General features: G+C 35.3%; 3 protein-coding genes and 3 non-coding genes across 7 annotated transcripts; 3 read left to right on the top strand and 3 right to left on the bottom strand.

Moving 5' to 3' along the window:
- The first annotated feature begins 19,486 nt into the window (after positions 1-19,486).
- Positions 19,487-26,790, top strand: LOC141724716 (uncharacterized). The gene is made up of 13 exons (XM_074526951.1): positions 19,487-20,056; positions 20,331-20,745; positions 20,826-21,492; positions 23,144-23,184; positions 23,637-23,705; positions 24,335-24,435; positions 24,709-24,787; positions 25,041-25,139; positions 25,308-25,376; positions 25,467-25,516; positions 25,612-25,693; positions 25,776-25,870; positions 26,188-26,790. The coding sequence occupies exons 1-13, from the start codon at positions 19,659-19,661 to the stop codon at positions 26,300-26,302; spliced, it is 2,280 nt and encodes a 759-aa protein (XP_074383052.1). The 5' UTR covers positions 19,487-19,658; the 3' UTR covers positions 26,303-26,790.
- Positions 26,791-28,076: 1,286 nt separating this feature from the next.
- Positions 28,077-30,101, top strand: LOC141661557 (GDSL esterase/lipase At4g16230-like). The gene is made up of 5 exons (XM_074468564.1): positions 28,077-28,466; positions 28,574-28,704; positions 28,798-29,043; positions 29,201-29,456; positions 29,724-30,101. Exons 1-5 carry the CDS (start codon positions 28,214-28,216, stop codon positions 29,948-29,950), a joined length of 1,113 nt encoding a protein of 370 aa, XP_074324665.1. The 5' UTR covers positions 28,077-28,213; the 3' UTR covers positions 29,951-30,101.
- Positions 30,102-34,668: 4,567 nt separating this feature from the next.
- Positions 34,669-40,287, top strand: LOC141724715 (putative protein phosphatase 2C 42). 2 transcript variants are annotated; one of them, XM_074526949.1, is made up of 4 exons: positions 34,669-35,328; positions 36,244-36,614; positions 38,590-38,826; positions 39,835-40,287. In XM_074526949.1, the coding sequence occupies exons 1-4, from the start codon at positions 35,016-35,018 to the stop codon at positions 40,066-40,068; spliced, it is 1,155 nt and encodes a 384-aa protein (XP_074383050.1). In that variant the 5' UTR covers positions 34,669-35,015; the 3' UTR covers positions 40,069-40,287. The 2 variants fall into 2 exon arrangements, with proteins under 2 accessions (XP_074383050.1, XP_074383051.1); XM_074526950.1 differs by having other exon boundaries at positions 34,670-35,328; positions 39,856-40,287.
- An 816-nt stretch (positions 40,288-41,103) lies between these two features.
- On the bottom strand, positions 41,104-41,185 carry LOC141663034 (small nucleolar RNA snoR118). The gene has a single exon (XR_012551125.1). It is a non-coding gene; the product is annotated as a small nucleolar RNA snoR118 (small nucleolar RNA).
- Positions 41,186-41,252: 67 nt separating this feature from the next.
- LOC141663008 (small nucleolar RNA R66) lies at positions 41,253-41,324 on the bottom strand. Its single transcript, XR_012551102.1, has one exon. It is a non-coding gene; the product is annotated as a small nucleolar RNA R66 (small nucleolar RNA).
- Positions 41,325-50,436: 9,112 nt separating this feature from the next.
- LOC141662590 (small nucleolar RNA R71) lies at positions 50,437-50,543 on the bottom strand. Its single transcript, XR_012550697.1, has one exon. It is a non-coding gene; the product is annotated as a small nucleolar RNA R71 (small nucleolar RNA).
- Positions 50,544-72,089: the final 21,546 nt, after the last annotated feature.

Here is a 72,089-nt window from a genome sequence, read left to right as displayed (position 1 = left end):
TTCTGATAACTTAAGTTCTGATAACTTAAGTTCTGATATCTTGAGTTTTGACTTCAGTATAAGTACTGATTTCCAGTTAAGTCCTGATTTGTCGTGTTAGTTAAGATCTGAAAACTAAACACAAATCATTATTAGACATGACATCACAAATATATCTAACAATCTCCCCCAACTTGTAAATTAGCATAATATACAAGTTTAATAGATATTTGATGATGTCAAAAACATTAAGTACAAATGCATATAAGAATTTGACTAGATAACTACAACTCACAGTCCTTGTAGCTTTTACCATCCTTAAAGTCTGATATTAGCTTTAGCCTGTATATCCTTCAAAATTTAACAGTTGTAGTCCTTAACTTGGCTTCAGTGTGTGATATCTCTAATCAAGTTCTTCCTAAGTCTTTCAGATCTCTCTAATCTGGAGTTGTTCTAAGATAGTTCTTCAAAATAGTTCTCTCAGCATATTCAAGTTCATTTATCATCCTCCTTTTATCATCTTTAAGTTCAACTGTATCTTCTCTTGTTTGAAAGATAGCAGCCCTGAGAACATTAATATTTGCTTTCCTTATATCCTTATCCAGTCTGATCAGATAAGCTTTGTCAGACTCCAGATTAAATTCCAGTCCCTTAATACCCAAAAATGTAGTGATTTTGGCGGTATTAGGCTTCATCTCAACTAATTCACCATTGTGAGCTCTGTACTTTGGATAGTATGGTTTGTCATACTTTACAGAGTAAAGTTTCTTCTGCCTTTGAATATTAGATTTTAAGTAACTGGAAGCACCATTTGTTGATCTGTTCTTCACTTGAAGTAGAAATAGCACATGTTGGAATTCTTCAAAGTACTTCAAATGAATAGCATCCTTTCTTATCTGGAATACCCTCTCATCTGTCATAAAATGTAACATGATATCTTCTTTTAACACAGAGTGGTAAACCATGTGTACAGACTCCAATTGATTTAGTCTTTCTGGAGTTGTCCCTACTCCTGGTTCAGAAAGAGATGTAGGATCTAAGGTAGAGTTGTTTACTCTTCTCTCATCAGCATTACCCAGTCTTGTTTTATCTCTAGCTTCCTTCCCTCGAATAACTCTTTGCAGAACTCTTCCATTATCATATTCTTGAACTCAGTGCCATTATCACTTCGTATGATTTTCACAGAGTCTTTGACCAATTTATCCAGTTGTTTGACATGATCAATCAAGATAGATGAAGTTTCACTTTTTGTGTGCAAGAAATACACCCATGTGTATCTGGTGAACTCATCTACTATGATCATAGCATATTTCTTCTTTGCAATAGACATGACATTCACTGGACCAAATAGATCAACATGTAGTAGGTGATAAGGCTCAAGAATTGAAGATTCAGTCTTGCTCTTGAATGAAGATTTTCTTTGTTTTGCCTTTTGACATGAATCACAAAAGCCATCAGGATCAAATACTGATTTTTGCAGTCCTCTCACAAGATCTTTCTTGACTAGTTCATTTATATTATTGAAATTCAAATGAGAGAGTTTCTTGTGCCAATCCCAGCTTTCTTCAATTGATGCTCTGCTTAACAGACAGATTGCAGAACCATCAGAACTTGTTGAAAGCTTGGCTTCATAAATGTTACCATGCCTGTATCCCTTTAGAACAACTTTGCCTTTAGATTTACTTACAACTTCACAGTGTTCTTCAAAGAAATCCACATGATAACCTCTATCACATATTTGACTAATACTCAACAGATTGTGTTTAAGTCCTGAGACTAGAGCTACTTTTTCAATGATGACATTCCCAAGATTGATATTGTCATATCCCAGAGTTTTCCCATGTTTCCATCTCCATAAGAAACTCCTTGGCCAGCTTTCTCCACAAAGTCTGATAGCAGGGCTTTATTTCCAGTCATATGTCCTGAACATCCACTGTCCAGAACTAGGATGTTTTTTCTGTTGCCCTGCAATCACAAAGACCACTAATGATTAGTTTTAAGGACCCAGACTTGATTGGATCCTTTGGCATTAAGTTTGTTAACATTTGCAGCGGATTTAACATCAGAGTTTATGTTAACATTTTTCTTATCAGAATTTACAGTATCAGACTTTGCATCAGAACTTACACTAGAAGGGATAATGCTAACTTTCTTTAAAGAAGGTTTTATTTGATAATAATCATAGTACAAACTATGATATTCCTTATAAGTATAAATGGAATGCCATAAACTACCACAATGAAAACAAGGATTTTGTGGTTTAAACCTAACAGACTAACTCTTAACTCCTGATCTATGAGATAAAAAGTTGATATTCTTATTCTTCCTGCAAAAAGAAGCAAGATGGTTAGAGTTTTCACAATTATAACATTTCTTTCTAGGAGCATTAGGAACAGGCTTATAATTATTGCTTTTATTCACACCTTCCTTTCCATTCCTATTTTTCCTAGGTGACTTTACCTTGTTTACATTCTTAATCTCTTTCAGCTTATACTTAAGCTGCTTCTTTGTCATTAAGCCTATGTTAACCTCAGCTGGTTTATCCTGTTTTGCCTTATCAGAAGTTGACTCTGCCTTAACTTCTGTCTCAGTATCTTTCATCTTTTCAGAATCAGACTTTACAGTTTTAGCTACAAACTTAATAGGATTTACCTTTGGCTTATTAGTCTATTTAACAATAATTGGCTTAATTTGTTCAGTTCCTGTTTCACTTTTATCATCTCCATAACCTAAGCCCTCTTTCCAGTTTCCACTATTTAATAAATTCTGAGTTGTTCTGCCAGAGTTAGTCCAAGTCCTGATAATCTCTTTTTCCTTTTCTAACTCAGTTTTTAGAGATTGATTCAATTTTAACACTTCATATCTAACATAAAAAGCATCATCTCTTTCTTTCTGAGTTTGATGGAACATAACTAACTCTTTTTCTAAATAGTCATTCCTTTTCTTAAAAGCCAGATTTTCAGAAGTTAACCTATCACATGTTAAAGTCTGATCTCTATAACTAATGAATATGATTTTAAGATAAGATCTCAACTCAGTGATATCATCAGTATGAAAAGCATAAGTTGTTTGAGGTACCTTTAACTCAGCAGCATCAGAACTGCTATCAGCATTTGCCATCAAGGCATAGTTCACCTCATTTTCAGAATCTGAAGTGTCTGTATGACAAGTTCTTCTCCTAAACACTGGTGCAACTTAGTTTCTAGTAATTTGTTGTCACCTCAGTTACATAGTTTTGTCAACAATGTTGTGAAGGGTTTTTAGCACATAAACGCAGCGAAAACGTAAATTTAATCTGAAAAAAACCGAAACCCTCCGCAGGATCCATGCGAAAAATAATATTTAATTCGTAGTTCAGTATGTTTACCTTAAGAAGCTTTACGTTAATGGAAATATGGAGGTCTTTAATAGCGATCCAAGAACGATGAACGGAGATCCTTAGCAGCTGCTCCTCAAATGTGAAGCACTCCACCGGTATCCACTAAGAAAACGATGTAATGAAGGAGGAGGAGATGGAGAGAATTAGGGTTTTGTAAATCTTTTTGCTTGAGGCAAAAATAGGGTTTATAATAGTATATTTATAGGCAAAATTTTCAGCTGAAAATTTTCCATAAAATATTATTATTATTAACCCTTTATTATTCTCACTAATAATTAAAACACCTTTTAATTATTAATCCTTTTTCTAAACTCTTTAGAAATAATTCTCTCACTTGATTTAATTTCCAAAAATTAAATTCTTAATTATTAATATTAAGAACATTTTCTTAATTAATTTATAATCAATTAAATCTCATTTAATTAATTATTAAAATTTCCAATTAATTATTTATTTCATAAATAAATAATTATAAGCCATTATTAATTAATTCCTCCACCATTAAATCATTCTCTTTTATGGTGTGACCCTGTAGATTCAATATTAAGCCGGTAGTAGAAATAAATAATAATAAAACTATTTTATCATTATTTATATAAATTCTCTAATTCATTAAATATGATTAATTAATTAATCATATTTATTCTACATCGTGAGGGATACTTCTCAGCATATCGTGACTATCCGGATAATATGAATTCACTGCTTAGAATACCAAAAATCTATTCAGTGAGTAGTTACCGTACAATTAATTCCTTCTACCCTGCAATATCACGATTAAATACAAGGCATGGAACTTGTGTCAAGCCTATCTTATTTAATCACTTGCATTGAACATTCTCTTCCTACACTGGAAGGGGTAGATCCTTTATTGATCATACACTATCTTCGTGTACAAATTCCTATACCCAGTAGAGCCCTTATAATTGTCCCTTGAGACTAAGAACTAAACCAAAGCATAGTTTAGTGTACACAAGATGACTATGATGACCTCAAGTCTAAGGATACTTGTACAACTATCATTATGTGAACAACTGCTGACACGTGAGTGAACTCCATCAGTTGTTCAGCTGTGTGAGTCATGTTCAGTGAACTTATTCTATAATAAACACCTACATACTAGCTATAGTGTCACCACACAAATGTCTATGAGAACAGACATCCTTCATAATGAAGCAAGCATAGTATGCACCGATCTTTGCGGATTATTAATTACCAGTTAGTAATCCTATGACCAGGAACTATTTAAGTTTAGAGTTATCATCTTTTAGGTAACATTATTATGATCTCATCACAATCCATAAAAAGCTTTACTCTAAACTGTGGTATATCTTATTTAAATATTTAAATAGATAGAGCCTGCAATAAAAACAAAACAAGCCTCTTATTAATATAAATGAAATCAAAACAGATTACATAAAAGTTATTCCTAAATCCTCATACATGATTGGACTTAGGACATATCTCTTTCAATCTCCCACTTGTACTAAAGCCAATCACTCTGGTATCTAATACCCATCTTGTCTTTATGACGATCAAAGTGACTCTGAGAAAGTGGCTTTGTGAGTGGGTCTGCTACGTTGTTATGTGTGTCAACTCTCTCGACGTTGACATCTCCTCTTTCAACAATCTGAATTGCACCACCATTCAGAGTAAACACGTACCCTGACATGGATTTGCTATCACTTTCTGATCGAAAACTAGAGTCAATATAACCCACTATTTTCAACTCAGATTCACCACCAAAAACAAGAAAAATGTCCTGAGTCCTTCGCAAGTACTTAAGGATGTTTTTCATTGCTTTCCAGTGGTCTTCACCTAGATTGGACTGATATCTGCTCGTCACAGTAATTGAATAAGCAACATCAGGCCTTGTACACAACATCGCGTACATGATAGATCCTATTGCTGAAGCATAAGGAATCTTACTCATACACTCTCTTTCCTCAGGTATCTTAGGAGACATTTTTTTCGGAAAGGGACACTCCATGGCTCATCGGTATGAGACCTCTTTTGGAGTTTTCAATGCTAAATCTTTTAAGCACTTTCTGGATGTATATACCCTGGGTAAGACCTATCATTCTTCTAGATCTATCTCTATAGATCTTCATACCGAGAATGTAGGATTCTTCTCCCAAGTCCTTCATGGTGAAGTTCTTTGATAGCCATACTTTGACTAATTGTAGCATCGGTATATCATTTCCTATAAGAAGTATGTCATCCACATACAATACAAGAAATGTTATCGCGCTCCCACTAACCTTCTTGTAGACACATGGTTCATCTATGTTTTTGATAAAACCAAACTCTTTGATTGTCTCATCAAAACGGATGTTCCATCTACGAGAAGCTTGCCTTAAACCATATATGGTTCACAGCAGCTTACACACTAGGTGTTCATTTCCCTTGGAAAGAAAACCCTCTGGCTGTGTCATATACACTTCCTCCTCAAGTTCCCCTCCTCAAGTTCCCCATTGAGGAAGGCCGTTTTCACGTCCATTTGCCAGATCTCATAGTCGTAGTAAGCAGCAATCGCAAGCAAAATCCGAATTGATTTTAACAGGGCTACAGGCGAAAAAGTTTCATCAAAGTCAATCCCTTGCCTTTGTTTGAATCCTTTTGCCACGAGCCTAGCCTTATAGGTCTCCACCTGGCCATCTGCTCCAATCTTTCTTTTGTATACCCACTTACACCCAATAGGCTTAACATCTTCAGGCGCCTCAACCAGAGTCCATACTTGGTTGGTATACATAGATTCCATTTCGGATTTCATGGCACTATGCCATTTCTTTGAGTCAACACTACTCATAGCCTCATTATAGGTCACAGGGTTGTCATCATCAATGATTGACAACTCATTGTCATTCTCAATGACAAGGCCATAATACCTCTCAGGTTGGCGAGACACTCTCCCTGTCCTATGAATGGGCTGTTCCACAGAAGGTTGTTCAGTCTGAACAGGTGTTTCCACTTGATCCGTAGTAGTTTGTGCTTCTTGAACTTCATCAAGTTCAATTTTGCTCCCACTGTTTCCTTCAAGGATAAACTCCTTTTCCAAGAAGGTAGCATGTCTGGAGACAAACACCCGATGATCGGTGTAAAAGTAATACCCCGAAGTCTCTTTAGGATATCCCAAAAAATTACATTTTACGGATCGAGATTCCAGCTTATCTGGGTCAACTTTCTTGACATAAGCTGGACATCCCCAAATCTTAACGTGTTTAAGACTCGGTTTCCTTTCTTTCCATATCTCATATGGTGTTTAAAGAACAGATTTGGAAGGCACCTTATTCAGTAAATATGTTGAGGTTTCCAATGCATAACCCCATAGGAATACTGGAAGATTCGCATAGCTCATCATGGACCGAACCATATCTAACAAAGTTCGATTTCTCCTTTCAGATACCCCATTTAACTGTGGAGTATATGGAGGAGTCCACTGGGAGACTATACCATTTTCTTTGAGATAATCTAGAAACTCTCCATTCAAGTATTCACCACCTCGATCTGATCGAAGAGTTATAATACTGTGTTTGGTTTGTTTCTCCACTTCATGTCTATATTCTTTGAACTTTTCAAAGGCTTCATACTTGTGTTTCATCAAATATACATATCTGAATCTAGATCTATCATCTATGAAAGTAATGAAGTATGAAAATCCACCCATGGCTTGCGTAGACATTGGTCCACATACATTGTGTGTAACAATCCTAGCAAATCTGAAGCCCTCTCTCCATGTCCACTAAATGGAGATTTGGTCATTTTACCCAATAGACAAGACTCGCATGTAGGATATGATTCAAAATCAAAGGGGTCAAGTAACCCTTCCTTATACAATGTCCGCAGTCTATTTTCACTAATATGACATAGCCTACAGTGCCATAAATAGGTCAGATTTTCATCATCTCGTTTTCTTTTATTAGTTTGTTCAATCTGAAGTAAATCATGCTCTACGTCACATACATACAGACCATTATTTAAAATGCCACGTCCAAAAAGAACATTATCTCTAAGGATATAATATTCATTATTCTTAATAATAAATGAAAAACCATCCACATCCAACATAGGTATAGAAACAATATTCCTCACAATAGAGGGAACGTAATAACAATTATTCAAAATAATAGTCTTGCCCGTAGGCATATGTAAACTAAATGATCCTACAGATATAGCCGCAACCCTTGCTTCATTGCCCATACATAGAATCACCTCATCTTTTTCAAGAGTCCTACTTCACTTTAGTCCTTGCAACGAATTGTAAATATGAGAACCACAGGCGGTATCTAATACCCAAGTAGAAATTTGACCTAGTGACATATTAACTTCGATCATGAACATGCCTGAATCAGAAGCGGTAGTCTTACTACCCTTCTTCTTCAATTCTGCATGGTAAACCTTACAATTCCTCTTCCAGTGCCCCAACTTGTTACAGTAAAAACAAACAGCTAAATTAGGACCAGTCAACTTGTGAGCATCTAGTATGCTCCGGAGTGATAGTGCAGAAGACATGACGAATATAGTAAATTTGTAAATGATAAACACATAACAACACTTAGCAAATATTCAATTTCATTTCAAAACACTATATGAATCGGGTCTTTATTCATAAGTGTCTCCCACTAGTTTATCTAATTTTTTTCAACCCCCTAAGTGAAAATTAAGCATTCATAATGCTAGTGGGAATAGATCCTACATTCCATCACACAACCTCGGCTGTGACACGAAACGTCATGTGATGTTCAATAAGCAGACAACTCTTGTCAATTACATCTTATGTTGGTCCCTAATATAAGTTTAGCCTCTTGAATAATTGAGTCACGGTTGTGGCACGACAAACTAAATATTTTAAGTAAAGTCTAACCCAACATTTCATACAATTGAATCAGTCTCCAACGGCCCACGGCTGTAGCACGTACCGACCTTTAGATTCTAATTCAATGTACACATCTCTATGTAATAGACAAGTATTTCTTATTTCGAAATCAAAGCCCTCGACTGTAGCACGAAATGACAATGATTTAAAAATAAGAACCACTTTCTACCATGTTGGAAGGCTATGACTGACACAAGCCCATTGTGTCATTGGCCAATTTGTAATACCCCAACTTTTTATACAACAACTATACTTAGATATCAAACTTTATTCATACTTAAAACAAGTCTCACATAAGCAAACAAGATTCCGAAATCCAACTCAAAAATAGTATCATATAGCTGAAATAAAGACAAATACAGAGAGACGCAGCTCTAAGATAAGACACTATCACTAAAATATTATTACAATAAGCTCAAGCCAAATGCATTTCCTTGTCCATCCCAGAAGTTTAGCACCTGAAAAATTGTAAGTCATGAGCCAAACAGCCCAGCAAGAAAACAATTCGACACTAGTGGACCAAGGAGTTCATAGTTTTTATAAAGCCAAAATCATTGCTCAAAATCCAAAGTTTACATATAACATAAATAAATTCCATAGCTTGCTAAGGTCACAAATACCTGGTGACACAGTATCATAGGTTCACAACTGTCAATAATGCGCCCCTTACTAAGGTATCATAAATTGTGCAAAGCACGCCCTAGTAAGGTATCAAAATCTAGTTCCGGAACTATACGCAATTACTAAATGTTTCATAGGTCAGAGCTCACTGGGAATTCTTATGTCTAAAACAATTACTTGATCCATAGTTGTTAAAATAAAAGTAGTGCAAAAAATATTTAATAGATTTCAAAATAAAAATAAGAGTGTGAAGAGTTAACTTACCTTGACACTGACAACCACTTTAACAATTTATCACTTCACGCAGAGAAATCCAACCTATGTAGTTATTATTAAAAACAAACATAATTAATTATCCTCATACACTCGAATACACACACTAGGTAAAAGATAATATATATATAAAATTATATACACAAAAAAGAACTCTAAAACAAAAACCAGGCAAAAGATAATATATATATAATTATATATTCACAAAATAAGGACTCTAAAACAAAAACCAGGCAATAAAAACAACATATACAGAGAGCTGAAATACAAAATCAACCAACATTATAAAATAACATGTGTTGCAATACAAAACCATGCAACAAGATAATATAAAAAAAATAAATATAATGAAATATTATACTAACAAGAATTTACTAAATGAGTTTTTTAAAAAATTATACAAGTCAATTAATACCATTTTCTAAAAACACGCATAAGTAAAAATAAAAATTAAATAAATAAACATGTATGTACATATAATTAAAAATTTCTAGAATAAATAAATGATTGATCAATTTATAAAAATAAAACTAACAAAAACAGAGACTTATAAAAGAGAATAAAATCATCACATATGTCATTAACATAATAATAAAAACACTAATAATAATATCTCATAAAATAAATAAACAGTTACATATTAACAATCTTTTATAAAAATAATACACATAATTAACTATTTTTCACATTTATCACGTTAACATAATTTAACAAAATCATATAAAAGGAGTTAACCAGAAATATCACATGTACATAATATTTCTTTTCACAAATCATTCTTTTTAAAATTAAAGACTACTTTTAAACACTACTTTTAAACAGAGCATTAAGTATTTAACAAAATATCAATGTATAATAAAATATATAAATCAACAAGTACATATATTAAGTATTAAAAATAACTTGACCATTACATAAATGAATACAGTACAACAATGAGTAACCTAAAACACACACGTTCAAAAGAAAATCGAGAGAAAAGAAAAGTACCCGAGAAAGAAGAGAGCTGTGCAAGAAACAAATGAACTAAATTACATCTATTTATTTACAAATGTAACGTACTTAACTCCTAAGTTAACGCGTACTTATCAGTATCACCCTCCACTATTTTCAAAACTAACTCATATCTGTATTTTTAAAGTTTAACTCATATCTTATCTATTAGTAACAGGTTTTGACCAAGTAAAGAAAACAACTAAACGTTTCAAATTATATACACTTTTTTTTTATAAATATCATTTTTAGTACTTGTATTATTAAATCACTAGACTTACATAAACATATATATTTAATAAAAAAACTGGTTTTTACATTCTACCCTCCTTAAAAAAAATTTGTCCCCAAATTTTAACAAAACATAAATCAAAGTGTAACACATAATCATTGAAAGAAATTGATCGCGTACCTCAATCTTGCTTAGGTGTATGTTGATACACCCGTCCGTAATTTGGTCCAATAAGAGATGCCAAAGTGGCCTTATTTGTATTGTCTTTGTTACGATTTGGATCACGCTTTGGACATTCAGAAATCTTATGTCCCTTCTCTCCACAACTAAAACAAGCTCCCGTGTTCCAACGACAGTCTTTATCCAAGTGATTTTTGCCGCACCTTGAACATGTCACCTTGTTCCCTGAAGCGTTTCGAGAAAAATTTCCACCATTTCCTCGATTATTGAACTTTCTCGGGGGATCATTCTCGTTAAATCCACATGTAGGCTCACATCTCTTCTTAGCCTCAGAGTCTTTCTTTCCTTCGTCTCCCACTAGCCCCCTCTCGACTACTAAAGCCTTGTTCAACACCATCTTGTAGCTGTTTAGCTCAAAAGCAGCCACATGCCTCTTAATCTCATTGTGTAATCCTTCCTCAAATCTACGTGCCCTACTAATCTCGTCCGCCACCAAAGTTGGCACATACTTAGCCAAACGGGCGAATTCAGCCTCATACTCCGAGACAGTTTGCTTTTCTCCTTGTTCCAACCTTATAAAATCGCGCTCCAACTTAGCTCGTACCGTCCTGGGAAAATACGTGTCCTTAAATGACTCCTTAAAAGTTTCCCAAGTGTATGCTCCGGAAGCCTCTTCTTCATTATTTTCAACGCGTCTTTTCTCCATTAGCCACCAGTCGTAAGCACTTCATTGGAGTTGGTAGCTTGCCAAATTAACCTTCTGATCGTCCGTACTTCCTAGTAACTCAAAAATCTTCTCAATCTCTTGTAGCCACTTATCCACTTCTGAAGGATTTGTAGATCCTTCAAAAACTGGAGGAGTTAGCCTCTTAAATTCAGATATCAAGCTCCTAGGTCCATTTTGCTGGTTCCCTACCAATGTCGCCAATGTTTCTGCCAATTGAGTCATCATGTGCGCACCTTCATCATTGTTACTTCTCTGACGAGGCATGATTCCTACATAATTTATTCAATACTCAATCTTGGAATAACGATATAATATACAAGATTTATGTACACACATATATAAATCAAAACACATCTTATTAATAGAAACCTCAAAATGATACAAGTTTTTTTTTCAACCATAGAAATTCAAAACGACAGTCATCTTTATTATAGATGTTTTCCACTAGATATAACTTAAGATTCACAAACAAGGACACTAATCAGATGAGTAGTTATCTGAAGGGGAGGAACTTGCTGATGGTGGATACTCATAATAACCTCCTTCCCTCAAAACATTCCCTATCGCTGCAACATTCCTTCTCACTTCTACCTGCACCTGTTTTGCGAAACTCTTAACATACTTCTTATCCCTCTTACTAACACATATACCCCTCAATGAAGAATTGCAAAATCTTTCACATCCTCCTAACACATTTTCTCGTAATACTAATAGTCGGTGCTCTGCTCTCTCTACTCTCAAGTGTGCCTCCTCTAAATCAGCTCGGAGACTTTCTATCTCCATTTCAAGGTCAGACTTTTTAGAATGCTCATTAATGATCTCTCCGGGATTTTCGTGAATTGATTCCTCACTATCAGAAGCATGTTCAAAGTTGTTGACAGAATCATCACTATCTGAGCTAGGGTCATAGTTTGATGATGGTAGTGGTGAACTATCAACGGGATCCTCGATGTCAGACATTTCAACCTCAACATATTCATCTGCCATCTACAAAATTCTAAGACAATAAATTAATTAGTATCTTTAAAATATACGCAGCAAAATTCATAACTCACAGGTCAAGCCTAAAAGGCAGTCTACAGGAAGCTAACCTAAGCTCTGAATACCAACTGTAATACCCCAACTTTTTATACAACAACTATACTTAGATATCAAACTTTATTCATACTTAAAACAAGTCTCACATAAGCAAACAAGATTCCGAAATCCAACTCAAAAATAGTATCATATAGTTGAAATAAAGACAAATACAGAGAGACGCAGCTCTAAGATAAGACACTATCACTAAAATATTATTACAATAAGCTCAAGCCAAATGCATTTCCTTGTCCATCCCAGAAGTTTAGCACCTGAAAAATTGTAAGTCATGAGCCAAACAGCCCAGCAAGAAAACAATTCGACACTAGTGGACCAAGGAGTTCATAGTTTTTATAAAGCCAAAATCATTGCTCAAAATCCAAAGTTTACATATAACATAAATAAATTCCATAGCTTGCTAAGGTCATAAATACCTGGTGACACAGTATCATAGGTTCACAACTGTCAATAATGCGCCCCTTACTAAGGTATCATAAACTGTGCAAAGCACGCCCTAGTAAGGTATCAAAATCTAGTTCCGGAACTATACGCAATTACTAAATGTTTCATAGGTCAGAGCTCACTGGGAATTCTTATGTCTAAAACAATTACTTGATCCATAGTTGTTAAAATAAAAGTAGTGCAAAAAATATTTAACAGATTTCAAAATAAAAATAAGAGTGTGAAGAGTTAACTTACCTTGACACTGACAACCACTTTAACAATTTATCACTTCACGCAGAGAAATCCAACCTATGTAGTTATTATTAAAAACAAATATAATTAATTATCCTCATACACTCGAATACACAAACTAGGCAAAAGATAATATATATATATAAAATTATATACACAAAAAAGAACTCTAAAACAAAAACCAGGCAAAAGATAATATATATATAATTATATATTCACAAAATAAGGACTCTAAAACAAAAACCAGGCAATAAAAACAACATATACAGAGAGCTGAAATACAAAATCAACCAACATTATAAAATAACATGTGTTGCAATACAAAACCAGGCAACAAGATAATATAAAAAAAACTAAATATAATGAAATATTATACTAACAAGAATTTACTAAATGAGTTTTTTAAAAAATTATACAAGTCAATTAATACCATTTTCTAAAAACACACATAAGTAAAAATAAAAATTAAATAAATAAACATGTATGTACATATAATTAAAAATTTCTAGAATGAATAAATGATTGATCAATTTATAAAAATAAAACTAACAAAAACAGAGACTTATAAAAGAGAATAAAATCATCACATATGTCATTAACATAATAATAAAAACACTAATAATAATATCTCATAAAATAAATAAACAGTTACATATTAACAATCTTTTATAAAAATAATACACATAATTAACTATTTTTCACATTTATCACGTTAACATAATTTAACAAAATCCTATAAAAGGAGTTAACCAGAAATATCACATGTACATAATATTTCTTTTCACAAATCATTCTTTTTAAAATTAAAGACTACTTTTAAACAGAGCATTAAGTATTTAACAAAATATCAATGTATAATAAAATATATAAATCAACAAGTACATATATTAAGTATTAAAAATAACTTGACCATTACATAAATGAATACAGTACAACAATGAGTAACCTAAAACACACACGTTCAAAAGAAAATCGAGAGAAAAGAAAAGTACCTGAGAAAGAAGAGAGTTGTGCAAGAAACAAATGAACTAAATTACATCTATTTATTTACAAATGTAACGTACTTAACTCTTAAGTTAACGCGTACTTATCAGTATCACCCTCCACTATTTTCAAAACTAACTCATATCTGTATTTTTAAAGTTTAACTCATATCTTATCTATTAGTAACAGGTTTTGACCAAGTAAAGAAAATAACTAAACGTTTCAAATTATATACACTTTTTTTTTATAAATATCATTTTTAGTACTTGTATTATTAAATCACTAGACTTACATAAACATATATATTTAATAAAAAAACTGGTTTTTACACAATTACTACTTGATATTATTTAATTTTAGAGGGATTATATTATGTTACAATCATAATCATATTATAAAGAGATTCTTCCTTTTAAATTAAATATTTCAAATAAATAATCGATAATCAGATGATTCCCAGATCGGGTGGAGCATTGTCAAGAGGCGTCACTTAATAACCCTTTCTTACCGATAGAAATCTGTTGTTGACAGAATCATCATTTATCTCAATATTGATAATTCATATTCAATTACGTGTTTCATAAACACAAGAATCTCATGATCGTATTCATAATATTTATTGTTAAGGCAAGAAACGATTCCTATTCTAGATTTTCTAGAGCACGCCTTATATTGATTTAAATTCACCTAAATCTATCATCGCATGGTAAACATAGGCATATATCTCATATATAAAATTAAATAAACAAGTAAATGTAAAGTGCAATAAAGTAAATGTGTTTGGTTATGGCCCCATCCTATGTGATCTTTATCAAGCTCATGATAAAGATCAAGGTCAATCTAATATGGTGATGGAAATAAATACAACTACTTATTACATAAGTCTTCTTCTTTGTTTAGACTTCTTGTATGCCTCGTCTTCTTCTTTGTATCACCTCCATTGGATAGCCTTCTTGAGTCTTCAATTACATTACATGATTGAAAGTAAAACTAATCTAATGAACTTACAAGAATAACTCGAGTTACATTCGAGATTAATGATTACAAAGATTGACGACATGCAAGTCGTATTTAAAACCAAAACCAAAACGATTACACTAAGGTCGAAAGGCCATAACCATCCAACATGCTCATACAACACATAAAAGCATGTTAAAACACATAATCTGATCTTAACATATCATATTATCCACGATCTAATGATAAAAAGAAAATATGACAAAAATCAGAAAAATCAGAATCAAATCAGAAAAACAAGAATCACTGTTTACGGGCAGTAAACGACGTCAAACACCTTAAAGACGAGTCGTTGATAGTAATAGCTATCAGTTTTGTTCAGACGCTCGTTTACCTATGGAATAGGGTATTCGTTTGTGTAAATCGGACACCAGACCCAGATTTCAGCAAATTTGCAGCAGTCAATTCAAAATCCGTATCTAATATGATTCTCATAATTAGAACAAACATAAATCATGTGTATATCAGTATATATACAGATTACATAATCATCTTATGATTATACAACTCACATGAATATCATATATTCAAAACCATACATATATAAGCACATTATATCAACATCAAATTATGGCGAATCACGTACATGCTCATATATCGAAAATAGTTAAACACATAAACGAATTAAAAACTTTTCGCAAGTAGCTCTGATGCCATTGAAGGATTTTTAGCACATAAACGCAACGAAAACGTAAATTTAATCTTAAAAAAAACCGAAACCCTCCGCAGTATCCATGCGAAAAATAATATTTAATTCGTAGTTTAGTATGTTTACCTTAAGAAGCTTTACGTTAATGGAAAAATGGAGGTCTTTAATAGCGATCCAAGAACGATGAACGGAGATCCTTAGCAGCTGTTCCTCAAGTGTGAAGCACTCCACCGGTATCCACCAAGAAAATGATGTAATGAAGGAGAGGAGATGGAGAGAATTAGGGTTTTGTAAATCTTTTTGGTTGAGGCAAAAATAGGGTTTATAATAGTATATTTATAGGCAAAATTTTCAGCTGAAAATTTTCCCATAAAATATTATTATTATTAACCCTTTATTATTCTCACTAATAATTAAAACACCTTTTTAATTATTAAACTTTTTTCTAAACTCTTTAGAAATAATTCTCTCACTTGATTTAATTTCCAAAAATTAAATTCTTAATTATTAATATTAAGAACATTTTCTTAATTAATTTATAATCAATTAAATCTCATTTAATCAATTATTAAATTTTCCAATTAATTATTTATTTCATAAATAAATAATTATAAGCCATTATTAATTAATTCCTCCATCATTAAATCATTCTCTTTTATGGTGTGATCCTGTAGGTTCAATATTAAGCCAGTAGTAGAAATAAATAATAATAAAACTATTTTATGATTATTTATATAAATTCTCTAATTCATTAAATATGATTGATTAATTAATCATATATATTCTACATCGTGAGGGATACTTCTCAGCATATCGTGATTATCGGGATAATACGAATTCACTGCTTAGAATACCAAGAATCTATTCAGTGAGTAGTTACCGTACAATTAATTTCTTCTATCCTGCAATGTCACGATTAAATACAAGTCATGGAACTTGTATCAAGCCTATCTTATTTAATCACTTGCTTTCCCATTCACTATGCTTAGTTCTATTTAATGTAAATTAGAAACTCCTTTCTAATTTCATTCACTCTGGCCAGAGATTCCTGAACTAACATAAGTGGATCAGCATTGAACATTCTCTTCCTACACTGGAAGGGGTAGATCCTTTATTGATCATACACTATCTTCGTGTACAAATTACTATACCCAGTAGAGCCCTTATAATTGTCCCTTGAGACTAAGAACTAAACCAAAGCATAGTTCAGTGTACACAAGATGACTATGATGACCTCAAGTCTAAGGATACTTGTACAACTATCAGTATGTGAACAACTGCTGACACGTGAGTGAACTCCATCAGTTGTTCAGCTGTGTGAGTCAGGTTCAGTGAACTTATTCTATAATAAGCACCTACATAATAGCTATAGTGTCACCACACAAATGTCTATGAGAACAGACATCCTTCATAATGAAGCAAGCATAGTATGCACCGATCTTTGCGGATTATTAATTACCAGTTAGTAATCCTACGACCAGGAACTATTTAAGTTTAGAGTTATCATCTTTTAGGTCTCATTATTATGATCTCATCACAATCCATAAAAAGCTTTACTCTAAACTGTGGTATATCTTATTTAAACATTTAAATAGATAGAGCCCGCAATAAAAACAAAACAAGCCTTTTATTAATATAAATGAAATTAAAACAGATTACATAAAAGTTATTCCTAAATCCTCATACATGATTGGACTTAGGACATATCTCTTTCATGTTGTTCATATAACAGAGCCAAATTCTTATTTGGAAGCATCAGGTAATTCTTTGTGGGTAGAAGCAATGAATAAGGAGATTCAAGCTTTACAAGATAATCATACTTGGACATTAATAGATTTACCTAAGGGTAAGAAACCAATTGGTTGTAAATGGGTGTACAAGGTGAAGTTAAAATCAGATGGTTCTCTTGATAGATGTAAAGCCAGATTAGTTGCCAAAGGTTTCACACAGAAGTATGGGATAGATTATCAAGAGACATTTTCTCCTGTGATTAAAATGAATACAGTAAGATGTTTAATTGCTTTGGCTGCTCACAAGAATTGGAAGTTATTTCAGATGGATGTTAATAATGCCTTTCTGCATGGTACATTGAAAGAAGAAGTCTACATGAAGGTGCCAGAAGGTATAACTCATTCTCCTAATCAAGTCTGCAAGTTAAATAGATCTATATATGGTCTGAAGCAAGCTTCAAGGGAGTGGAATGAAACTTTGGTAGAGGAGTTAATCAAGCAAGGTTTTAAATAGTTAAAATTGGATTACAGTTTGTTTATACTCAAGGATTCAGTTGATACTACCATTGTGGCAGTATATGTTGATGATATACTTGTAACTAGTAGTAATGTTGATAAGATAGATGCACTGAAGCATCATCTTCATGATACTTTTACTATAAAAGATTTAGGAGTAATGCATTATTTTCTTGGTATTGAGGTTTCCTATCTACCTGAGGGAACTGTTTTGAGCCAAAATAAGTATACAAGGGAAATTCTTTCTACCATTAATGATGTGGATTTGACAAAGAAAGCAGTTACTCCTTTACCTTTAGACACTAAACTTTCAGCTGATGATGGTCCTTTGTTTGACAATGCAGAATTATATAGGTCACTAGTTGGTAAGTTGAATTTCTTAAGCAATACTAGGCCTGACCTCAGTTATACTGTGCAAGTACTTAGTCAATTCTTGCAGTCACCAAGGACTTTACATTATGTGGCTTTATTACATATATTGAGGTATGTTAATCAAACTATTGGTCAAGGGATTTTGTTGAAAGCATCAGATTCTCTTACTTTGCAAGCTTTTTCAGATTCAGATTGGGCTTCTTGTCCAGATTCAAGAAGATCTGTGACAGGTTACTTGTTGTTGTTGGGAAATTCACCTGTTACATGGAAGTCTAAGAAACAGTCAATTGTTTCTAGGTCTTCATCAGAGGCTGGGTACAGAGCCATGGCTTCTGCAGCCTCAGAAGTGGTTTGGACTGTGAGATTATTGGAGGAACTTGGCTTGCAGGACTTGAAACCAGTTAAGCTTCACTGTGATAATCAGTCAGCTTTCCATATTACCAAGAATCCAGTGTTTCATGAAAGAACGAAACACATTGAAATAAATTGTCATTTTACCAGGGATAAAGTGTTAGAAGGCTTGCTTCAATTAAGTTATTTACCAACACAGAACCAGTTAGCTGATGTGTTAACTAAGATCATTCCTTCACCACATTTTCATGATCTATTATCCAAGTTGGGCATGTTCAGTTTGTCACCTGCCAACTTGAGGGGGGATGTTAATTATATTGATGCAGACACAGCAAAAGAAATAAAGTCTGATATGCTAAAGTCTGATATTAACTCTGATATGCTAAACTCTAATATGCCAGCTCTGGTCCAGTTAATGACAGCTGCTAAACTCTGATATGCCAACTCAGGTCCAGTACATGACAGCTCAACAAAAGTTAGTTACAGATTAGTGGCTCACAATGAGTCTTGTATCAAGTATATTATAAGTCAGTCAGTTTTATACACACGTATTAAGAATGTACACTTTTCTCCATTAATGAAATGAAGTTCTTGTTTTTTTTCAGTGAAACTTTTACTCTCATAAAAATATTAAAATCACAGGTGAAAAACCAAAATATCCACCGTTCGAAGAGAAATGCCAAAATGCTGGTAAAGTTGCTGGTCGAACCAGTAAAATTTACAAACTAAAATGACATAATAAAAAGAGAAACAAGGATAACTGTAATTAAAGAAATGACAAAAAAATACATTAAGAAATAAAGATTGAAAAAAGAAACGAGAAAAGCAAGTTCACGAACATAAACATGACCTATATCAATCTTCATTACACAACATAAGAAATAAGTGGTAAGAACAGAACGAGAATCAATATAGATCCAGTAACTGTCTACACCAAACCTCTTTTGTTCAACACATACATACATACATAAATATTTATGTTACTTACACACAAAGAACATCAAGAATGGAGAAAACATCATCATCAGCAGCAGCAGCAGCTGAGGAGGTATTATTAAAGAAGATCCAAGAACTAGAAGCAGGACATGCAGAGTTAAAACAAGAGATGTCAAAGTTAATAATCTCAGGTGGTGGTGATCGTCAAAGATCACAATCTATTTCACCTCAGAGAAGGTCAACGCCACCAACTCGCCGGAGAGTTGCCGGAACTGGATATCATCATGAGACTAGTAACATGGGTCCTGCTTCTTTTAGACATTCTTCACCTTTGCAGAGAGAAAGTAGAGGTGGTGGAGTTGAGATGAACATGAAAATGAAGTTTACTGATAGTCAGTATTTGAATATTTTGGAGTCTATGGGTCAGTCTGTTCATATTTTTGATACCAATTTTCACATTTTTTACTGGTCAGTTGCCTTTCCCTTCCTTTTTTTTATTCATTTATCGAGATTATATTCATTTTGGGCATTGCTAGTGAATTGTTAGTCATTATATTCATGTATCGAGATTATAGAATTTATGTTTTATTAATTTATCGAGGTTCTGTTAGTGAATTGTTAGTCATTGCTTAAGAATTGAAGTCGAGTTTGAAGTAAATAACTTTTGGGATTGATGTTGCTGGAGAAGTGGAATTGGAGTGATTTGTAATTGAGTTTTATTGTGTTTTGATGCTGGCATTAGGAATAGAACTGCTGAGCGTCTTTATGGGTATACTGCGGCTGAAGCTCATGGGAAGACTCCTCTAGAACTTTTAGCCGAATATCAAGATCATGAAATAGGGTATAATATTATGAGACGCACACTAGCCGGCGAGAGCTGGACGGGGCAGTTCCCTATTAAGACTAAGAGAGGGGAAAAATTTATAGTTGTTACAACTAACACTCCTTTTTACGACAACAACCAAAAGTTGGTTGGTGTTATCTGTGTATCGACTGATTCCAGGCCATTTCAAGACATTAGGACCAGTCTGTCTGCAGCGCAGCAGTCTGAAGCCAATTCTAGTATTAGCCGTCCTAGAAGAATCGCTTCGGCTAGACTTGGGATAGATCCTCAGCAGCCCCTACAAGTTGCAATTGCCTCAAAGATATCAGACATGGTTAGTATGTTAGTTCTTATGTTAATATATTAGCTTAATATAAGTTTAGTTGTGTGCTGATTTAAAAAAACGGTTAACAGGCTTCCAAAGTGAGCAACAAGGTAAAATCAAAAATGAAGATGGGAGATAACACTATTGTTGATGAGGGTGGAAGTGGAGACAGTCATAATTCCGACCGTGTTATGCCAGATGCGGCTCCCTCTGACCACAAGGAAGATGCACTTTCAAGTGGACACAGCACTCCCAGAGGAGATATTCAGCCTTCTCCATTCGGAGTCTTTTCTTCTGGTGCCCATGACAAGTATTCTGCTGGAAAACCATACACAGATTCTGGTGATGAAAATGATGGGAAAACCGGGATCCACAAAACTATTACTTCCAAGGCAGAGGCATGGATGGGTAAGAAAGGTATATCATGGCCATGGAAAGGAAATGACCGGGAAGGGTCAGAACCACATGCTACTCGTTTTGGATGGCCCTGGCTGCATAGTGATCAAGTAAATGACTCTGCGAAGACATCTGCTGCTCCTGTAAAACCAGAAAGCCAGGCATCGGACACAAATCGAACTGTTCACAATGAGGCTCCAGGTTCCTGGTCATCCTCATTAAATGTCAACAGTACAAGCAGTGTAAGTAGTAGTGGCAGTACTAGTAGTAGTACTGTTAATAAAATGGACATGGACAGCGATTCCCTGGACTACGAAATATTGTGGGAGGACTTGACTATTGGAGAACAGATTGGGCAAGGTATCATCAAATTTCTAGTTTATTTCCCTATACTCAGAATCCCAATGAAGCCTTCTATATACGGTCCACGGGCCCATGCATTCTTGAGCATACTTCCCTATACTGCATCTTACATGATCTATTGCTGTTCACATTATTATGAAATATTAATGATGAAATATAGTATAATCTTGGAAGTAAAGTCAAACATGATTACTATCTCTAAAGTTTATTGCTTATGGTCCATTGGGATCCTGCAAGCTTCTTAGAGATGATTTCTATATGCATATGTTTGAAATTATCTGAATTGTTTTTGGCAAATGCCATCCCTTCTAGCTAGAACATATCTCTTCTAGCTCTTTCAGGGCATTGTGAGTGTAGAATAGTTTTTGAACTACTAAATCTATGGCGTCTACTATGGGTCATCTAGGTCTTTGATCCGCTTAAAAGGTTATTTCTCTTGCGTAGAATCAGTCTTATCTTCTCTTCTAGAATCATTTGTATCCTGCTCCCGCACACTTCTATCAATGGAATTAGTAGAAGAATCATTAAGAATTACTATCATAGTAGCTTCCATTGCTCTCATAAGAATGATAAGTACTATCATAGATCATAGTAGCTGCCATTGCCATGGTTGTCACATCATTAAGTCGAGTCGAGTCGATGGAGGTCGAGCTTGTCAACTAGTCGGATAGTCATAGACTAGTCGCTGACTAGTCGACAAATTTATAATAATTAATTAAATAATATATAATTATATATATATCTTATAAACGTGATTTCCCACATCAAAAGTCTAACATTCTCATACTCATATGTATATCAATCACAAAATAGATGTGATATTATTTTCCCTTCTATATATTCACTTGGATAAGTTGACTACACAAATATATAAACAAATTATACTACACAAGTATATTCAATTTTAATCAATTTATACCTACATAAACACACCCACATCAAGAAATATAAGTTGAAATTAACATGTTGATTGTTGTAGATGTTTAGGTTTTAAAAAAAAATTATTTTGTTTCGTTGTAAATTTTGGTTGAATTTTGCACTAGTCGACCAAGTCGACCGACTAGTCGATTGACTAGTCAACAATTCGCAAGTCGAGCTATCCAGTCGACTTTCTCAAACTGACTAGTCGACCGCCATGACAACAATGGCCATTGCTCTCATATGAATGATAAGAAGGTAGGAATTCAGCTAAAGATTCGAGTCTTTCGTCTCCATCCATTTGTTGACCCATTTGTCGACTATCCATGTATTTAGAGTAAGCAACCTTGACACATGGTATAAGATGTTTGTAAAATGTCAAAAGTTGTTGGTCAGCATTATCTCCCTTCTCTGCTTCTCTTTTTAGCTCCATATGGGTTCTCTCTTTCCATAGCCATACGTGTTGTGCTTCTTCTTTATCCTTGCCTTCTAGCTTCTCTATTTCCTTTTCATATTTTCCAGGATTTGGTTATGTAGTGCTGATATAATTGATTCATATATTTGAGACATCCCATTTTTTAGTAATAAAAAAGAGCTACAGTGAATTTGTTAATATTGAATGGCCCAATGTAGTGTTCTATTTCATGATTTTTTTTTCTCTCTCTTAAGTTTATATATTGGATCTTATAGTATTATTTTGTGTTTTATCCTGTATACTCTCTTTCTGCAGGTTCTTGTGGGACTGTATTCCATGCTCTGTGGTATGGATCAGTATGTTCTTCATCTCTTTCTTTGTATAATAATGGTACCAAATTAATGCATAATAGAACCTAATTTTTCAATTTAAATACAACTCACAAACTTGACTGCATTTAATTAAATCCTAGACTATATGCTTAAAATTACTGAACTCATCTCATGGTTAAAAAGGACAGAATTTCTTTTCTCATTTTTTTTCTCACGTTTAAGCTTTGCCCAAACGTCTGGCACTACATTTCATAATGAAGATATGAGGACAGAGCTTTCTATATTAATGTCTTTGCATGCAAATGGTACAGTGGGCACTAGATGCTTTTTCTGACAAACTACAGTGATAACTAATATTGCTTTACAACAGTTCTAGTCTTAATTGGAAAAGCTTATAACATACAAGAATTAAAGAGCTATATCAAATAAAGAAGATAATTAATTATATACATAATTAGGTGAACTGTTTTGTGCAGGATGTTGCAGTCAAGGTATTTTCCAGGCAGGAATATTCTGATGAGGTCATTCATGCTTTTAGGCAAGAGGTCAGTAATTCTTAATGGCAATGCACAATTGAACGATGATGCAAATTTTAGTTGTAATTTTTTTTGTTTCTTTTGTGAATAAAAAGTTCCGAGGCACATATATGTTCCATACTTTCAAATATCAATCTGTCTTAAAGTTCACCCATTTACTGCTGGTTTTATATAAATTAATAAACATGAGTTCTGGTAATATTCCCATAGAAATATGAGTCATATAGATACGGTATGTGATGATAATAGGGGTATTCAAGTTTAATCAAAATTTGTTATATATAACTTTATGGTATTCGGAATAAAAACAGATTTAGAAAATTAGTCTGGTGTATGATAGGCTAAGGTAACGGTCGTGGAACGTACTAGGTTATGCTCTCGTCATTCAGTTTATTGGACAAATTATATGAAAGCAAGCTGATTTAAGGAAATTCTACCATTTTAATTAAGATGTCAAGCACATAGTGGGATAAACTTCTCTTAGACAAGACTTACTGGGAAAACATTTAAACCTATATGTTGCACATGATTGATCGTTTTTACTTGGAATATAATCGCGATAATATTTCCACATATTATTTTACGAGCTTTGTTTCCATCTTTACCAATGTAAGAGGTTCATTTCTCTGTACTTGAAGGTGTCCCTGATGAAAAGGCTCCGGCATCCAAACATTCTGCTCTTTATGGGTGCAGTAACTTCACCTGAGCGTCTTGGCATTGTCACAGAGTTTCTTCCCCGGTTTTACTCTTCACCATTATCTTCTCAGTATTAAAATTTTCTTAGCTGTCTTAATCTTAAACACCCTAACCTTTGCACTGATATTTTAAGCTATTCCCCAAGTTCTTTTTGGTTGATAAAAGTAAGTGATTAAGACCAAGTGCGACAAACAGTTGAGTCAGATTAAAGGATATTTGAAAATGAGAGGGACGTAAATAAATTGGCTTAATCCGTGTTTCTTCCATAACTTAATCTCCCTCATTTCTGTAACCATTTTGACCCCTGGTATTACAGTGGAAGTTTGTTCCGGTTGCTACAGAGGAGTACCTCTCGGATAGACTGGAGAAGACGTATTCACATGGCATTGGATATTGTGAGTTTGACAAATGATAATTTACCTGCATGTAAATGTATTGCATTACATTTGAATGTCTACATGCTTAGCAAAGAAATAAAGAATATAGGTTCCACGTGTTGATCTGCTCTTTCTTTGTCTACTTATGCATATTCAGTTCTTGTATATTGGTAATAAAAGAAGTTCTGGGCAGCATTTATAAAAAAATTCGGTTTGTATGCAAGTCATGGGTCACTTACTATACAAACTCTTCTGGTTGACCAATATGCAGGCAAGAGGCGTCAATTATCTTCATCATTGCAGCCCGCCAATCATTCATCGTGATTTAAAATCTTCAAATCTTCTTGTGGACAAGAACTGGACCGTAAAGGTCTGCCTCGATTTCTTGTTTCCTGCTTTCCAGCATTTGTAAATTTTTATTTATTCTTTCTTATTCAGTTCTTTACTTCACTTCTATCCCAGTTAAGTAAATTACATGTAATATTTTATATAAAATATTTGTCAGTACCAAAGGTTTATCATTATTTACATCAAATAGGTTGGAGACTTTGGTTTGTCACGTCTTAAGCACGAAACCTTTCTGACAACGAAAACAGGAAAAGGAACGGTACTTCACAAGCTTTCTCTAATCTTTTACTAGGATGACTGCTACTGATCGACTTGACTTACAGCATCCGTCTATCTATATTTTTTGTAGCCCCAATGGATGGCCCCAGAAGTTCTTCGTAATGAACCTTCAGATGAAAAGTATGCTATAATTCAACCGGGCACTCCTCTTTCTCGATAAGCAAAAGATGAACCTTTTGAATTTAACCCTACTTCTGTTGCTTAAAAATATACAGGTCTGACGTATACAGCTATGGGGTGATATTGTGGGAAATCGCCACCGAAAAGATTCCTTGGGACAATCTCAACTCAATGCAGGTATTGTGTACTCTCAATATATCTATATATATTGGATTTATATCAATTCAATTGTAGCAAGTACAAGTGACTCTACTTGCAGGTGATTGGAGCTGTGGGGTTCATGAATCACCGGCTAGAGATTCCTAAAGAGGTGGATCCACAGTTTGCTTCCATAATTGAGAGCTGTTTCCAAAGGTTCTTAAGCTTTTTGTGTGTACATTTATTAGATATTGTTTTCAAATTTATACAAGTGCTTTACATTATAACAATCTGACCATATATATAAAAAAATGCTCCAGAACTTACTGCTTGCTATGTTGTCATAAGATATTTAATATTTGCTGTAATATTATTTTTTCTGGGAGAATTTATAATCAATAGACAATTAGACTAGAGCAGACCTAGCTCAGATTATTTATTAGCTAATTTTGCTACTGAATATCCTCAAAAATTCCACTTTCTGGATAAATTTAATGTGAAAAGAGCTTATTTGACAATTTTATTTTAACCAGTGAGCCAAAAAGTCGCCCGACTTTCCAGGAATTGCTAGAAAAGCTTAAAGATCTGCTGAGGCAGCATGTTGCTCAATCTCAAGCAGCCCGCTCAAATGCAGGAGATGGCACCTAATGTGAAAGATGTTTGTGAATCGTGATGTATATACTCCTCGATTGATTTGTCAGTGTGCTGACATCTTTGTCAAAGACATGCACCTGCTGCAGGTGATTGCCTGCAGTATCGGTGTTACAGACTGGATTGCATGGCGAAGCACAGAACTTTCGGTTTCTCATGGGGAAGTTTCAAGCCATTGCTTACCTTCTGGAATCCATTGACAATCATGAAATCAGAAAAGTTGATATTTGTTGAACCTTGAACATCAGGATCATGTTATTCATCCAGCAATGGCTTGTGTATATTGCATTTGCTGAATTCGTCCCACATTGTGCAGTACTATAACCATCTGAAAGATCCTTGTAGTCTTGTACAGTAGCCGGTCAGTTTGTACTTTATATTTGAAACAGTTATAAATCACGATCCATTTTTTTGTAAACCTATATTATCCGAATGTCACCTTGACGTAGTGCAAGCGATAGCTACAACTATGTCTTTTACTAAAAGGATTGTAAAGTGTGAGGACTGGTCCTAGCTCAATGCTCTGGAGATATCTTGAAGTGAATCTAGAAGTTAGTGACACTTTGAGACTTCTTGAAGATGTTTCGATATTTCATCTCTTGCGTTATAAGAAAAATTCATTTCCCTAAATCGCGAACAGACTAATTTGATTCACAGGTGCTTGTTATGTCATAACTATGTCTGTTTTTCTTTTTGGAAAAAAATGCAGAATGATGAAATGTATGTTCTCAAACTCTTTCACAAAATACTCTGTATAGGGAATGATATGATTATGCAGAGACAATGCAATTCCATTTCTTCAGTAACATAATAAATGCGAGCAAACTATATTTTCTCTAATGGCATTTCACGGATTTTGCAAAGCAACTGGATTCATTTTGGATGGCAAGTGTTTGTTGGAACTTGAACTACCAGTATGTATTTAAGTTCTAGGCCTCTGTTTGCGTTTTTTTTTCTTTGTTTGGAATTTTTTTATTGCAATGGAAGTAGAAAAATCATGAAGCAAAGCGAAACAACCTTTATTATTGTACTTTTAGTTTAACTAAGAGTAGGAAAAAAAATTGAAAATTAAATTTTATTTGAGGAATAAAACAAGGGAAAAGATGACATATTAAATTTTATTTCATAGATGCAATCTTGTATCTATTAAAGGAATGGTTATGAACAAACTTCAGTTAAGTGATGGTTGAGGTACAGATGGTTACTGGAGAATTAATGAAGTTACCCATAAAGTTGAGTTCTTTAATGATAAACATGATCATCAATATTAAAATACGGGAGCTCTGATACGGTGTTAAACTACGATAATTTTAAAGTGTCAATAGAGTTTCCTTATATTTTAACGGATAATAATTACCGAAAATCAAGTAACTATTTTACAAGCTACTGATCTGTATCATCATACTTGTAATAAAATGTATTACTTGAAATGCACTTGGATAACATCCTTTACTGATTAGGTATGGCTCTGACTATTTCTGTAGATTTTTGCCTTGCTTCCCACCAGATTTCATATAAAAGTACTGAGCTAATTGAACAAATTTCGACTATGTTGGATCCTCTGGTCTTTGATTGTCCACATTCTCTTTACTCTTCGCTTATAGCTGGCTCCTTCTCTTTACAAATCTTTTTTCTCACGGGTTTTGCAGGTCAAATTAATGCTCTTTTATCACCTTGCACGACCATGCAACATTCATTCAACTGTTTTTCCATAAAGTGATGTACAAGGGTGTATTTACAGTTTATATATGTGCACTTCTATGCTTTTATCTTCCTAGCATTTTATGCTACCATTTCACACAAGATATCCATAATTTTGTCTTAACTTTCTTGTTTTTTACGTACTACATGTTTAACATTGTGCGTCAAATTTTGGTGGGAAAAAAAGGTTGGAATTTGTAGATAGAAATGGCTAAACTACTGCAGAAAATGGCTGGTTCTATGGATGCATGTCAAGTTCTGATATTACTTTTCGTTCAGTTGGGGATTTGTTCCGCTGCAGGATTTTCTGCTAGTTTTATATTTGGTGATTCTTTAGTTGAAGCCGGTAACAACAACTACATTACAACACTTTCTAAGGCCAATTACCCTCCAAATGGAATTGATTTTGGGAGGCCAACAGGCCGATACACAAATGCAAGAACTATAGCAGATATTATAGGTGGTTCTTGTGTGTTTTTATATGCATATGACAGAACAATAACCTCAAATTTTGTATATTAATCATACATTTAGGCTGCATTTACAAGTTCTTGTTTGTTATAACAGGACAGCAAGCGGGATTTAAAAATTTTGCTCCTCCTTATTTGGCTCCAACCACTAGGGGAGCTGTGATTCTGCAGGGTGTCAATTATGCATCTGGTGGTGGAGGAATTGTTAACGAAACAGGAGCTCTTTTTGTAAGTTATCTTGTGTTTAACCCACGCAACATCATGGTTTTGTATAAATTGAGAGCTGACACACAGTGTGCTTATGTTTTATGTGATGTATAGGTTGGTAGAATCAACTTTGATGCACAGATTGACAACTTCGCCAACACAAAACAAGAAATTATCTCTCAGATAGGCGCTCCTGCAGCAACACGGCTATTGGAAACTGCACTATTCTCCGTTACAATTGGTTCAAACGATTTCTTAAACAATTACTTGGTGCCTGTGGTTACAGAAGTCAGGCGAAGAATAGACCCTCCAGAGATTTTCATCAACACCTTGATTTCAAGATACAGACTTCAGCTTACGGTAACTTGAGTTTTATCTAAAGCGTCTATTAACACCTAAGCATGTATACATATCAAGTAACTCTACTAAATGATTACTTTAGGAGAGTAGATAACTTAACACAGTACCAGATCCAGCATTCCATAAAAGAACCCAAGTTCTGTTTTTGTTCTTGCAGAGACTATATAACTTGGGTGGTCGACAGTTTATTGTCCCCAATGTAGGGCCACTGGGGTGCACACCTTATCAGAGGGATGTAAATGCAATAGTAGGGGACAACTGTGCTCCCAGAGCGAATCAACTCGTGCAGTCATTTAATCGCCAGTTAAGGAGTCTTCTTATGGAGCTTACAGCTAAGCTTAGCGGATCAACATTTCTTTATGCTAATGTTTACCACATTTTCGCTGATGTCATTCAAAACTACAAATCATATGGTAATAGTGATCTATAGCCCTTCATTGTTAATTGTTATAAGTAGCATTTACTGTTCTAATTTCTAAACACTGATGCTTAAACTATAAACTTCTACCACTGAGATAATTTATACAGTTTTTTGGTAATGGACCAATAGTCAACTGCATCGATATTCACACATTACTGCTCGAATCTTCAACAAGTAGTAAGAGTCCTAGGGTCGTATAAAGCATCTTATATCTATTTAGATGATAGAATCTGATTATAAATCACTATTGTTTTTACAGGTTTTGAGAATGCCAACTCAGCATGCTGCTTTTCTGCAGGGCGACGCGGTGGTATAATCCCTTGTGGTCCTGGTCCATCTGCAGTTTGTCCAGACAGGTCCAAGTATGTATTCTGGGATGCATATCATCCAAGTGATGCTTCTAATTCTATCCTAGCCAAGCGTCTAATGGATGGAAATTTGGACGATATTGCTCCAATTAATCTCAGACAACTAGCTAACCGCTAGCTCTGAGAATACATTTGCTATCGTGTTGATCATAATGTATTACTTATTTTTATAAAATTCATAAGAAGAATGGTTCTCGAGGTTATGTTACAAAACTTTGAGCTATATATTTGTACTTAATGAAATGTACTTATTTGTATAGTTCTGAATTTCTTTAACATAATTATGAATTGATATATCTGTATTATAGTAATAATATTTGAGAACTAAATCTATGAATCTCTACATGTATCTTAAGAATCGAATCATTACCGGCTTCTGTAGATCTGTCAAGAAGTTGACTTGCTGTTGTTAGAGAGTTTTCAATCAACAATTAACACAGTCACGACCAACCATGAAACCTGATACTAGATTGTTTTAAAAACAAAGAAGCAACAATAAAACAACAGTGCCAAACTTGATAAACAGAAACTTGCTAGTTTGATTCCCTATCACATAACTATACATCTAAGCAATTTAGAAAATATATAAAAAAATACACCTATCTATCTGAGCACATTTCTCCAAGTAAATCAAATCCGGAGCACACAATTTCGCCAAGTAAATCAAATTCTGAGCGTACAGTCTCGTCAAGAAAATCAAATTTATTCTTAGCACAATGCTGTTTTCTGTGCTTAGATCTCTTTTCTACTCTGGACATTGTATTTGCATTCTCTGTCTATGTTCTCCATAACTGGAACCATAGGCAAACTTTTTCTTAGCTATGTGCTTACGGCTTACCTCTCTCGGCTTACCTCTCTCATATACTCTTGTTGTGGTATTTGCATGCTCTGTCTAAGTTGCGTTATGATTGAAATTATAAGCAAAATCTTTCTTAGCGCTCTTGTCAACTTTCAGCATGGTACTTGCGTGCTGTATCTTTGTTTTCTCATTTTTCAAATTATAAGAGCATGGTCTTTTTCAAAATTACCTGAACCTTCCCGGGCCTTCTTTTCGTGGTTCCAGAACCTAAATCACCTTTGAGAGGTGTTCTCTTAAAATATTTGCAGACAGCTTTAGAAACACCATCAAAATTCTTCTAATTTAAGTGTTTCCAGAACACACTCCTGAACTGTGCACTACTCTTATTTGTATCTGAATCATCATCACCGTTGTCAATTGAATTGGAGGCACAAGTACTCTCTTATTGTAACTCTTGTGCTGATGATGGTTGCGATTTTAATAGTTTGGGACTTCAATGTGGGATTGGTTTAGAAACAGACATGACGATTGTGCACCTATCTAGTTACAAACAACAAAAACTTGTGACATAAATGATATTGCATATTAACAGAAACAGGGAATTGTAGCCAGCAGAACTAAAGCACAATCAGATAATAAAAGATTTATGCACTATTATAAACCTACAGTTGAACTTAAACTCTGATTCTCGGAATCCATATTATTATAAAGTGCTTCTCCAATTTAGTTTGTGAAAGACAAGCACTAGGCAAAAAGATGTTCTACCTCTTTCGTGTACTTTATGTCATGTTAAAGAGTGAAAGTTACAAACATACAATCAAAGCAATAACTATCAAGTCATTTAATTATCAGAAAATGATTATTATTAATATTATACATTGAATCTTTTAGGAGGCGGTTTCTTTGTGAATTGACAATGTCTTAAACACAACGTAGTAAGATCAAAGTTGAGAAACATGGGTAGGGGAGGATCTAGTAAGGAGGCACCAGGGGTCACGTGTCCGCTAATACTTTTTCCTCAAATTTGGGTTGAAAGAAATCAAGGCCCATGACCCATGTTGTCTTGTTGTGAGTAGAAAACAAGAAAGAGCTCCAGGAGAATGGACCCTCATAAACTGAAGTTACGTTAGAGAGGGCATGAACCTGAACCCCACAACTCCACTATTAGGTGGTTGGTTGATCGTTACCCCGGCCAGGGCCAACCTGGCCTCCTCTGTACTTGTATTTGAAGTGACTTCACTGCTGTGAACCTTGGCTGTGCAGGCAGGAGGACCATGGCCTTAGCGTCAACCTTTAGCCTGCTTACCTGCCATATTGCCATATTGCCATGCCCCCTTCCCCTGACATCTGTTCTGTCTTGGGCTCATCTTAACTTGGAAATATTTCTATGTCATCGTCATTTAACTATTACAACTCATCCCTGTTCATGCATTTGTATGTGAATTATTTTTTACAAGATAACAACTCAACAAGAGTCTAAACAGATATTCTTATATGTTCCACTCAAAAACTTATTACCTGATCCATAGGAACATCAGTTTTTTAGTTGAAATGTCATTTCCATAAGCTAAAACACATTATTTACCCTCAAGTTTAATTCTCCGGTTGAAAGCCATCCCAATAAATTCAAAATGTCTTTCACATTACGTTTGAGCAGTGAATTTCTCAGACACATTTTGTTTCACCAACTTGCTTAGTAGGACCTGCAGAAAAAAGCATCATTCTTTCAATGTGTAAACTGAGACATGTTTTTAAACTTGTTGTACATCAGGGGCCAGACTTGTTTTCAAATTGGCCCCAAGACATGAGATGCCTACATCATGATGGTAAGTGCTGGGGGACTGTTTTTTGGCCATGCCTGTATCAAAGTTTTCGTCACGACTATAGTCATTATACCATCAATACCATTCAGCATTAGCAAGATTATAACTGATGATATTTGTGTTGTGTGCCACTGCCCTGTCTTTTGTTAACAGGAGGTACTATAAATCTCACAGATATTCAGTTTTTTTTTTTTTTTACTTTTGATTAATGTCTGATGTTCTTCTTGTTCATGTCACAACCAACTTATCTATATAGGTAATCCGTGTGACAAATAAAATAGATAAAATTAATAAGGGCTAATTAAGATCTAATTGTGTTGTTAGGATACTGACAGAGTATCAACAATACTTGTTTTGAATGTTTATAAAATGAGTTGCAAACTGCAAGCACATTTGCATGTGCTCTAGCCTAGACTTGGTTTCCAGGTACCTTCTTAACCTCTCTTTTACTGTCTTTCTCCCTTGGAAACCTACAATTTTTTTAATGTTTATTAGATGTTAAGCTGTCCTTTGTTTTTTTTTCAAAACTTTATCACATTACAATAATGCTTTAGTTTAATGAAAATATGTATCATTTTAAAAGTGATGATTTATTTTATTAAAAGTTTAAAAATATTTTTTTTAATAAAACGCACAGTATTCGGTTTAAAAATTGATTCGAAACACTTGTGAAAATACGTAATTAGATCGTCTAGATTCTTTCTTTTCAAACGTTTATGAAAACACGTAATTAGATTATCTAGATTTTTTCTCGTAAAATTGACGAAAATAACTGATAAAAATAATTGACGAAGATAACATTTTTATATCAATATTTAAATGACACACTTACGCAAAATTGTACATTGTTGCTAAAAATGAATCTAAAAATAATTATGTGACATATTTTTTAATTACACTGCTTAAAAAATATAATTCGAAGCTTCAAAGCAAGCGTTTACTTTAATGAAGAGGTGAACTCAATAAACGAGATAAGTAGATTCTTAGATACAGATAAGCATTCCCCTATATAAAAGCCTTACAAAAGCCTCATGTTACGTACCTACAATTAGAGCTGGCCAAACGAGCGGTTTGGATCGGCCCGCTCGCTATTCGGCTCGCCGGAAATTCGTACAGTTCGCCTCGAGACGTGCCGAGTCACTATTCGGATCGAACCGTTACTTAAAACGAACCGACCACGAGTTAATAATCTGAAAACCGGAACCGGACCGTAACCGGACCGGCCCGGCCCGCTTTAACCGCCAACGACTTTGCAATCACGAACCGGCACGGCTCGGCCCGCAAGTCCTGGCCACGCTCCGCTGCAACGGTCCTTTGCAACGGTCACCTTGCTGCTCTGCTCTGCTCAACGAAACGGTCACCTTCTAACGGCTAAATTATTAACGGTCCTTAGCTCTATAAATTGTCTCCTCACTCTCAATCTCTCTTCACTCTTAAACTCTCTCTCGATCTCTCACTCTTAAACTCTCTTCACACTCTCTCTCTTCAGTCTTCACTCAGTTGTTCGGCGACAAACAGTAATTCACAAATCAATTGTAACATTTTTTTAATTAATAAAATTTACAGAGATACCGTCCTCTTTTCCTTATAAACATGTTAGTTTTATAAATTCAAAAAAAACACAATTTTGAAAAGAAAAATTGAAGTTACAAAAAAAATTGTTTCTTTCTTTTTGCACCACTTATTTGCTTTTTTAAAAATAACAAATTTGTTTTTATCATAATTCGTAGCCATCTAAATATTATCTAAATAAATATAAATATAAATATATATTTATCAATTTTTCAATTTCTGATTAGTATTCTCAGACATGTACATTCGCCTGTATTTCTAAAAAAAACAAAAAAAAACAATTCAATTCGCCTTTCGACTTTCCACTATACACAAATAAAATGATTATATAATATCTGAATTCGCCTGAATTCGCCAAACTCGCCTGAATTCGCCTGAACGAACCGCTCGCATTGGCCAAACTCGGCTCGCATTCGCCTAACTCGGCTCGCATTCGTATAACTCGCCTAACTCGTCTAATTCACGAGCCGATCCCGGATTATCACTTTATCAAACCGGCACGACTCGGCTCGGCTCGTTCACTTCTGCGTGCCGTTCACGAGTTACTGCCTAATTGATTCGGCTCTGTTGAAACTCGGCACGGCCCGGACGGGTCCGACAGTCTGGCCACCTCTACCTACAATACATACACATACATACAGAAATGAGAAGAAAGTGAGGGGAAGAAAGAGAAGACATTGAAAGTAACACCCAACAAATTGCTTCCCTACACCACCTTCTTCCTTACACATTCTTGTTCCTTCACCCTCCAACAAATCACTTATACACACACTCTCTGTATCTATACATTTCCACACTCACCCAAAATTTCACTTCAGTTTTTTTTTGAAAAAGACAATCTTTTCGCAATATAATCTCCATTTCTTGAATACCCATCTTGTTAAATTGCTAAAATTGTGATAAAAAAGTGATCTTTATTGATTTTGATAAAAAAGTGATCTTTATTGATTTTGGAGTTGTTGGGGGGTTTTATAAGCAAGAGATGTGGGATGGTTCATGGTTTGATGGATCTTTTATCTCTTTGTTGGAAGCCTTTTAGGGGGAGTAATAGTAACAGTAGTAGTGTTAATCATAGTAATTTGGATGGTGATTTTGGGAAAGATGGGTTGCTTTGGTTTAAAGATACAGGAAAATGTGCTAGTGGGGATTTTTCAATGGCTGTGATTCAAGCTAATATGGTTCTTGAAGATCAGAGCCAGATTGAATCTGGTACTTTTGGAACTTTTGTTGGTGTTTATGATGGTCATGGTGGTCCTGAGGCGGCTCGATATGTTTGTGATCATCTGTTTAAGCATTTCCAAGGTTTGTGCTTTCTTGAATGTTTTTGGTTTTGTGTGTTGGTTGTTTGACTAGTGTGATTGTTGTTTAAAGTTGTGATCTTTATTTTGGTTTGTGTTTTGAGAATTGCGGGTTAGTTATTGAGAGTGATGGTTTAGTTAGTAGATTGTTGTTTAAGTAGGTTTGGATTGTTTTAATTGGTGGTTTGAGGAATTAGTTTAGTGAGATGGTGTACTACTGTACTATGATTGTGCTTTTGATGGGATTGTAGTTGGTAAATTGCAAGTCAAGGGTTTAGATTATGATGTTAAGTACATTGTTTGGCCTTTGGTTAGTGGTTTAGCTGTTGAGATTAGGGAGTGTCGTAGCAGGTAGTGCTGCTGATTTGATTGCATAGTTGGTCACACCCATGTTCCGTAGTCTCACGTTTTTAGTTTCTTATAAGAGTTAGCCAATCGATTTGCTGCTTTTTTAATTTTGTTTGCATCCTACTCAATTAGTGAGGGGAATTAGACGTTAAACTCATAATGGCAACACTTTAATCAAGAGAGGAGCTCTGCTACTAAGGTGTATGCCCATTCAAGTGAAGCATACAAGAGAGGGTCTTGATTGTTTGACTTCAAAATTTACTAGGATTAAATATGTAAGGGAGGGAAATCCAATTAAAGCTTTGTAGGGGAAATAGAATTCCTGACCCTAGAGCTCCAAGATGGAGTCAAACACTTGAATTCTATGTTGTTTTTTTGTTTAAAAAATTTACAATAAATTGTATTAGGTGCTCTAATTTCCAGTCATATTGTTATCTTATCCTTTATACCTCAACCCTTTTCCTCTTCATTAAAACCCCCAGTGCAAAGTATGCGTACTTGTTACCATCTGGGTTCAACTTTTTGAGATTTTTTTATTGTTGGCGTTTCATTAGGTTTGGTGTTTATGCAGCAAAGTTGGCTGATAACAATGGTGTTGTGACGCCTGATACAATCAGTAGAGCTTTTCTGGAGACAGAGAGAGGGTTTACTACTCGTGTGGAAGAAATGTGGCCTACTAGTCCCAATTTTGCAACTGTTGGAGCATGTTGTTTAGTTGGAGTGATATATCAACAAACTCTGTTTGTGGCAAATCTTGGAGATTCCCGTGTTGTCTTGGGCAAAAAAGTTGGAAACACGGGAGTTATGGCTGCTATACAGTTGTCTGCAGAACACAATGCCAATATTGAGGAAACAAGACGGGAGCTAAAAGAATTACATCCTGATGATCCTCAAATTGTTGTCCTCAAACATGGAGTTTGGAGAGTGAAAGGCATCATTCAGGTGATTCAGACTACAATGTTTTCATAATGATATACCATTTCCATGAAAGATTGTCCAATTTGTACTTTTTCTAGCTCAATTTTACTCATTTTAAATTTTAATTCCAATTGTTATATAATAAAATCTTCCAGTATCTTATCTATGTTAAATGTCACTAAATGAGTAAATGCAAACTACACATTTGAAGTTTTTGATGAATCAAGTGTCTCCAAATTTACGAGTCAAACTGACTTTTTAATGTCGAAATGGGGGGAATTGCGGATAGCGTTTTTCAGTATTCCATTGGTGTTGAGAAACTATGAGTTATATCTTTCCCTTTTCATCATTGCTTGAAGAGAGTAATTTGAAGCATTGAATATATATGTTTGTCTGTATTTTTATCATATGTAATTGTGCATATATACTATCTAGGAAGCAGAGGAAGTAGGGACACTTGAGTCGCCATCGTTTCCCTGTGCCGGATACTTGGACACTCGTGTTCCCGTGTTGGACAGGCGCGGGGATTCTTCCACGATCCTAATTTTAAGTTTTGTTTTCACAAACTGTAGTCAAAAGTTTTGTTAACTAACTATTCTACAAAATTAAGTATCAATGTCTAATTGCAAACACAAGAGTATCTATGATCACATTTTTTAATATTTATTTCTTTTGTATCTTGAAATGAATAAATTATGCAATTTATTTAATTTTCATATATTGTTTTGCTTTTGTTATTTTAACTGGATTAGCTGCGGGGCAGATGCCCGTTTATGGTAAATTTATGGAGTATATTTTGTATTAAATTTATATTTATATCTTAGTATACTATTAGCACGAGCTACTGAGCTATGGCTCATTTATTTATTGAAGTCCACATTTCAATTGTGTGGATTAGAGACTTGTTGGTAGTTCACACACTATATATAGATACTATGAACACACTATATATAGATATTATGAACACGACTGATGAATTTATTTGGATTAATTTTCCAGTTGACACTTGGCGGTGCTTTACAATGAAGTGCTAAAATATGCAAAGATACTATATACTGCCTATGTTTCATAATATTAGTCATTGGACTATTTTGCACAAACTTCAAAGAGTTTTGACCACTTTGTTAAAATTACTATTTTTAATTGTTTCTTTTTGTAAATTATTACTACTATATTTTTATTCATAGGAAGAATTTTTTTAAAATAATCATCCCAAGTATGTGGTCATATATCTTTGAAGTGTGTGCAAAAAAGTCGAGCGAACTGGTATTTTGAAACAGAGGGAGACAACAGTAACTTTTGTGGATTTGATAATCTTAATATTTAATAAGTACAAGTAAATGTTTTCAGTTAACTGTCATCCGTTCTTGGGTATGGGCTGGGCTGCTGGCTGTCAACATGTTATGACCTAACATTTTAAGGAAGTTCCATACATTAATGTTCGTAGAATATTGAAAAATGGCCTGTGTATCTTGAAATATTCTAGGTTCTATGTTAAAATCTTTACGGGACTGAAACTGAAATTTCTACTTCTCATCTTTTTAGCATAAACAGCATTAATCAGCACATTGTTTGGAATTGAAACTCAAACTTGTATTGCCTTCTTTTTAGCATAAAACAACGTCAAACAGTGCATTGTTCGGAATTCCTTGGATTTTTTGGAAATGGTGTTCCGCTTCATGGATTCTGTTACCTGTTATTATTGTTTTTCTTCTAATGTGATAAGTGTTATACAAAGTTTTAATGCATAATTGGACTTAGTTTCAGAGTGGAAGTAATATAATTTCTCATGTGTAGATGTGCTTTTAATAGCTCCTCAATCTTCCATGTCTTCCTAGAGATTATTTCTAGCTTATTGATGGAGAAGTTTATATTAATTTTAGTGTAAATTCTAATGCATGCCACAAAACCTGCTAAAAGAATATTATACTTTGTTCAGAATGAACTATTGTTGATTAATCTTGACTGGTTAGTTAATCACAAAGAACTTTTTATGCAGGTTTCTAAATCTATAGGGGATGTCTATATGAAGCATGCACAGTTTAATAGGGAACCAATTAATGGAAAGTTCCGGCTTCCTGAACCAATGAACATGCCCATTATGAGTGCAACTCCATCTATACTTTCTCATCCTCTTCAAGAAAATGACTCTTTCCTTATTTTTGCTTCTGATGGTTTATGGGAGCACCTGAGTAATGAAAAAGCTGTGGAGATTGTCCAAAACAATCCTCGTGCGGTAAGATTATATCATGACTCTCTTAATTATATTTAGTTATTCTATGCCTTAGTGGCACTTAAAGAAGTTTCCAATATTTGCCTCACAGTTGACATTTCTATGTGAATCAAAGCTTCGAATTACCATTTAGATAAAAAAAAAAGGTTTCAAATCACCCTGCTTCTTCGTTTACAATCGTTGCAAAAAAGTATTGCACTGGAAATCGGGCGAATATTGCTTTAGAAGTATTTTTTCAGGCTTTTGCATTATGCAAAAAGGAACTTATTATCTAAATTTGGTAGAACATTTGCTACACAAGGTGTTTAGCAGCCATGTGGAGTGTACGGTCTTGTGAGCTGGCTGTGTAACTCGGAGTACAGATAAGATCAGTTGCAGCTGATTCTGTACTTACCAGCTAAGAGCTGGTAACATCTTATGCGATAAATTAGGTTATTCGGTGTCCTATTATTGTGATTCCGGGTGACACTATCATTGTGATTTCCGGTTCCTGAAGGAGTAGCCTTCTTTCTCCTGCTCTGGAACTCCTACGAATTACCTTTCCATAAAATAGAAATTTTATCTGTGTCGAAGAACTCAGAGGCAATGGCAGGTTGGACATACTTCCTGTTGGGGAAACATGCTGTCAAGCTATGCCCCTAACCTGTCTGCATTGCAGGATATAAATTCTATGCCTTATTATCCAAACTATGCTGGCCTGTTCAGGTCATCAGTCTTCCGTTGTTTTAGTCTAGGAACTTGTTTGTGGGAACGACAACTATGTTAAATTGCCTAGCCCAGAATTAAATTATGTGTTGTGAAGTATGGATTAATGGATATATGATCTTATATAATAATCATAATTTCTGAATGTAATGTACTTGGCCTCCTAAGTTATAATTGAAGGTCTGGCAGTTGCTTCTTATTTTAATAATTTGGTATTTACTGGTGGTTGTTAATTGCTTAAATTGGTTTCTGTTGCTATTATTTTTATATATGTGTCATGCTTCTCATCTCTAATCTTTTGCTCAGAATATCTTTCTTCTGATGCAGGGAAGTGCCAAGAAGCTTGTCAAGGCTGCTCTGCAGGAAGCAGCTAGAAAACGAGAGATGAGATATTCAGATCTTAGAAGGATTGAGAAGAAGGTGCGGCGCCATTTCCATGATGATATAACCGTATTTGTTTTGTTTTTAAACCATGACCTCATATCCAGAGGCATGGGGCTAGGTCATCAACTCTCACTTAGAAGTGCTCTAGAGCACTGATTGTTTTCTGTATCCAACCATATTTTATTGCATCTAGGTAGTTCATCAAGAACTAAACATTTACGGCTAAGCAAGCAGCGTTCAAAAACCAATTTTGCTCTGATTCTGAGAGAACATCTATATAATTAGTTTATGACATGTAGACAACATATTTTGTGGATAGCTGCTTAATTTTTTTTATCCTTCCAGCAACTAGAAATGCTAGAAAGGTCCATCTTACGTTCTCTTTGTTTGGCAGAAGATAGCTTAATTTGGAAAAAATTTCTGTTGCCTGGTTTTTAAAGCCTCACGAGTCGTGGCAGCCATTATTTTTCTGAACTTTTCTTTATTGCTATTAAAGTTGTTATAGGTAATAAATTGGATACCAAAATTTGTTTTCCAATCATGTGACATGTGCCTTAACAGTTATAAATGTATTGGTGAAATTTATATTAATCTATGTGAGTTAATTATTATTAATTGCATTATATCAACCAAAAATATGGAAAAATTGTACATTTAGCATTTTTCTTATTGTAAATGATTTTTGCACATTAGAGAGGAAAATAAATATTTTCAAACATCTTACAATACTTCTTGGTATATTTACAACTGAAAAAGCTAAATGTCCTAAATTGATACGTTAGTGACAGACTATAATGCAATTAATAATCCTTTATTCACATAAATTTCACTATTAAAATTATTTTAAATTATCAATATCACGTCGTCCATTTTTAAAATTCCAAAAAACTCATTTAAAACATGGTTCTATGTTTTACATTGTTCATTTAAAACCTAGTTCTTTGTACATTTACCTCAGTCTACATGTATTTATTAATAAAAATCACTTGATCGTAACGAAAAGAGAGAATATTTCAATATTAGAGATGCTTAATTTCTTGAAACCAAGTTTTGTTAAACCGAATACCGAAAACAGAAGCCAAGTTTTTAAAATCAAAGTTGTCTTTAATATGGGTTACGGCCAAAAAAACTAATCAAAGAAGTAAGAAAATACAAATTCCTCATATAAACCAACAGTAAATATAAGTGGGTAGATCAGAAATAGCTTTCTAGGCTGCATAGTTTATGCATCAATCAATAATTATCAGAGCCCAGTGCAAAATTCATCACTTCTACTACTATTTATAAAACAATTAATTAATTATATAGTTTTAAAAATAAATAAATAAAAATTAAAGGGAATCCTCAGCAACATGCTTATAGTTGTCATCCATAGTAATCAGGTCTCAAAGATTATTCATGCCATCACTGGATCTTGTAATATAAAAATAAAATAAAATAATAAAATAAAAGCAATGAAATTAGAATGTAGCTGGAACTTATTCACTGCGCCTGGGAGCATAAAAAAAAGATGATTATACAAAAGGCGAAGCGACTCAACGCCCATGCCTAAATTGGATATTAGCCCTCCCTCCAAACAAATATATATGTTTGGAATCATAGAAATTCCTATCCCTACCCTTGTTCAAGGATTCCCATGTCCAGGCTTCATCCCCCCTATCAACCAATTTCAGTATAAACAACATAAACAGAGAGAGAGAGAGAGAGAGAGTTGAACACAACAACACAACACAACAACGATAATGGTTTATGAGTGGGTTCTCTCTTTGTAAATTGTTTGGATATAAATACTGTATACGGGCGGTTGCAATTAGGGTTTGGAAATTAAACGGGCCTTCGTTTACTGGGCCTCAACTAACCATGCAGAGTCACGTAAGGGGGTTATTTGGGCTCCTTTTTCCTTTTAGGCCCTTTCACTAAATTACGGGTTAATTTTTTTAATCAAAGTGAAAGTTACCGGGAGGCAGGGGATAACGAGATCAATTTACAAGTTAACTAGTTTCCGAAACGCAGCCACCTCTAAAATAATGTTTTTTTTTTCATTTTTGTTTTTTTATCTTGGTCATTCTAAAATTATAAATAATAAAGAAATATAATAAATTAAAAATTTAAAAAGTCGTTCTCTGCTTAAACATATTTATTTCAATGAGTTACCCTCTCATTATTCACAAATATAATATCATAAAATTATATTATTTATTAGTCTTGTAATTTTTTTTTCTACTTAATAATATAACGAATTTAGAAAATTACAAAATTAGAATTAAAAGATATGAGACACGACAACTCAACGCCCTCGTCTTCTCATTTACATAAGTATAATAATATAATATAATGATATAATGATTTTAAAAATTACTGAGAAAAAATGTTTATACATATTTATCCTTATAATATTTTATAGTTTAAAAATTATAAGGAAAGTTTTAAAAAAATATAATTTAAAAAATTGATTTTAGTTATTGATGAGAAATAGTATTAAAAACAAATTTAGAAGAATGTTAAGATGATAAGTTGATTTAAAGAAAAATGAGAAATTTTAGGAGAATATTATGATGGTAAGTTGATTTAAAAAATCTTGATGGAAGATCTTGTAGAAAATTTAGGAGAATATTACGAATGATAATAAATATTTATAGATACTTGTATTTGTAATATTTTATAGGCTAAAAATTAAAAGAATTTTTTTAGAAAAATATAATATGGTAAGTTAATTTAAAAAGAAAGAAAATAAATGGTAGTAAAAAGGAAATTTAGGGTCGTCTCAGTCTTTTCCTTTATATAAATAAACATTGATTTAAAGAGAAAGTAGAAGTTTTAGGAAAATATTATGATGATAAGTTGATTTCAAAAATCTTAATAGAAAATCTTGTAGAAATTTTAAGAGAATATTACGAATTAAGATAATATATTTAGAAAAATATAAGGTAATTGTAATTTTTGATATTTATTAACTCAAAAAATTGAAAAAATTAAAAAGATAGAATGTGACGATTTGAGATGCGCCACCTACACGCTTTCGTCTTCTCCTCATAGTTTACTACGCTGCGCTTCACAGCGGCATTATAAACGTATTTTTAAATAAAATTAATAAATAAATTTATTTGGATTTCCGGTTTCATATTGATTAGAGATAACAAAATAATCCAATTTGATAAATACCCGATCCGAAACCCGAAATTTTGGATTTACCGAACCCGATTTTTTGGATTTGGATTTAATTTTTAAACCCGAAATTTTTTGGATTTGGATTTTAGGTATACCGATTCGAAATCCGAAACTCGATCCAAACCCGATCCAAATCCGAAACCCGAAAAAAAACTTAATATTATAATTATATATTACAGATTATAATACATTATATAAGTATATATATTACACATTATAATACATTATATTTAATTTAAATATATATTATTTACATATTTTACATTATACAATTTACATATTATTGTATAATTTATAGAACATATAAATTTTTATTTATTTATTTATTTATGTAAATTAACTAATATTTAAATTAATAAAATTTAGTTATTGCATATGTTTGGTAATGAATTACACACGGGGGTGAATATGTTTTTGTGTTTTTATGCTTTTCTTGAATTGTTAATGGTTGTGAACAAAGTAAATTAAATCTTGCAATGAGATGTGTTGATACTGAAATTAAACAAGTAATAACAGTGAACATAAATCTTTCAAAACTCACTTCATTTTATGTTAAAATAAAAAATATTTTGCTACAAAATTTATAGGCTCTTTGTTGATAAAGAGTTTAGCTTCTTCCTTGAGATAATACAAGATTTTTCTTACCAAAATTGTTACTACTAACAAAGAACCAGTGTTAACTTTATATGATAGTTAACTACTGGTTTACACAATGTATAATAAGAGATGTTGTTCACTTTAGTAAACTGTCACTAATCATTCCATTTTAGAAAAAGTATATCTTTCATTTCTGGCTTAGCATATCTTTGCATACTATATTAACTTTAATCTTCCTTTGTCAGTTAATCTTCACCCTTGATCTTGCACACTCTTCAAACTGCTTTTTGTAGACTTGTCAATCCAACTGGTTGGATTGTTTATTGATTGTTAATCTTGGATATTGACCTGGTCTGCACTTTGTACTTTGAGTTTTACCTCGAGATCTCTAGTTTGATATATAGAGAACTTGACATCTCAATAAGTATAATAAATTATTGAGATCTCTCATTACTCTATAGTTGATTTGACTTGTAGAGGTTTCTGAGTTCTCTATAAGAGAATTTAGCTTGTCGAGATCTCTCCACATCATGTCTTCACTTTGGCTTATAGATATCTCTGAGTTCTCTAGTGACTAATTGACTTGTCGATAACTCAGAGTTCTCTAGTGATATTTGACTTGTCGATATGTCAGAGTTCTCTGGTGATAATTGACTTATCGATATCTCAGAGTTCTCTAATGATATTTGACTTCTCGATAACTCAGAGTTCTCTAGTGATGTTTGACTTGTCGATAACTCTGAGTTCTCTAGTGAAGAAATGACTTGTCGATATCTCCAATCTTCATGTCTTCAGTTTGACTTGTTGATATCTCTGAGTTCTTTAGTAGCTTTCCAGACTTCTTTATAAGTCATTCTGGAGTTCTCGAATGACTTCTCTATAACACTGAATCTGTGACTTGTAAAGATCTAGACTTAAAATATTTTTCTCAAAACAGATTTATTAAACTCCATGCTTCTTCGTAATTCTTCTGAGGCATGATCTTCTTGATCTTCTTCCAGATAGAATTCTTAGGCTTGATACTGTTTAAAGAAAAAGACTTCAGTCTACTCTTTGACATTTTTACAGACTTTAAATGTTACAATACAAAATGCAAATTGAGATTACAATACAACTTACTTAGGGTTGTCAATTTGATTTAGTCTTGTTATTGTATAGGCATGTATTGCACAATAATCTCCCCCAATTTGTGAGAAGATTGCTTAACACAAATTCATGCATGTTGATAAGACTAACCCCAAGTTATAGTGGAAACTAAGATTAATACATATAAATGGACACAATTACAACTTTTTTACATTAGGAGATTTACAGAGTTTAAATAGGTACAAGCATCAGGTAAAGAATGTTTTTGCTTCTGCTACTTTTCTAATGAGATCCTTTAAGTAATCAAGAATTTTAAGTTCTTCTATAATAGGTGTCCCACTTAGAGCTTCTACAAGTTTGAGTCTGTCTACCTTTGGATAATTGTTAGATATATTTGAGATGTCATGTCTAATCTGATTTGTGTTTAGTTTTCAGAACTTAACAACAGGACATATCAGGACTTACTGGAAATCAGAACTTACTGAAGTCAGAACTTAATATCAGAACTTAAGGCGTCAGAAGATATATATCTGTACTTGTTAGGTCACACACACAGTAGAAGGGGGTTAAATACAGTGTTTATCACAATCAAATCAAATATAAGAACTCAAGTAACAGAAAACAGATTTTATTCAATACAATAAACTCCGTTACAATATGGAACTGTCCTCTCTCAGTGATGAACAACTTATCACGAGAGCTGCTAGGGTTACAATAAATAATAACTTCGATTATGATAACACATATAGTGTAAACCCTATGTCTGTGTTTATATACTACACAGTTACAAGATAATCTCTAATTGATATTAAATATGATTATGTATCCTAAAATATATCAATTAGATATCTTCTTTTCCAAGTCTTCTATATTTCATAGAAATCTTCTCCATGCATATCTCTTCTTTATTTAGTCTTGATCTTCTTTCCTTTCAATCAGCTTTTCCTTAACTATTCGTCCTCCCGCACTTAAGTTCGATATCCATCTTCTGATAATTATCTCCTGATAATTTAAGTACTGATATCCTTAAGTTCTGACTTCCAGTAAGTGCTGATTTCAGTTAGTACTGATATTTCTTGTTTGTTAAGATCTGAAAACTAAACATGAAACACATTAGACATGATATCTCAAATATATCTAACAGTACTTAAGTGTGGGAAGACTTTAGATAAGGAATGCGGCTGATTTACACGAGAAGATCTGAACTAAAATAAAAGAAGATATGCATGAAGAGTTAGATGACTAGAAGACTTGTAGAAGATATGTGATTGATATATTTTAGGAGACAGCATTATATTCCATATCAATTAGAATATATCTTGTAACTGTGTACTATATAAGCACAGCTTAGGGTTTACACTATATGTGTTATCATTATCGAGAAACATTATTCATTGTAACCTAGCAGCTCTTAGTGATATTGTTCATCACTGAGAGAGAACAATAGTTCTATTATAACAGAGTTTATTTGAATATACTTGATCTTTGTTACATACTTGTGTTGAAATCGATTTGATTGTATAAATACTATATTCAACCCCCTTCTATAGTGTTGTGTGACCTAACAATAACCATTGTCTAGTAAATAAATCTTAAATCTTGAGAATTTTCCAGCTTTAATGTTTAAAAACTTTCCATCCTTAGAGATTCTGCTCATTCCTTTTGCTTTGAGTTCTTCAAATCTTTTAATGTACATTCCAATCTCCTCATCATACTTCCTCATCCTATCCTCATATTTAGCTTCATTCCCTGTTCTTCTTTCCTCTCTTTCAATCAACCATTCAGCCAAAACAGATCTCCATGCTCTTGTAGCAGTATCCTTATCCTTTAATAAACTTATCACTCTCTTTATTACTGTGGGAGAAAGAGAGTCCATTAAACTGCAACCAAGAAATGTGAAAGACCCAACTTCATAGTAGATTCCTACTTCCTTCAGAGTTACAACCCGGACTCTAACTATTGCCTCAGCTAGTTGTTGAAAATAATCTTCATCTGAGATGCACCAGTTTAGGGGTAGAAAATCATTTTGCTTGAAATAATTCCAGATGGCCCTTTCAGTGACTTCCTCTTTTTCAACAGGCTTGGTTTTCTCTCAACAGACTTGTAGTTGATTTTGAGTGTTGGTTTTGCAGAAGGTAGGTTTGTGATTTTCTTGAGAGATGTTTGGCTTGCGGTGATTGGAATTTTTAGAAAGGTGTAGGCAATTTGCTTGTATAGGAATTTTGGCTTAGAGGTTAGAGGTGGTTTGGTGATTGAGTTTGTTGGCTTTGAGGGTTGAGCTAGAGTTGTTTGGATTTTTAGGGTTTTTTGTGGTTCTGAGCCATCATGCCTTTGTTTGCTTCTTCTTTCTCTCCTTTTATTTTCACCATCCTTCTTCTCATCCTCCTTTTTCTCTCCTTGATTCTTGTCCTTACTGCCAGTTGCTTTAGAAGCTTGACTTGGATTTGAGCCAGAAGGCTTTTATTTGTCATCCTTCTGTTCATCACCATCCTTGTCTTTTCTTAGATTGTATTGAGTATTTTACAGCATGGTGTTAGGATTTACAAGATATCTATCCAAGATCTTTATCATTTCCACATCCTCATCCTTTTTGTTCATTTTGTACTTTAGATCAGACTGCAAATTCATGATCAGCCTCATATTTGATCTGACACAATGTTTAGGAACAAGGAGATGTCTGGCTTGTTTGGTTGTTGGACATACATAAACTACTCCTTGGTTTGGATATAGATAGGCTTCTGGAAAAGCTGCTATCTGTGCCTTTTTGAGCTCTTGGAGAAGTTGAGTGTTTTCTGGAATAATTGGATTCACTCTGTCAATCATTACATCCAGTTCAGATGCTCTTAAAGTTTGAAAATTTGTGAGAGTCACCTGAAGACACCTGTTCATACCACCATCATTGATGTTCATGACAATCCTTTTCTCCAAAAAGTTATCAATTTTCACCACCACTGCCCTTATGAAGTTGATGTTCTTGGCCAAAGGTTTCTTGCAGGTCACATAGTTATTTTGAAGAGACACTCTTAGTGCTGTAAGAAGGTCATTGAATTTCTGATCTTGATTGGGTCCTTCTGCAGCCTTTAAAAGTCTTTCTTTTCCAACATCAACTTGAGAAGAGCTTTGACCAACCTGAATAGGCTCTTTAGATTTTGCCTTAGCATCTCTAGATTGTTGAATCCTAGCCTCAATGTCCCCCTTAGTCTTGGTGACAGGCATGAGTATGGGAGTTGGAATTTCTGGCCTTATTTGTTCAGGTAGTGAGGGCAGTGGTATGTTGAGTTTCCCCATAATGGCTCCCAAAACAACAAAATTTTGCATTTGGAGATGCTTGTGAGAGTCCACCAGGGTTTTGATGTCTGATTGTTGACTCTTGACTAGAGAAGTCAAATCCTAAACTTGAGCATTGAGGGAAGCATTGGAGGACTATAAGTCTGATACTTGTTGTTGAAGAGATTTAATTTATAGATTTGTAGAGGTTGAGATAGGCTGTTGTGAACTTGTAGAAGTTAAGGAGCCAAAAGTTGCTTCCACAGCTTGTTTGATGCCTGATAAGTGGCATTTTATACCACTTAGAACGTCTTAAAATGGCTTAAATTGGTGTCTTGAAATCAAGTATTTTGTGTATTTGATGCGTTTTTCTAGTGTTTATGCATTTCAGGGTATTAGTTGCATTTCGGAGGAGGAATCATCAAGAATAAGCCTTGGCATGTGTTCACCATTAAGAGAGGAAAAGAACGGGCATATTACGGCGAAGAAATGGAGCAAACCTGGAATTTTTCCAGTAGGGTCCTGCGCGCCCGCGCAGCAATGCTGAGCGGCCGCGCAGCAGCCTTGCGCGCCCGCGCAGAAATGCTGAGCGGCCGCGCAGGGTCGGGGAAAAAGCTGAATTATTTTAGACTTCTACTTCTGTTTGGCTTCCAACTTCTATGTAATCTGAGTTTTATGGGACTATTATATAAGTAGATTTGAGACGTTTTCATAGGGATATAAGAAGGAGATTGTGTTTTAGATTGTGTTTTGCAAGAAGCGAAGGAGATAAGGAAGAAGACCGATTTAGCACACTGCAGCGAAGAGGAAGCATATATTCTTGTGATTCTTGTTTCGTTGTAACGTTGGATGCTAGTTTTCTTGCTTTGACTTATTTACTCTTGTGACGTACTCTGTTTTAATATAGTTAGTTTAGTTATTATTTTCTTGTGTTGTTATCATGATTTCATATGAACCCATGATGGCGATAAGTTCTATTATGGGCTAATCGTGATCATGGGGTTGCAACGGATTTATTATGGAATTCTTTAGTTAATTGTTTAATACTTTAGTGTGTGATGATTGCATGATATCTAGTATTGGTTGTGCGTATTCGTCTTATGTGCGTCGCGAACATATAAGATAGGGTGTTAATCTCTTGTGAAGCGACGGTGGATCTTGAGATTTAGAACTTGCCATGCTAGCATAGGTTCATGTACGTTGTGCATGATTAGTGGGTAATTCTAACAGTTTTATTTGCCCTATGTAATCAAAAGGAATAACTTGTGCTTAAATCGTTGTGTTGTCAATTTCTGTAGACATATAGGAACTCAACATAATTGATGACTATTCAACTTCTATCTTAATTGTGGATGCTTGGTAGAATGGTATTAGTACAATGAAAGTTGGCTTTTATCAGTTTCGTGTTATTCGATTAATATTATCACTGTCACATGCTAAAGGTAATAACAATGGCTATAGAAGGAAGTAATAATGAAGTTGTGATCTCATGAGTGTTTTATTATTGATAAATTGAAGTGTTAGTTAAGTGGTTAGTTAAGTAGTTAATTATAGTTAATATTTAATCAACAATTTTAAGTGTTGTTATCTTAACATTGAGAAGTAATCATACATTGGTGAGTAAGTTTAATTAGACAATAACTTAGTCTGAGTCTCTGAGGGAACGAACTAGAAAGTATTTTATATTACTTGCGAACGCGTATACTTGCGTGAATATTAGTGCGTGATTTCGCCCTAACAAGTTTTTGGCGCCGCTGCCGGGGACTCGGCGTATTTGTTTAGTTTATGTACTTACCATCATTGGTCATTAGGACTCAGTGATTAGGACGTAGTAGTTAATTACTCTTTTCGGTTGTGTTTCAGGTACTTTAGCAAGTGTTTATGCAAACTCGTTCTCGTGCTCGTAAAAGGACCTTAGATACAGCTGAAGAGAAAGACGAAGTTCTTGATACTCCGGAGAAGTTAGATTTTGAGGATTCGGATTCAGGAACTGAGCAGAAAGAACCAATAAACATGGGAGATCGTATTGTTCAAGCTGATCCAGCTCTTATGGATTTTTCTCGGCCTAAAATTGATGACATTCAGTCAAGCATCCTTCATCCGGCTATTCAAGCTAACACCTTTGAGATCAAGCCGGGCACTATTCAGATGGCGCAGAATTCTGTTTCTTTTGGAGGAGCGGCAACTGAAGACCCCAACATGCACATAAGGAATTTTGTCGAGATCTGCAGCACTTTTAAGTATAATGGCGTGACTGATGAGGCTATCAAGTTGAGGCTTTTCCCATTCTCACTAAGGGATAAGGCAAAAGATTGGTTACATTCTGAACCAGCTGGGTCCATCACTACGTGGCAAGATCTTGCGCAAAAGTTTCTGGTGAAGTTTTATCCAATGGCAAAGACTGCTGCTATGAGGAGTGCTCTTACTCAGTTTGCGCAGCAACCTACAGAATCTATGTGCGAGGCTTGGGAACGCTACAAGGAAATGTTGAGAAAATGTCCACATCATGGAATGCCGGATTGGATGGTAATCACTGGTTTTTATAATGGTTTGGGGGCCCAATCTCGGCCCATGCTCGATGCAGTAGCTGGAGGCGCCTTATGGGCTAAAAGCTATACTGAGGCGTACAATCTTATCGAGATGATGGCTGCAAATGAGCATCAAAACCCAACTCAGAGGATGACGTCAGGCAAGGTAGCAGGTATTCTGGAAGTTGATGCAGCCACCGCTATTGCAGCCCAGCTCCAAGCGCTATCAATGAAGGTTGATTCTTTGGCTACGTATGGAGTTAATCAAATAGCTATGGTTTGTGAGCTTTTTGCAGGTTCTCATGCTACGGATCAGTGTTCTCTTGTCAACGAATCTGTTCAGTATGTGAATAATTATCAGCGACAACAGCAGCCTATGCCAGCGACCTATCATCCTAACAACAGAAATCATCCAAATTTCAGCTGGGGAAATAATCAGAATGCTATTCAGCCACCATATCAGCAAGGAGTGAGTAAACAGTTTAACCCACCTGGATTCCAGCAACCACAGCAGTATGCTACAAGGCAATCATATCCTCAACAGGGAAGTGCAGCTGCACCTACTAGTGCTGATTTTGAGGAACTTAAGCTGTTGTGCAAGAGTCAGGCGGTTTCTATCAAGACCTTGGAAAATCAAATCGGTCAATTAGCCAATGCAGTGCTCAATCGTCAACCTGGCACTCTTCCCAGTGACACGGAAGTACCAGGAAGGAAGGAAGCTAAAGAGCAAGTCAAGGCTATTACCTTAAGGTCTGGAAAAGTAGCTGATGCTGAAAAGGCAAAAGAAGTCGAAGCTGAAGTTAGAGATGAAGAATCTAAGCAAAAGGAGAAAGTGGCGGAACCAAAGAAGACTACTGTTGAACACACTCTGCCTGAGGGTAATACAGAGGAGAAACAGCTCTATCCTCCACCACCTTTTCCTAAGAGATTGCAGCAACAAAAGCTGGATAGACAGTTCGGGAAGTTTCTGGAGGTGTTCAAGAAACTTCACATCAATATACCTTTCGCTGAGGCGCTGGAACAAATGCCTAGTTATGCGAAGTTTATGAAGACTATTCTTTCAAGGAAGGTGAAACTGGATGACCTTGAAACCGTTGCTCTCACGGAAGAATGCAGCGCAATTTTGCAACAAAAGTTACCACCAAAACTGAAAGATCCAGGAAGTTTCACCATTCCTTGCACCATTGGCAATCTAACTTTTGACAAGTGCCTTTGCGATTTGGGAGCAAGCATTAATCTGATGCCGTTGTCGATCTTTAAAAAGCTGGATCTGCCTGATCCAAAACCCACATACATGTCGCTACAATTGGCGGACCGTTCCATTACTTACCCAAGGGGCATAGTTGAGGATATGCTCGTCAAGGTGGATAAGCTCTTCTTTCCTGCTGATTTTGTTATTCTGGATTTTGAGGAAGATAAGAAGATTCCCATAATCTTGGGGAGGCCTTTCTTGGCTACTGGCCGTACCTTGATAGATGTGCAAAAAGGGGAACTTACTATGCGGGTCCAAGATCAGGATGTGACCTTCAACGTATTCAAGGCAATGAAATTCCCTACAGAAGATGAGGAGTGTTTAAAAGTGGATGTGATTGATTCCGCAGTTACTTCGGAACTCGATCACATGCTAATGTCTGATGCATTGGAAAAGGCCTTAGTGGGGGATTTTGACAGCGATGATGAAGATAGCAACGAGCAATTACAATATCTGAACGCTTCTCCATGGAAGCGAAAGCTCGACATACCATTTGAATCTCTTGGTACTTCTGACCTTAAGAATGCTGAAGGGAAGCTCAAACCATCAATAGAGGAAGCACCTACCTTGGAGCTCAAACCATTACCTGAACACTTGAGGTATGCTTTTTTAGGTGATTCATCTACGTTACCTGTTATTATTTCAGCTGACCTTTCAGGTAGTGAGGAAGACAAGCTCTTAAGGATTTTGAGAGAATTCAAATCGGCTATAGGATGGACCATAGCAGACATCAAGGGGATAAGTCCTTCATATTGTATGCATAAAATTCTGTTAGAGGAAGGTAGTAAGCCAACTGTGGAACAGCAGCGAAGACTGAACCCGATCATGAAGGAGGTGGTGAAGAAAGAAATTCTGAAATGGCTAGATGCAGGCATCATTTATCCTATTTCTGACAGCTCGTGGGTGAGCCCCGTGCAATGTGTACCTAAGAAAGGAGGTATCACTGTGGTCGCAAATGAAAAGAATGAGCTCATCCCTACTCGAACAGTTACAGGATGGAGAGTATGCATGGATTATAGAAAATTGAACATAGCCACAAGGAAGGATCACTTCCCTCTCCCATTCATTGATCAAATGCTTGACAGATTGGCGGGACATGAGTATTTTTGTCTTCTGGATGGTTATTCCGGGTATAATCAGATTTGTATTGCACCAGAGGATCAGGAAAAGACTACCTTCACTTGTCCATTTGGCACATTTGCTTTTCGAAGAGTTTCGTTTGGGTTATGTGGCACCCCGGCCACCTTTCAGAGATGTATGATGGCTATATTCTCTGACATGATTGGAAATAACGTCGAAGTGTTCATGGATGACTTCTCCGTCTTTGGACACTCATATGATGAATGTTTGAATAATCTGCGCGCCGTACTCAAAAGATGCGTGGAAATTAATTTGGTGCTTAATTGGGAGAAATGTCATTTTATGGTGCGTGAAGGCATTATCCTTGGGCATAAGGTCTCCAGCAAAGGTCTAGAGGTGGACAAGGCCAAGGTGGGAGTCATTGAAAATCTTCCCCCACCTAATTCGGTGAAAGGAATCCGTAGTTTTCTCGGTCATGCGGGTTTTTATCGGCGATTCATCAAGGACTTTTCAAAGATATCTAAGCCGTTGTGCAATTTACTTGAGAAAGATGTGCCTTTTAAATTTGATGATGAATGTTTGGCAGAATTCGAGACTCTCAAGGAGAGTTTGATCACGGCACCAGTTATTACAGCACCAGATTGGACAGAACCGTTTGAGATGATGTGTGATGCGAGTGACTATGCGGTAGGTGCAGTTCTGGGACAGCGCAAGAAAAATCTCTTCCATGTGGTCTACTATGCGAGTAAGACTTTAAATGGGGCCCAATTGAACTACACCACTACTGAGAAGGAGCTTTTGGCTATAGTCTTTGGCTTTGAGAAATTTCGATCTTATCTGCTTGGTACGAAAGTAACAGTATTCACTGATCATGCAGCTATTCGCTATCTGGTTTCTAAGAAGGATTCGAAGCCGAGACTCATTCGTTGGGTGCTTTTACTTAAAGAATTTGAGTTAGAGATCAAAGATAGAAAAGGTACTGAGAATCAAGTAGCTGACCATCTCTCTAGGTTGGAGAATCCCGATTCTACTTCACAAGATAGGACGTTAATCAATGAATCTTTTCCGGATGAGCAGTTGTTTGCAATTCAGGAGGAAGAACCATGGTTTGCAGATATTGTAAACTATCTTGTCAGCAATATAATGCCGCCTAATTTGACATCCGCTCAAAAGAAGAAGTTTCTGCATGAGGTGAAGTGGTATATGTGGGATGAACCATATTTGTTTAGACAGGGAGCTGACCAGATCATCAGGAGATGTATCCCGTTCTGTGAGACGGAGGGGATATTACGAGACTGCCATTCCACGGTTTATGGTGGACACTATGGAGGTGAGAAGACGGCAGCTCGTATTCTGCAAGCAGGTTTTTTCTGGCCTACTTTGTTCAAGGATGCTCATCAGTTTGTTTTAAGGTGTGATCGTTGCCAAAGAGTGGGAAATTTGTCAAGGAAGGATGAGATGCCATTAAATGTGATGCTTGAAGTCGAGGTCTTTGATGTGTGGGGAATCGATTTCATGGGGCCTTTTATCTCGTCTTGCAATAATCAGTACATCTTGCTGGCAGTCGATTATGTCTCAAAATGGGTCGAAGTTAAAGCTTTACCGACAAATGATGCAAAGGCAGTGCTAAATTTTCTTCATAAGCAAATTTTCACAAGGTTTGGAACGCCTAGGGTAATCATAAGTGATGAAGGATCGCATTTTTGCAACCGTAAGTTCACTTCTATGATGCAGCGTTATAATGTGAATCATCGAGTAGCTACTGCCTATCATCCGCAAACAAATGGTCAAGCGGAAGTGTCTAACAGAGAGATAAAGCGCATTCTAGAGAAGGTTGTTTGTCCGTCAAGGAAGGATTGGTCTTTAAAGCTCGATGAAGCTGTTTGGGCTTACAGAACAGCATACAAAACTCCACTTGGGATGTCACCGTTTCAGTTGGTGTACGGTAAGGGATGTCATCTACCGGCGGAGCTTGAGCATAAGGCCTACTGGGCATTGAAGAAATTGAACCTGGATTTAGATGCAGCTGGTAAGAAAAGAATGCTTCAGCTTAATGAACTTGATGAATTTCGACTTCAAGCGTACGAGAATAACAAAATGTATAAGGAAAAGGTGAAGAGGTGGCACGATAGGAAGCTACATCCTAAGTTATTTGTGCCAGGGCAACAAGTTCTGTTATTCAACTCTCGGCTCCGACTTTTTCCTGGGAAGTTGAAATCAAGGTGGTCTGGACCTTTTATTGTCAAAACTGTGTTTCCACATGGAGCGGTGGAAATTTTTGAGAATGATTCGGACCAAGCATTCAAGGTTAATGGTCAGCGGTTGAAGCACTACTATGGGGACATGGCAAACCGAGAGGTGGTTAGTGCCATTTTGTTGACTACTTGAGAAAGGTACGGAACGTCAAGCTAATGACGAAAAAGAAGCGCTGCGTGGGAGGCAACCCATGAATTGTTGTTACAGGAACCCTTAGAAGTTAATAACCTATCCAAAAACACAAAAAAATCAGAAAAAAGGGGCTGAAATTTTTTTTTTCCAGAGACCCTCTGCGCGCCCGCGCAGCTACGCTGAGCGGCCGCGCAGCTTGCTGCGCGCCCGCGCAGGGGTCGATTTCCAGAAATTTTTTTTGCAGTTCAGAAAAAAAAAAAAAAAAAACAAAACACAAAAACCCAGCACATCCCATAAACCCACGAATTCTTTTCCCATTACCCCATGATTTTATCCCTCAACCCCACTCCTAATCTAATTTAACCTACTACACACCCTATATATACATACACCTATCCCACATATCTCCCACAAACTTCCTACACTTAAACCCTCTCATAAACATCAAAAAATCAGTTCTTACACACTTTTATTCACAAATCAATGGCACCCAAGAGAGCACGCACTATTGACAGCAGCAACACAGTTCCTACTGCTGATTCATCAAGGGGTACTGCTGCAAGGCCTCGGTTAACAGACAGAGCTGCAGAGGAGGAGTACACTAGGCTGTTGGGAAAGCCGCTTCTGAAGGAGAGGGGGTTTTTACCATCAGGAAGGGATGGTGAGTTGTTGCCCATGATTGCAGAGAAGGGGTGAATAGCTTTTTGTGAGTCACCCGAAGCAGTACCGATGAGTGTTGTTCGCGAGTTCTACGCGAACGCGAAGGCTGAAAAGAATGGGTTTTCTGTAGTTCGTGGGCTTACGGTTGATTATCATCCTGCGGCGATTCGCCGTGTGATTGGACAGCGAGAGAGGAAGCCCGAGGAGGAAAACTGGAATGAAAAGACTGCTGAGGATTTTGACTTGGATTTGATTTGTGCGACTCTCTGTCGACCGGGCACAGTTTGGAACCGCAGTCCAGCCAATAATGAGTACCGTCACTTTCCGGCGATCGCCATGAACAGGTATGCCCGTGCATGGAATGCATTTATATGTGCTAATATTTTGCCTTCTTCACATACACACAAGGTCACAGTTGAGAGAGCACAGTTGTTGTGGGGAATTCTGAATGAGGAATACTATGTGGACCTTGGTGAGTTTATTTACCAAGGAATTGTGAAGTTTTTGAGGGGAGCAAAGCATATGAACATCCCTTATGCATCCACGGTTACGAAGCTATGCCGAGCAGTAGGAGTGAACTGGCCGGCTCATGAGCAGTTGCAGTTGCCAGCAGCTCCGATAGATTCTGGCACTCTGAATGGGATGCAGGAGTGGACCGATGGTGAGCCTGAGGAGCATGGGCTGGGTTATCGTCTTCCAGGAGGGCGTCCAGCACGAGGTGCTACTATGGCTAGGCCAGGGCGTGGTGAGGCTGGTTCTTCGAGTGCTCAGGAGGGTGCTGGGATGGGTGATGCCCAGTATAGGAGGCTTTCACGGCGGATGGATGCCATGTATGAGACGCAGAGCAGGTTTGCTCAGGAGCTCACCCTTGCGTTAGGGACTGCTTTTCGAGGCCTTGGAGCTGATATCCAGTGGCCAGTTTTTGGTGAGGACTCTGCATACCCGCCGCCTGATACTCCACCCACAGAGGGTGATGATGATGATGACTCCGAGTAGGTATACCCTGTGTTCCTTTCTACTACCTTCACTGGGGACAGTGAAGATTTTAAGTTTGGGGGTGGTAGTTAAGGAATATTTTGTGTGTGTCATATAGCTGCATATTCATGATAGTTAGTTCATATAGTTGCATAATTTTTACCATATAGTTTTTTTTATAGCTTTAGTTGTTTGTCATATCATATAGCTCATGCATATACCATGATCCCTTTTGCAATGATTGATCGACTGAATTGTGATATTGATGCGAGTGTAGTGATAGCATTAAAGTGATATTAAGTTGTGTAGGTTGATATGCATGCTAGAAGCACTTGTATTTTCACTAAGTCTTAGAGAATGCTTAAGGGCTAGATTGTTGTTATGATCTGATTATTTTCGAGGATAATCTATTTATTATGCTTAGAATTTGATAATAGGTTCTTAGTGGTAAAGGCATGAAAAAGAAAAAAAATGGAGTAAAAATGGAATTTGTTGCTAGTTGTGGCTAGGCGTCAAATGGCTAGTAGCCGGCTCGCATGTTATGCGAGTAGTCTAGGGTTGAGCAAGATGGAGCGAAACGCACTTGCTCAGAAAAAAAAAATTAAATTAAAAAAAAAAAAAAATTTATTTGCATAATTGATCAAGAGTGGGCTCTTTGGTATTCGAGTTATTAAGTTCTTAGGGGACTTTGTGCCTAGTGACCTAAGGCTTTTAGAGTCTGGGATCCGCTAACCTAACGCTCGTTACATGGATACCATTGTATAAGTCTTTTGTGGACCTCACTCATTGCACGGTCAAATAAGCATTTGAGTTGTAAATAAAAAGCACAATTCCGTAGTAAGCTCCAGAGTTCTTGTAATGTTGTATATCACTTTGTGCCTAGAATTTTTATTCTTTGTATAATCGTAGGATTGCCTTGAGGATAGTCTAGTCATAGTAATTGGTCTAGTTCCGAAGCATATCTGTTAAGCATTTGCACACACCACGTTCTGGCTGTATGTCCGTTTGCATGAGTTTATTGATCTTTAGTGTCTAACTGCATTCGTTGAGACGTGACAATTTGGTTGGTTAATTGTAGTAAGGGGGATCGTTGCATTTTCATATAGATTGCATTCATGCACATTTTTATTTGTTTTGAGTCTGTGACGCTTGAGGACAAGCATCGATTTAAGTTTGGGGGTGTGATAAGTGGCATTTTATACCACTTAGAACGTCTTAAAATGGCTTAAATTGGTGTCTTGAAATCAAGTATTTTGTGTATTTGATGCGTTTTTCTAGTGTTTATGCATTTCAGGATATTAGTTGCATTTCGGAGGAGGAATCATCAAGAATAAGCCTTGGCATGTGTTCACCATTAAGAGAGGAAAAGAACGGGCAGATTACGGCGAAGAAATGGAGCAAACCTGGAATTTTTCCAGTAGGGTCCTGCGCGCCCGCGCAGCAATGCTGAGCGGCCGCGCAGCAGCCTTGCGCGCCCGCGCAGAAATGCTGAGCGGCCGCGCAGGGTCGGGGAAAAAGCTGAATTATTTTAGACTTCTACTTCTGTTTGGCTTCCAACTTCTATGTAATCTGAGTTTTATGGGACTATTATATAAGTAGATTTGAGACGTTTTCATAGGGATATAAGAAGGAGATTATGTTTTAGATTGTGTTTTGCAAGAAGCGAAGGAGATAAGGAAGAAGACCGATTTAGCACACTGCAGCGAAGAGGAAGCATATATTCTTGTGATTCTTATTTCGTTGTAACGTTGGATGCTAGTTTTCTTGCTTTGACTTATTTACTCTTGTGACGTACTCTGTTTTAATATAATTAGTTTAGTTATTATTTTCTTGTGTTGTTATCATGATTTCATATGAACCCATGATGGCGATAAGTTCTATTATGGGCTAATCGTGATCATGGGGTTGCAACGGATTTATTATGGAATTCTTTAGTTAATTGTTTAATACTTTAGTGTGTGATGATTGCATGATATCTAGTATTGGTTGTGCGTATTCGTCTTATGTGCGTTGCGAACATATAAGATAGGGTGTTAATCTCTTGTGAAGCGACGGTGGATCTTGAGATTTAGAACTTGCCATGCTAGCATAGGTTCATGTACGTTGTGCATGATTAGTGGGTAATTCTAACAGTTTTATTTGCCCTATGTAATCAAAAGGAATAACTTGTGCTTAAATCGTTGTGTTGTCAATTTCTGTAGACATATAGGAACTCAACATAATTGATGACTATTCAACTTCTATCTTAATTGTGGATGCTTGGTAGAATGGTATTAGTACAATGAAAGTTGGCTTTTATCAGTTTCGTGTTATTCGATTAATATTATCACTGTCACATGCTAAAGGTAATAACAATGGCTATAGAAGGAAGTAATAATGAAGTTGTGATCTCATGAGTGTTTTATTATTGATAAATTGAAGTGTTAGTTAAGTGGTTAGTTAAGTAGTTAATTATAGTTAATATTTAATCAACAATTTTAAGTGTTGTTATCTTAACATTGAGAAGTAATCATACATTGGTGAGTAAGTTTAATTAGACAATAACTTAGTCTGAGTCTCTGAGGGAACGAACTAGAAAGTATTCTATATTACTTGCGAACGTGTATACTTGCGTGAATATTAGTGCGTGATTTCGCCCTAACAATGCCATCTATAAGCAATACATAAGGCTCATATCTTGATTTGTGAAGATGGTCCAGCTGAATCTTGGAATCATTTGAATTAGTGATTTGCTGTTGGACCACTTGATGAAGAGCAATTAAGGATTGTTTGAGATTTTTGACCTCCTTTTCAATAGTAGTCAGATTCATCCTTGCCATTTGATCAGCAAAATGTCGAAATTTAGAAGTGATCTTGACCTGTGATGGTATGATCTCATCCATATTTTCTTTCACCAATTTCCTGATTTTGTCTTCATGACCAACCATCTTGAGTTCTAGTGCTTTTCCAAAGAGATGGAAAGCTTTAAGTTGAGCCTTGAAAACCTCATTAATGGCATCACAAACTTCACCAGGAGTCAGTGCTTTAGCATTGCTGCCCAAAATTGTCAAATAATCTTCCCTGAACTAAGTAAAATACCCTCCATCTCTAGATTGTAGTCCTTGTTCAGCCAAGCATCACAGTTGCCATCCTGTCCATCTTCATTAACAATTTTGTCTTGTTGTTCTTAGACATCTGTTTGATAGGAGAGCATAATGACTTGATAGTCCTGGTTAGACATATCAGATGTCAGCAACTGTTGAGAAATTTAAGCAAGTCCTGCAAGTTGATCCACCACGAAATCTTCAAGATTTGATTGAGGTGCTGCTTCTTGGAGCCAGTTGGAGACAAGATGTGGTTGTTGAGGTTGTGAGGTTGATGGTTGTAGTGAGGGATCAGAACCACCTACGACAGAAGTCACAGTTTGACTCACAGTAGGTACTGTGGTTATGACAAGTTATTGTTCCACACTAGTTGTGGGAACCTCCAATTGAATTGAAGGGGATTTGACTGGGTTACTGTCATGTACACCAGTCTCAAACCCTTGTGTGTCTTGCACCACACTGTCACCTGAATGTGCTATACTTGCCTCCTCCATGACAGGATCATTGACAATTGTACTCCTAGCATCAACCGCTAATTCAATTTTTGCTAGGGTTTTGAGGGGAATTGTTCCTACATGAGGAACCTTCAATTGAATTGGAGAGAATTTAGATAGCTCCCTCTCAGGAGTACTACCCTCAAACCTAACAGCCTGTGAAGGCTGATTTGCAGATGAAGGTGCATTTGTGACATTCATAGGGTCTTCAGTAAAAACTGATGAATCCCCTATGTTTGTGTTGGTGTCATCAAGGTCTACCACAACATGTAGCCTCTCACCAACTAAATGTGGTTTCTGGGTGGTGAGTAAGGTTTCTTGAACCAAGTCACTTGATTGAGTTTGCACTTAAGGAATGGAATCAAATACTGTATGTGAAGAAAAAAATTTTAAGATTAAGATTTGTGGTTCAGAAGTGAGTGTTGGTAGCTCCCCCTGAATGGATGAGAGAACTTCAATAGATGTGCTCTCACTATGTGTGCCATCCTTATTTCTTCTACCATACACTTGAATTTGTTCAAGTGTTGGCTGTGCAGACTCTGTACAAGGTACATTGGGGGGAATGCTCTTTTCAATAGACACACCCTATTGAGAGGATGTATCTAGAGTCTGTTTAGTCTCCATTTTTATAACTGCATCCTTTTAGGAGGATATAGAGGTGGTTTGAGTGGTCAGCTTTGTTTGTTTAGCCTTCTTTGTCTTTCTTACCAAAGGTGACTCAACTTGTGTTTGATCCTCACCACTCTCATCTATTGATGTTAGGGTTATCTCCTTTCTCTTCTTTTAACCCACTTCACCCTTTTGAGAGGATGAAGTGGTTGGTTTCCTAGCTGCTAATGGTTGTAAAGAAATAGATTCAACATTGGTAGGTTCCTGTGGGTGTACCTATATTTGTGCTTCCACAGGCTCAGGATCCATTGTTGCACTATGTTGACTTGCACTAATTCTCATGTCTGGCATAGAATAAGGGTAGGTCTTAAATCTTTCAATCATGAAAGGTGTTAACTTAAGACCACTAGAACCTTATTCTTAGTAAGAAGTGATCCAAATAGAATTTTGGATACTTTCTTAAAGTTGCCAATTAGTGACCTATTTACTCCTTCAAGCATATGTATGTCATTGACTTTATGGTTTAAAGTAGACATAATGAATCTAGGTAGAAAAATTTCCTTACCTCTTGACTCCAATGGCATTGTTAGCCTGGTGCTCAATTCCTCCAGTATGTAGTGTCCTACATTGATCTTTTTATTGTGAGCCATTGAGTAGACCAGCTTCTGGAAAACACTTGATATGTTGTCAACCCCTGACTTCCTGTAGGTGAAGGCCCTTATCACTGAATCAAAAAGAAAGGACCATTCCCTCCTTAGATGCTTCTTGTTCATGTTGGCCAGGTTGATCTTCTCAGAATAATTGATGAAGCCCATGAATTCATACAACTCATCCTAAGTTGGAGCCTCCATTAGCTTGTCAGTAGGAGTGCCCAATGCCAGATTGACATCATTTTTAGAGGTCTCCACCTGTTGTCCCTTGTTTGTGCAGGTTATCACAATTGATGCAGCCTGGTTCTCATGCAAATTGTTCTTGTTATTGTTGTGTTCCAAAAGTCTCCTAACATATCCAAGTAAAGCACTGGATTAGCAGTTAGAGTCCCTACAAAGTACATCTCAGACAAGAACTTGACAAAGCATTGGAAAGTCTCAGGTGCTTGGTTTTCATCTAAGAATGCAAGAAAGTTAGTCTCCTTTGGGATGAAGGGAACAATATTGTTGGCTGCCATTGTTATGAGTATGCCGTTTAGTGGGTAAGAAACGTTAGTGGGAAAGGAGTGAAAACGAGAGAGAAATCGGTTTTGGATTGAAAAGCTAGGTCACTTGAGTTCTCGAAAGTTGTAAGTATGTATATGTATCGAGATGTCTGGGTATTTATAGTAAAAGCAAATAACTTGTCGAGAAGTCAAAAATAGACGTTTGGAGTATACTTATCGAGAAGTCATTTTGAAATATGAAAAACATATCGATAAGTCATTTTATTAATTCTTGTAGAGAACTAAAAACAAGCTTATCGAGATGTCAAATAAATACCCATTTTGTCCAAAATAGACTGAATTGGATTCCAATTTTTATTTGAATAAATCAAAATAAAATCAGAATAGTTTTGCCAAAAGTACTTTACCAAAATAATTTATTGAATTAAATTATTTTAGTTCCGAGTTATCTATAAGTCGAAAAAGATACTTGTAGAGAACTCTGTAAGTTTACACTTATAGAGAACTCTACAATGACTTATTGATAAGTCATAATAAAGCTTATCGAGAAGTCACTCGAGAAGTCAATAAATTGACATATCGAGAACTCACTCGAGAAGTCTTAAAATGACTTGTCGATAAGTCAGTTAGACTTATCAAGAACTCAGTTCTCTATATACTTTTGATCAATTTGATTCTGCCTTGTGTTAATTTTATATATTGAAGATGTAACTTAACATTTAGACAGTTTACTTAGAATTTGAAAAATTCCAAACTGAATTGTTTTTTGAAAAATAAATATGCAGAGATTTCTGAAATATTTATAATTCATATTTCAGTTAATTTTCAATTAAATCAAATTAATCTGCTATAAAATATTAGCTTAGTTCTTGCCTTAGGATGAAGAATTAAGCATTCCAATATCACCTACAAGTCTAGTGAAAGTTGCTTCATCCAAAGGTTTAGTAAAATGTCAGCTAATTGTTTTTCTGTTGGAACAAAAATGAGCTCAATGGTACCATTTGTAGCATGTTCTCTAATAAAATGGTACATTACATCAATGTGCTTTGTTCTAAAATGATTAACTAGATTAACCACTATAGATATAACACTAGTATTGTCACACATAATTGGAATTTTGTGTAACACTAGGCCATAGTCCATTAGCTGATTTCTAATCCAAAGTACTTGAGCACAACAACTTCCTGCAACTATGTATTCAGCCTCTGCTGTAGAAGTTGACACAAATTGTTGTTTCTTGCTATACCAGGATACAAGTCTTTGTCCAAGGAACTGACAACTTCCACTAGTGCTCTTTCTGTCAACCCTGCATCCAGCAAAATCTGCATTTGTATAGCCAAAAGCTTCAAAACCGGTTCCCTTAGGATACCATAATTCCAAGTTTTGAGTTCCCTTCAAGTATCTGAAAATCCTCTTTACAGCCTCAAATGTGATTCTTTTGGATTGGCTTGAAATCTTGCACACAAACATGTAGCAAACATGATGTCTGGTCTACTTGCAGTTAAATAAAGCAATGATCCAATCATTCCTCTATAGCTTGAAATATCTATACTTTTGCCCTTTTTATCTTCATCCAACTTTGTTGTTGTAGACATAGGTGTAGATGTTAGGAGTTGTCCCACATTGTTTGTGGGAGGGGCAGTTTGCTAGAATAGAAGCAGCCAGATAACTCCTATTAGTATGAGGCCTTTTGGGAGGTGCCCAAAAATAAATCCGTCTGGGCTCGGCCCAGAGCGGATAATATCATACTAATATGGAGTTAGGCCTGCTCAGCAAGCCCAACAATTGGTATTAGAGCTATGGTTGAGATGGTCCATAACAATCTCAGTTGGGCTTCCAGAATGGACCTAGGAGGTGTGAAAGGGGAGATTATTAGGAGTTGTCCCACATCATTTGTGGAAGGGGCAGTTTGCTAGAATATAAGCAGCCAGATAACTCCAATTAGTATGAGGCCTTTTGGGAGTGACCCAAAAATAAACCCGTGCGGGCTCGACCCAAAGCGGACAATATCATACTAATGTGGAGTTAGGCCTGCTCAGCAAGCCCAACAGTAGATGCTGGTGAACAATCAACCATGCCAAACTTTTTTAATAAATCTTTAACATATTTAGTTTGGCTGATGAAGATTCCATCACTTCTTTGACTGACTTGAAGTCCAAGAAAGTAACTTAATTCCCCCATCATACTCATTTCATATTCACTATGCATAAGCCTGGAGAATATTTGGAAAAAAATTTCATTTGTATAATCAAAGATGATATCATCCACATAAATCTGAACTAGGATCATATCATCACCATGTTTCTTGTAGAAGAGAGTCTTGTCTATAGTACCTCTGGTAAAATCATATTTAAGTAGGAATTCTGACAATGTATCATACCAAGCTCTAGGTGCCTGCTTTAGTCCATATAGAGCCTTGAGTAACTTGTACAGAAAATCTGGAAATTCTGGATCTTCAAAGCCAGGTGGTTGTTGCACATAAACCTCTTCTTATAGCTCACCATTTAGAAAGGCACTCTTGACATCCATTTGATACACTTTAAAATTTGAATGTTCAACAAATGCTAGGAAAATTCTTATTGCTTCAAGTCTTGCAACTAGAGCAAAATTTTCATCATAAATAATTCATTCTTCCTCTGAGTAGCCTTTTGCAACCAACCTTGCCTTGTTCCTGGTAACTATACCATTTTCATCCATCTTGTTCCTAAACACCCATTTTGTTCTAATTATACTTCTGTTCTTTGGTGCAGGAACTAACTCCTAAACTTTGTTCCTTTCAAACTGATTCAGCTCTTCCTGCATGATAGATATCCAATCAGGATCCATTAGAGCTTTTTCAGTTTTCTTAGGCTCTACTTGAGACCGAAAGCATGCGTGTAGGCACTCATTAGCAGTTATACTTCTAGTTCTTACACCAGCAGTAGAATCACCAATAATTGCATCTCTAGTGTGACTTCTATCTCACTTCCATGTGTGAGTTAGTTGACTTGTGCCTTCATCATTTTCTTCATTATTGGTATGACTGGTAGATCCTTCTTCTCTTTCTCCCCCCGAGTTTGTGTTGTCAAATTCAGGTATTGGAGATGAGCTTCCATTCCCATGATTTTCCTGTTCAATAGTCTCTTCATTCATCATATGTTGTGCATTAACTTCATCTTCTCCATCAGAATCACTATCAATGTTGAGATTTTTAAATGCAAGGGCTTCAGCTTCATTATCATCAAGGCATTCCAAGTCTGGACACTTGTCATCATCAAAAGTCACATCTGTGCTTTCCATAATCTTCTTTTGATCAATTACGTAGACCTTGTAAGCAGTTCCCTCCAATGAATATCCCAGAAAAATTGCTTCAAAACCTTAGAGACAAATTTTCCTACATATTCAGAGTTGTCTTTTAAAATGTAAGACTTGCTTCCAAACACATGAAGATGCTTTACAATAGGCTTTCTCTTAGACAAGATTGAGTAAGGTGATTTGCCATAAACCTTATTGACGAGATATCTGTTTTGAGTATAGCATGCAGTGTTAACAACTTCTTCCCAAAAACTTGTTGGCAACTTGGCATCTTGCAACATTATTCTAGCAGCTTCTACCAATGTTCTACTCTTTCTTTCAACTACCCCATTTTGATGAGGTGTTCTAGCAGCATAGAACTCTTGAACAATGCGTTGGTTTTTGCAGAATTCACTTAGTATTGCATTTTTGAATTCTGTTCCATTATCACTTCTCAATCTCTTTACACAATTTTGATCTATAGCCTATTTTTCTATCTTCTTTATGTGCTCAATTATGATGTGTGGAGTCTCATCTTTAGAGTGCATGAACTCTACCCAAGTGTATCTTGAGAAATCATCCACCATCATAAGTGCATATTTGTTCCTTGAAATTGATAAGACATTTAATGGTCCAAACAAGTCCATGTTAATAAGTTACAATGGTGCACTTATGGAATTCACAGTTTTTAACTTGTGACTTGATCTTTTCATTTTTCCTTTCTGACAATCTTCAAAAACTTCAATTTGAGCAAACTCTAGTTTTGGCATGTCTCTTACTAACTCCTTTTTGACCAAGGTGTTGATTGCCTTGATGTTCAAATGTGAAAGTTTCTTATGCCATAAGTTGCTTTGCTCTATAGATGCCTTGGTGTAGAAGTAACAAATACCATTTTTATTTTTTGAATCCAAGCCTGCAACAAACAAGCTTCCTTTCCTTGCTCCTTTTAGAGCAACTTCATTGGTTTTCTTGCTGATGAAAATACATTCTTCTTTTTCAAATAAAACTTTAAAACCTTTATCTGCAAACTGGATGAAACTGAGAAGATTTACCTCAAGACCAAGTACCAATGCTACATCATCAATGACAACATTTCCAGAAATAATCTTGCCATATCCCATCGTGAGTCCTTTGTTATTGTCTCCAAAGGTCACCAAGGGGCCATCTTTCTCCTCAAATTATGATATCAGGGCCTTATCACCTGTCATATGTCTGGAACATCCACTGTCTATGATCTATATGACCATCTTCATTTTGCCCTGTACACAATGAGTTTTAAGTATGTTTAGCAACCCAAGCAGTGTTGGGCACTTTCTTCTTGTTAACTGATTTAGAAGAAGTATAATGAGTTGTTTTAGATAAAATAAAATTTATTGACTGTTGTGCATTTTCCCTGTCTGTTGTAGACCCAATTTTTGTTTCTTTAAAGTGTACTCTCAGCTTGTCGCAACCTTTCATTACTTTCAAGTTACAAGGGATGCAATCAAACTTGTCACAGAATGAGTAGGGATCATTTGCATCTGCTTCATTGTATTTGCAGGCTCCTTCAATTGGCTTTCTAACAACCTTTTTACAAAGGGGAGTTAGGTGATTCACAGAGCCACATTTTTCACATTTCTTTCTTGGAGCATCTGCAATATAAGAAAAATTGTTGTTTTTGTTTATCCCAATTTTCCCATTTCTGTTTTTCTTCTTCTTTCTTGCATCTTCAGTTTTGGTTTCTTTGACAGGTGTCTTGGAACCTTGGTTGTCCATGATCTTCTCTTCAGCTTTTGAAGATTGAGTTGCTTCTGCATTTTTCTTCTCATTATCTTTATCAACAATTTCTTGCTTGATAATCAACTCTTATTCACTGAAGTTAACTTCACATGCCTTGAACATAGGTGAAACAACCTTTTTCAGCATTGCTGGAACATTTTCACTTTCTGTTGCTTTTCCTTTATCACCAATATCTTTCTTTTTGTTGTTCAATGCATCATAATCAAGACCAATAGCAATATTTGCACATGGCTTGTTTTTCTCATGGTATTGTCCAACCAACTCAGATGCATTCTTGAAGGACTTCAAATTCATTTCATTCTTTTCCAGCTTCTCCCTTAACACTACTTCAATTTCACTTGCACACTTGAGCTTGTTCTTCAGATATGCATTCTCTTGTCTTACAGCTTCAAGCTCTACCAACAACAATTCAGCTTCTTGTTTCTCATTTTCAAACTTCTCATTTATTTTTGTAAGTCTGCTAACTTCTTCATTAGCAGTAACCATACTTGTATGAATGTGAAACATTTATGTGCTCATCTTCTCTACAGTTTCCTTATATTGACTCACATTTAATTTAATGTTAGTAAGATTTGGTACCTGCAATTTTGATGAGGATGACTCTCCTTGTTCCAATGCCATTAGTGCATAATTTCCAACTTCCTCATCTTCATCATTATCAGAGTCATCCCAACTCTTTCCCTCTGTAATATAAGCTTTGCTTTGCTGTTTCTTCAGAAGAGCTTCATACTTTGCTTCCAGTTCAAGATAAGCTTTGTTTTTCTTTACTTTCTTGGGTTTCCTGTATTCTGTAGCAAAATGACCTAGTTCATCACAATTGTAGCACCTTATTTTTGATCTGTCAACAGATCCAATTTTGTAGCCATTTTTGCTATCAGATGTGTACTTCCCTTTTCCTTTCTAGCTGTTGTCTTTGTTGAATCATTGTCCTTTACCCTTGAAGAATTTTGGCTTCTTTACTCTAATGTTAGAGAACTTTCTTTCCAAATAGGCTATTGACTGATCTAGCTCATCAAGTTCATCCAGGGTGTAGAACTTATCTTCTTCCAACTCCAGTATGACTTGTTTCTGAGAGTCATTGTTTCTTTGCTCACTTGTTGAGACAATTGGAGTCTGGGATCTTGGCTCATCATTAGAGGTATGGGCTTCATTGACAATTAGAGCACTTGAACCATCCATAACATGCCCTTGACCAGCTCTTAATGATTTATTTTGAATCATTTCTAATTCATATATTTTTAAGATTTCATAAAGAACTTCCAGTGTTATCATGCTTAGATCTCTCCCTTCTCTGATTGCAGAAATTTTTTGTTCTAGATGATCAAGGAGTGTGAGCAAAAACTTTAAATTTACTTCTTCAGCTTCATAGTATTTGTCATGCAGCTGCAAGTCATTTATCAACTTGTTAAACCTTTCAAACACATTAGTGATACTTTCTTTTGGCTTAGCCATGAAACCCTCATACTGTGAAATCAGTATCCTTCTTTGATTAGATCTAACTTCCTCAGTTCCTTCACAAAATATTTCAATCTTTTCCCAGATCTGCTTAGCAGTGTCACAGTTGACAATGTTGTTGTACATTACATTATCAAGTGACTCTATCAAGATCAGATGTAAGCCACTATCTAGGGAACTTCTTCTTTCTCAAGCTCAGTGTACTCAAAAGGGTCTTTAGGAGCATAATGAGATGGGATGACCATGTCTCCCTCTGTAGATTCCTCAACTCTAACCATAGGAGTGAAAGGCCCATTTTTGAGAATCTGAATGTATAGTGGATTGGCCATCCTGATAAACAACAACATTTTCTTCTTCCAAAGAGTGTAGTTAGCTTTATCAAAAGTAGGGATTTTGATGCTACTGATTTTCTATGTATTCATTCTTCCAAGATCTTGAATATATTTGCTTTCAGATTTTACTCTGATACCACTTGTTAGGTAATGAATTACACACAGAGGGGGGTGAATGTGTTTTTATGCTTTTCTTGAATTGTTTATGGTTGTGAACAAAGTAAATTAAATCTTGTAGTGAGATGTGTTGATACTAAAATTAACAAGCAATAACAGTGAACACAAATCTTTCAAAACTCACTTAATTTTATATTAAAATAAGAATGTATTGCTACAAAATTTCTAGGCTCTTTGTTGATAAAGAGCTTAGCTTCTTTCTTGAGAGAATACAAGATTTTTTTTATCTAAATTGTTACTACTAACAAAGGACCAGTGTAACTTTATATGATAGTTAACTACTGGTTTACACAATGTATAATAAGAGATACTGTTCACTTTAGTAAACTGTCACTAATCATTCCATTTTAGGAAAAATATATCTTTCATTTCTGGCTTAGCATATCTTTGCATACTGTGTTAATTTTGATATTCCTTTGTCAGTTAATCTTCACTCTTGATCTTGCACACTCTTCAAGCTACTTTTTGTAGACTTATCAATCAAACTAGTTGAATTGTTTGTTAATTGTTAATCTTGGATATTGAACTGGTTTGCACTTTGTACTTTGAGTTTTACCTCGAGATCTCCAGTTTGATATATAGAGAACTTGACATCTCGATAAGTATAATGGCTTATCGAGATCTCTCATTACACTACAGTTGATTTGACTTGTAGAGGTCTCTGAGTTCTCTAGTGATAATTGACTTATCGATATCTCAAAGTTCTCTAATGATATTTGACTTTTCGATAACTCAGAGTTCTCTAGTGATATTTGACTTATCGATAACTCTGAGTTCTCTAGTGAAGAAATGACTTGTCGATACCTCCAATATTCATGTCTTCAATTTGACTTGTCGATATCTCTGAGTTCTCCAGTAGCTTTCCAGACTTCTCTATAAGTCATTCTGGAGTTCTCGAATGACTTCTCTATAACACTAAATCTGTGACTTGTAGAGATCTTGACTTAAAATATTTTTCTCAAAACAGATTTATTCAACTCCATGCTTCTTCATAATTCTTCTGAGGCATGATCTTCTTGATCTTCTTCCAGATAGAATTCTTAGGCTTGATACTGTTTAAAGAAAAAGACTTCAGTCTGCTCTTTGACATTTTTACACACTTTAAATGTTAAAATACAAAATGCAAACTAAGATTATAATACAACTTACTTAGAGTTGTTAATTTGACTTAGTCTTGTTATTGTACAGGCATGTCTTGCACAACAGCATAATTTAAACGGATGATAAGGGGAATAAAGTATCTTATAGTGATAACTCTAATTAATTAATTGGGTATGAATTGAGTTGATCAAAACAATACCCATACATATAAGAACACAATTAATGTTGTGGTGTAATAGTTAAAGATGACACATTTAAATTCTTTCCCTGCAAACCGCGTGTTCGATCCCAAAAACTTACAATATTAATAGCTATACAAATTTTGGATTTCGGGTTCAAGTTTCAAATTTTGAGTTTGGGTTTCGGGTATTTATAAATTAAAAAAATCGGGTTTCGGGTATTTATAAATAAAAAAAATTCGGATTTCGGGTATATCCGAAACCGATCCGAAATCTGTTGGATCGGGTTCGGATATTCAATTTTCGGTATTTTTCGGGTACAGGTCGGGTTCGAGTGTGGATAATAATTTTGGGTTTGGATATGGATTTTGCAATACCCGACCCGATCTATAATTTTCTTGCCATCGGAACTCTAGATTTCAACACAGTGTCTAGTAAACTGTGTTTCAAAGCGGTCATATAAACCTCAGAATTGATCGTACTACTCCTGACATTAATTTAATTGACCTCGTATTACCTGCGTGTTTATGATAACATTAAACAATAAATATAAGAAAAATCCTAAAAACTGAACAATTATATTAATTTACCGAACAAAAGTAAAGTGAATCATAAGACCAGACCTAGACTTGCAATCGAAATACAAATCATAAAATACAAATATTAGCACATTCATAACTCACCATACAATAAAAAACAATCATAAAATTAAGAGTTTAATTCAGAAACAATACTTACGAATATATGCTTATACATACAAATATATATGAAAAGATGGAAGGAAGCGGCTAACCATGTTGTTGTAACTGCTGTCGATATGTATAAACTCTTCTCCAATAATAAATCGTTCATTTTATTATTTTATATTTTGATATATTGATTCATAAACATGACTTTATAATTATTTTTTGAATTATTGTGCAAGATTATCTCTTTTGTCTTGATAAGAAAGTTTAGAAGAATATAAAACTTGTTGCACAAGATTAACTTTCTTCGACTTGAAAAACGTTTAGAAGAATATAAGGTAAATGTAATTTTTAATAAGATTAACTTTTTTTTCTTGAAGAGAAAGTTTAGAAGAATTTAAGGTAATTTTAGTTTTCAATAATTTTTAATTCAAAAAATAAAAAAAATTGAAAAATAGAAAGAGGCAATCTAAGATGCGCCACATAAACGCTCTCGCCTTCTCCTTTATATAAGTATATTTATTGATTGATTGGTTGTTGTAAATAGTTTAGAAATACCAAAAAAGAGAAATCAACGTTAAAAAAACTTTTTTGGGTTGTAATCACTATCTTTACTAACTTCAATCTTTACTAATTTTATATATTTTATTTACCTAATCATTTAATAACTTTAACTTTAATACATTCATATGAATATATCTTATAGATTTATAAAAAAAATAATAAAATAAATAGAAATAAGTTTTTTTAGTTGAGCAGGATAAGCTTAGACGTAGTTTAGGATAAGAAGGCTAGTCCAACTTTAAGAGGATAAGGTGACTCCGTCTAATAGTGTAGAAATATAGCAGTAGA

Source organism: Apium graveolens, chromosome 5, assembly GCF_009905375.1.
Source record: "Apium graveolens cultivar Ventura chromosome 5, ASM990537v1, whole genome shotgun sequence".
NCBI lineage: Eukaryota > Viridiplantae > Streptophyta > Magnoliopsida > Apiales > Apiaceae > Apium > Apium graveolens.
The sequence above is the reverse complement of the archived record's forward strand: the minus strand, read 5'-3'. Positions and strand labels throughout refer to the sequence as shown.

Bases quoted from the DNA above. Each gene is read 5' to 3' on its own strand.
- LOC141661557 (XM_074468564.1), top strand. From the start codon at position 28,214: ATGGCTAAACTACTGCAGAAAATGGCTGGTTCTATGGATGCATGTCAA. The intron at 28,705-28,797 runs GTAAGTTATCTT...TGTGATGTATAG, and splicing joins ACGAAACAGGAGCTCTTTTT to GTTGGTAGAATCAACTTTGA. The intron at 29,044-29,200 runs GTAACTTGAGTT...TTGTTCTTGCAG, and splicing joins GATACAGACTTCAGCTTACG to AGACTATATAACTTGGGTGG.
- LOC141724716 (XM_074526951.1), top strand. From the start codon at position 19,659: ATGGAGAAAACATCATCATCAGCAGCAGCAGCAGCTGAGGAGGTATTA. The intron at 24,788-25,040 runs GTGAGTTTGACA...ACCAATATGCAG, and splicing joins TTCACATGGCATTGGATATT to GCAAGAGGCGTCAATTATCT. The intron at 25,140-25,307 runs GTCTGCCTCGAT...TACATCAAATAG, and splicing joins ACAAGAACTGGACCGTAAAG to GTTGGAGACTTTGGTTTGTC.
- LOC141724715 (XM_074526949.1), top strand. From the start codon at position 35,016: ATGGTTCATGGTTTGATGGATCTTTTATCTCTTTGTTGGAAGCCTTTT. The intron at 35,329-36,243 runs GTTTGTGCTTTC...GTGTTTATGCAG, and splicing joins TCTGTTTAAGCATTTCCAAG to CAAAGTTGGCTGATAACAAT. The intron at 38,827-39,834 runs GTAAGATTATAT...TCTTTTGCTCAG, and splicing joins TCCAAAACAATCCTCGTGCG to AATATCTTTCTTCTGATGCA.